Raw genomic sequence first — 72,089 nt, 5'->3', positions numbered from 1 at the left:
TCTCAAAAACTGAGGGAAATACTTACGCTGCTCTGCTGCATCACCCTTTCCTCTTCAAGGGAAAACCAACGCAGTGCTCAAGAGGTAGCAAGAAGGATTTCTGGCGCCGTTGTTGGGGAGTCTATGCAAAAGTCAACATACCAAGTACCCATCACAAACTCTTATCTCTCGCATTACATTATTTGCCATTTGCCTCTCCCCCCACTTCACCCTTGTCATTTTATTCGCCCTCTCTCTCCATCCTCCCTATCTTTCTCTATTCGCCTCTTTTTGCCTGTTTCTTGTTTGCTTGTGTGTCAGATTCCTTGCTTGTCACGATGGCTCAAGATAATACCAAATTGTGTGACTTTACCAATACCAACGACGATGATTTTATTAGCACTCCGATTGCTCCTCTTACCGATGCTGAATCTTGTGAAATTAATGCTACTTTGCTGAATCTTGTCATGAAAGATCCGTTTTCCTGCCTTCCTAGTGAAGATGCCGCTACCCATCTAAACAACTTTGTTGATCTGTGTGATATGCAAAAGAAGAAAGATGTGGACAATGATATTGTTAAATTGAAGCTATTTCCTTTTTCGCTTAGAGATCGTGCTAAAGCTTGGTTTTCATCTTTGCCTAAAAATAGTATTGATTCGTGGAATAAGTGCAAAGATGATTTTATCTCTAAGTATTTTCCTCCCGCTAAGATCATCTCTCTTAGAAACGATATTATGAATTTTAAGAAACTTGATCATGAATATGTTGCACAAGCCCGGGAGAGGATGAAATTAATGATACGTAATTGCCCTACACATGGTTTGAATTTGTGGATGATTATACAAAAACAATTATGCTGGATTGAATTTTGCTTCTAGAACTCTTTTAGATTCGGCCGCGGGAGGCACTTTTATGGAAATCACTTTATGAGAAGCTACTAAACTCCTAGATAATATTATGGTTAATTATTCTCAATGGCACACTGAAAGATCTACTAATAAGAAAGTGCATGCGTTAGAAGAAATTAATGTTTTGAGTGGTAAGATGGATGAACTTATGAAATTATTTGCTAATAAAATTGTTTCTTCTGATCCTAATGATATGCCTTTGTCTACTTTGATTGATAATAATAATGAATCTTTGGATGTGAATTTTGTTGGTAGGAATAATTTTGGTAGCAACACGTATAGAGGAAACTTTAATCCTATGCCGTATCCTAGTAATTTCTCTAATAATTATGGTAATTACTACAACAATTCTTATGGCAATTTTAATAAGATACCCTCTGATTTTGAATCTAATATTAAAGAATTTATTACCTCACAAAAGAATTTCAATGCTTTGATTGAAGAAAAATTGCTTAAGATTGATGAGTTGGCTAGGAACGTTGATAGAATTTCTCTTGATGTTGATTCTTTGAAACTTAGATCTATTCCTCCTAAGCATGATATAAATGAGTCTCTCAAAGCCATGAGAATTTCCATTGATGAGTGCAAAGAAAGAACCGCTAGGATGCGTGCTAAGAAAGATTGTTTTATAAAAGCGTGTTCTTCTAGTTTCCATGATAATAAAGATGAAGATATAAAAGTTATTGATGTGTCCCCTATTAAATCTTTGTTTTGCAATATGAATCTTGATAATGATGGGACTGAATACGACCCACCTTTACCTAGAAGGCGTTCCACAAATTCGGAGTCTTTAGATCTTGATGCTAAAATTATTAAAAGTGGGATTGAAGAAGTCAAAACTTTAAATATTAATGAACCCACTATTTTGGATTTCAAGGAATTTAATTATGATAATTTCTCTTTGATAGATTGTATTTCCTTGTTGCAATCCGTGCTAAATTCTCCTCATGCTTATAGTCAAAATAAAGCCTTTACCAAACATATCGTTGATGCTTCGATGCAATCTTATGAAGAAAAACTTGAGTTGGAAGTTTCTATCCCTAGAAAACTTTATGATGAGTGGGAACCTAAAATTAAAATTAATATTAAAGATCATGAATGCTATGCTTTGTGTGATTTGGGTGCTAGTGTTTCCACGATTCCAAAGACTTTGTGTGATTTGCTAGGTTTCCGTGATATTGATGATTGCTCTTTAAACTTGCACCTTGCAGATTCCACTATTAAGAAACCTATGGGAAGAATTAAGGATGTTCTTATTGTTGCAAATAGGAATTATGTGCCCTTTGGATTTTATTGTTCTTGACATAGATTGCAATCCTTCATGTCCTATTATTCTTGGTAGACCTTTCCTTAGAACGATTGGTGCAATTATTGATATGAAGGAAGGGAATATTAGATTCCAATTTCCGTTAAGGAAAGGCATGGAACACTTCCATAGAAAGAAAATGAAATTACCTTATGAATCTATTATGAGAGCCACTTATGGATTGCCTTCCAAAGATGGCAATACCTAGATCTATCCTCGCTTTTATGCCTAGCTAAGGGCGTTAAACGATAGCGCTTGTTGGGAGGCAACCCAATTCTATTTTTATTCCTTGCTTTTTTCTCCTTTTTAGTAATTAATAATTTATCTAGCCTCTGTTTTTGTTGTGTTTTTGTGTTTAATTAGTGTTTGTGCCAAGTAGAACCGTTGGGAAGACTTGGGGAAAGTCTTTTTAATCTTGTTGTAAAAAACAGAAACTTTAGCGCTCACAAGAACTGCTGCCATTTTTATTTGGAAAGTGCTATTTAGTTAATTATTTTTGCAGATGATTAATAGATAAATTACTCACGTCCGGCAATTTATTTTGGAATTTTTGGGGTTCCATATCTTGCGTTAGCTACAAATTACTAGAGTCTATTTTGTTTTTGACAGATTCTGTTTTCCGTGTGTTGTTTGCTTATTTTGATGAATCTATGGCTAGTAAAATAGTTTATAAACCATAGAGAAGTTGGAATACAGTAGGTTTAACACCAATGTAAATAAATAATGAGTTCATTACAGTATCTTGAAGTGGTGTTTTGTTTTCTTTCGCTAACGGAGCTCATGAGATTTTCTACTTTAAGTTTTGTGTTGTGAAGTTTTCAAGTTTTGGGTAAAAGATTTGATGGATTATGGAACAAGGAGTGGAAAGAGCCTAAGCTTGGGGATTCCCATAGCACCCCAAGATAATCTAAGGACACCTAAAAGCCAAAGCTTGGGGATGCCCCGGAAGGCATCCCCTCTTTCGTCTACTTCTATCGGTAACTTTACTTGGAGCTATATTTTTATTTACCACATGATATGTGTTTTGCTTGGAGCGTCTTGTATTATTTGAGTCTTTATTTTTTTAGTTTACCACAATCATCATTGCTGCACACACCTTTTTGAGAGAGACACTCATGATTCGGAAATTGTTAGAATACTTTATGTGCTTCACTTATATCTTTTGAGTTATATAGTTTTGGCTCTAGTACTTCACTTATAACTTTTAGAGCACGTTGGTCGATTTGTTTTATAGAAACCATTGTTCTCTCATGCTTCACTTAGATTATTTTGAGAGTCCTACAAAACAGCATGGTAATTTGCTTTAATTATATTAGGCATTCAAGATTAATAATAAAATTTTCATATGAGTGTGTTGAATACTATGAGAAGTTTGAAACTTGATAATTGTTTTGAGATATGGAGATGGTGATATTAGAGTCATGCTAGTTGAGTAGTTGTGAATTTGAGAAATGCTTGTGTTGAAGTTTGTGATTCCCGTAGCATGCACGTATGGTGAACTGTTATGTTAAGAAGTCAGAGCATGATGTATTTATTGATTGTCCTCCTTATGAGTGGCGGTCGGGGACGAGCGATGGTATTTTCCTACCAATCTATCCCCCTAGGAGCATGCGCGTAGTACTTTGCTTCGATAACTAATAGATTTTTTGCAATAAGTATGTGAGTTCTTTATGAGTAATGTTGAGTCCATGGATTATATGCACTCTCACCCTTCCACCATTGCTGGCCTCTCTAATACCGCGCACCTTTCGCCAGTATCATACACCCACCATATACCTTCCTCAAAACAGCCACCATACCTACCTATCATGGCATTTCCATAGCCATTCCGAGATATATTGCCATGCAACTTTCCACCATTCTGTTTGCTATGACACACTCCATCATTGTCATATTGCTTCGCATGATCATGTAGTTGACATTTTAGTTGTGGCAAAGCCACCGTTCATAATTCTTTCATACAAGTCACTCATGCATCATTGCTATCCCGGTATACCGCCGGAGGCATTCATATAGAGTCATACTTTGTTCTAGTATCAAGTTGTAATCATTGAGTTGTAAACAAATAGAAGTGTGATGATCATCATTCACAGAGTATTGTCCCAATAAAAAAAGAGAAAGGCCAAATAAAAAAAGGGAGTCCCAAAAAAAGGGACTTCCTCTCGTGTCCGGATGGGACTCTACTTGGCGTGGAAGACAAGCTAGGCAGTACGGATATGGATATCTCCTCCTTTGTAACTGACCTTGTGTAACCCTAGCCCTTTCCAGTGTCTATATAAACCGGAGGGTTTTAGTCCATAGGACAACATACAATCATACCATAGGCTAGATTCTAGGGTTTAGCCTCTCCGATCTCGTGGTAGATCAACTCTTGTAATACTCATATCATCAAGAATAAATCAAGCAAGACGTAGGGTTTTACCTCCATCAAGAGGGCCCGAACCTGGGTAAAACATCGCGTTCCCTGCCTCCTGTTACCATCCGCCTTAGACGCACAGTTCGGGACCCCCTACCCGAGATCCGGCGGTTTTGACACCGACATTGGTGCTTTCATTGAGAGTTCCTCTGTGTCGTCATCATCAGGCTTGATGGCTCCTTCGATCATCATTAGCGATGCAGTCCAGGGTGAGACCTTTCTCCCTGGACATATTTTTGTATTCGGCGGCTTTGCACTGCGGGCCAATTCGCTTGGCCATCTGGAGCAGATTGAAAGCTACGCCCCTGGCCATCAGGTCAGGTTTGGAAGCCTAAACTACACGGCCGATATCCATGGAGACTTGATCTTCGATGGATTCGAGCCCCTGCTGAGTGCACCACGCTGTCACGATGGGCATGATTTAGCTCTGCCACCGAACAGTGTCCTGGAGACCGCACCTACAGCTGCCCCGACCTTTAATTCGGAGCCAACTGCGCCATCCGAGGGCGGGTGGTTAGACCCCGCCACGGAGGCAGAAGCCTCAACGGAGATCGAACCGAACACCAACCTTATCCTTCGTGAGGCCCGTGACTCCCCATCGCCGGATTCTTCTCCGGACTCTGGACCATCCGCGCCCCTGCCAATCGATTCTGATTGGGCGCCGATCATGGAGTTCACTGCCGCGGATATCTTTCAGCACTTGCCCTTCGGCGACATACTGAATTCACTAAGGTCTCTCTCTTTGTCAGGAGAGTCCTGGCCGAATTATTACCGGCAGGATTGGGATGCGGACGACGAAGCAATTCGCTGCCCACCCACCACCCACTTAGTAGCCACTGTCGACGACTTAACCGACATGCTCGATTTCGACTCCGAAGACATCGACGGTATGGACGACGATGCGGGAGATGAAGAGGAACCACTGCCCATAGGGCACTGGACATCCACCTCATCATACGACATATACATGGTGGACACACCCAAAGAAGGCAATGGCGACGAGACAGCGGAGGATGACCCCTCCAAGAAGTAACCCAAGCGCCGACGTCAACGGCGCCGCTCTAAGTCCCGCCAAAGCAAAAGTGGTGATACCGGCACAGGAGATAATAACACTCCGGATAGTGCTGAAGATGGCAACACTCCCCTCCAGCATGATCTGGGACAGGAGGATGGAGAGGCCAGCCCTCCTGAGAGAGCGGCAGATGAAAAGGAGGAGGATGACAATTACATGACTCCCTCCGAAGACGAGGCAAGCCTCGACGATGACGAATTCGTCGTGCCAGAGGATCCCGTCGAACAAGAGTTCTTCAATCGCCGGCTTACAGCCACGGCAAATAGCCTTAAGAAGAAGAAGCATCAGCTTCAAGCTGATCAAGATCTGCTAGCTGACAGATGGACTAAAGTCCTGGCGGCCGAGGAATATAAACTCGAACGCCCCTCCAAGAGTTACCCAAAATACAGGTTGCTACCCCTACTGGAGGAAGAAGCGTATGACGTGGTTGATCGGCCACCTCGTGGCCGCGATAGAGAGGCATTCCAGCCAAAAGCTCAGCCTGCACCCCGACTCCATTCAAATAAAAAGGCATGGGGAAATACGCCAGACCTGCGAGACGTATGGGAGGAGAAAGCAAAACATGCAAGATCGATCTACGGATCTCGAGGGCGCGCCACTATGCGAGATGATAAACGTCATGCCGGATACAGTAAAAGTAAATCCGGTCGGGCCGAACACAGTGGGCAAGACTCATTGGAGCCGCGTCGCGATATAGCCCAGTACAGAGGTGTCGCACACCCCTTATGCTTCACAGATGAAGTAATGGATCATCAAATCCCAGAGGGTCTCAAACCCGTAAACATAGAATCATACGATGGCACAACAGATCCTGCGGTATGGATCGAGGATTTCCTCCTGCATATCCACATGGCACGCGGTGATGATCTACACGCCATTAAATACCTCCCACTCAAACTCAAAGGACCAGCTCGGCATTGGCTCAATAGCTTGCCAGCAGAGTCCATTGGCTGTTGGGAGGATCTGGAAGCCGCATTCCTCGACAACTTTCAGGGCACTTATGTGCGACCACCAGATGCCGATGACTTGAGCCACATAATTCAGCAGCCACAGGAATCGGCCAGGCAATTCTGGTCACGGTTCCTAACAAAGAAAAATCAAATCGTCGACTGTTCGGATGCAAAGGCTCTAGCAGCTTTCAAGCATAACATCCGCGATGAGTGGCTAGCCCGGCACCTTGGTCAGGAAAAGCCAAAATCTATAGCAGCCTTCACGACACTCATGGCCCGTTTTTGTGAGGGAGAAGACAGCTGGCTGGCTTGCAGTAACAACATATCAAAGAACCATGGTACTTCGGATACCAAGGACGATAGTAGCAGGTCATGTCGCAACAAACATAAGCGCCGCATTAACAGTGACAATACCGAGGACACGTCGGTCAATGCCAGATTCAAAGGCTCTAAACCCGATCAGTGGAAAAAGCCATTCAAAAGAAGCACTCCGGGCCCGTCCAGTTTGGACCGTATAATCGATCGCTCGTGTCAAATACACGGCACCCCCGACAAGCTAGCCAACCACACCAATAGGGATTGTTGGGTGTTCAAGCAGGACGGCAAGTTAATTGCCGAAAACAAAGATAAGGGGCCACATAGCGATGATGAGGAGGAGCCCCGGCAGCCGAATACCGGAGGACAGAAGAGGTTGCCCCCACAAGTGCGGACGGTGAACATGATATACGCAACCCACATCCCCAAGAGGGAGCGGAAGCGTGCGCTCAGGGACGTATATGCATTGGAGCCAGTCGCCCCAAAGCTCAACCCATGGTCCTCCTGTCTGATCACCTTTGATCGCAGGGACCACCCCACTAGTATCTGTCATGGCGGATTCGCCGCACTAGTCTTAGACCCAATTATTGATGGATTTCACCTTACTCGAGTCCTTATGGATGGCGGCAGCAGCCTGAACCTGCTTTACCAGGACACGGTGCGCAAAATGGGTATAGACCCCTCAAGAATCAAACCCACAAAAACGACCTTTAAAGGCGTCATACCAGGTGTAGAGGCCCATTGCACAGGCTTAGTCACACTGGAAGTGGTCTTCGGATCCCCGGATAACTTCCGAAGCAAAGAGTTAATCTTCGATATAGTCCCGTTCCGCAGTGGTCATCATGCACTGCTCGGGCGAACCGCATTTGCGAGATTCAATGCGGTACCGCATTATGCATACCTCAAGCTCAAGATGCCAGGACCTCAGGGGGTCATTACAGTTAATGGAAACACAGAGCGCTCTCTCCAAATGGAGGAGCACACTACAGCCCTCGCAGCGGATGCTCAAAGCAGCCTCTCAAGGCAATCCACTAGTTCGGCGTCTAAGGACCCGAACACCTTCAAGCGTGCCCGGAGTAATCAGCAACAGGACCGCCTGGCACATTCTGAGCTCGCATAGCAATGCGGCCCCCACCCCGGCCCAAGCCAAACGGCGAAACTCGTGCCCCACGTGCATAATTACGCATTAAAAATACCATGGGCACATGTAGGGAGGGGGCACGACTACGGCACGCCCCAAGACGCGGCTTAAACTGCACTAGGGGCTTCCCGCTTTGTTATTTTTCTCTCTTTCAGGACATTAATCTCTGGAAACCCTGTCTGGCAGCATGATTGCCGAACACATGATGCAGCAACCAAGGAGGCAGAAAGCTACATCACACCATGGAACTCCCAGGTGGATTACGATAACGAGTGAAATACTTACTTTAATATTATTCCTCAGCTTGCCCTTGGAGGGGACATAGTCCTACTTTTTTCCTATCGCACTACCTGTATCATTCTGCTCTAACACATGTTTTTCAATAAACAATGCATTGCATTAAGGCTTTTATTGCATTCTTCTTATATATATATATATGTTCATTCGTGACATCCAGCACCCGTACACTCTGGTACGGCCAACACACCAGGGGCTTAAGTACCCCACAATATGGTGTGAGAAGTCTGGACACTTTCACAAGTGCGGTACCCCGAACTTATAGCATTATATGCATCAGCTCCGAATCATGTCTTTGGTCAATAGTTGGGTTTGCCCGGCTCCCATGTTTTGGTACTTTACGTTCCGCTATATCGGCTAAGGTAGCACTGGGAGAACTACTGCGATTGTGCCCCGGTTCAGCTAGGCTAAGCACCTCAGTAGAGAAAGCTAAAACTGACTGTCATGATAAGGCGAGAGACTGGTCGCTGTTCGAGAGGTTTTCGAGTCCTTAAAGACTTATGCCGCTTAGAGCGAGGAGTCGGCCCTGTCCGGCTTAAGGCATGTATCGCGCCCCAGATTCGGCCTTCTGGATACCAGGGGCTTCGCCGAAATTTAAAATTATAGAATTCTATGGCTAAGTGAGAGTGATAAAGCACTATTAGTCCGATTGCCTTGTTCGTCGTGCTGAGCGCCTCCCTCGAAGGACCCAAAAGTGGGAACAAGAGTGCTCATGTTTATCCCGAACACCCCAGCACTCGTAGCATGGGGGCAGAAGCCGACGACTAGCCATCTCTCAGATTTGATAAACAGCCGAACTGAAGGTAATATTTTAAATTCAAACAAGCGTCGCATAGCGCATATGAACAAGTTTTCATAATACAAGATTACACAAGCAAGTTCATTCAAATATTACATCTTTTGCACATTCGTCCGCTACGAGACGGGCACCCTTCAGGACTCCCTCATAGTACATCTCGGGGTGGCGATGCTCCTTGCCCTACGGTGGCCCTTCCTTGATTAGCTTCACGGCGTCTAGCTTGGCCCATTGCACCTTCACACGGGCGAAAGCCCGGCGTGCACCTTCGATGTAGACGGACCGCTTGACGACTTCCAGCCGTGGGCAGGCATCCACAAGCCGCCTCACCAGGCCGAAGTATCTGCTCGGAAGGGCGTCGCCAGGCCACAGCCGGACTATAAAGCCCTTCATGGCCTGTTCGGCTGCCTTGTGTAGCTCGACCAGCTGTTTTAGCTGGTCGCTCATAGGCACCGGGTGTTCGGTCCCAGTATATTGGGCCCAGAACAACTTCTCCGTTGAGCTTCCCTCCTCGGCCTGGTAAAACTGTGTGGCATCCGACACGCTGCGGGGCAAATCTGCGAATGCTCCTGGAGAGCTCCTGATTCGGGTAAGTAACAGATAATTTACTTTCACATGCTTGCTTTGCATATAGAATGCCTTGCCCGCCGCTATCTTCTTCATCGCATCAATCTGCTAGAGGGCCTTCTGGGCTTCAGCCTTGGCATTTTTCGCGCTTTTGAGGGCCACGGCAAGCTCGGACTCTCGCGTCTTCGAGTCACGCTCCAATGCCTCATGCTTCGACACGAGAGCTTGGAGCTCTTGCTGCACCTCGCCCACCCGTGCCTCCTGCCTCTCCCGCTCGGTGCGCTCCTTGGCCGCTTTGTCTTCGGCCTCGGATAGCGCTTGCTTCAGGGTCGCCACCTCAGTCATGGCCCCTGGCAAATATACGATGATCCTGTCATTTTGCAATCGCGTCTTCTTTTATATATACATATCTATAGACAGGGTATTACTTACCCTTGTTCTCCTCGAGCTGCCTCTTGGCAAGGCCGAGCTCTTTCTTGGACCCCTCGAGGTCCTGCTTCAATGCGGCAACCTCCGCAGTCTGCGCGGCAGCGGCCAGCAGCGAAGCCTGCATACGCATATTGACATACTTATATTAGACTCCTGCGATATTGTTTGATCCTCTGTTCGGCTTTTCTTTGTGAACACCAAACAGAGCATCAGGGGCTACTGTCTATGCGGTAATATTTTCCCCCATATTTCAAAGACTTACCTCAAAGCCTGTTAGAAGGCTGGCACAGGCTTCAGTCAGTCCGCTCTTGGCGGACTGAACCTTCTGGACCACCGCACTCATAATAGTGCGGTGCTCCTCGTCGATGGAAGCGCTGCGAAGCGCTCCCAGCAGATTGTCCGGTGCCTCTGGATGGACAGAGGTCACCGACACAGGCGTCTTGCCCCTCTTGGAAGGAGGCCGCCTGCCCGAATCCGGAACCGCTGGAGCTTCCGGCGCGGTGTTCGGCTGAGGGCCGAACTCGGAGCCATCGGGGGCCTTGTCCCCTCTACTCCCGAAGTCCGGAAGGTCGCCTTGAGGCGCCTCCGGGACTGTCTCCCCCCGACCCGGTGTCTCTTGAGATAATACCTCGGCGTTGTCCATAGGGCAAGGGGAGGTGGCGGTCGGAAGTGGTTCGCTATCCATATCCGACGAGCCCAGGGAGCCGTCCGACGATACGTCAATACGGGCTCGTGGCAGTCTGCATAGTCATAATTCGGCGTTAGGAGAAGCAGCGCGACAAAGGAATGAATTACTCTGGTATCCGAATACTTACGAGTTCCCCAGGGGCTTGGCCCTGGGCAGCCACTCGTCTTCGCCTTTGGCGGCGGTGGTGGAACTGTCCGGAAGGAGAGTCCTTCCCTTCTTGGACCCTTCGGCCCCCCAGTTGGGGCGGCCTTTCTTTTCTTGTCTCCCCCGAGTGGAGGGGGAGCGTCTTCATCTTCCTCCTCGTCTTCGTGGGAGGAGTGTGCCGAGGAGTCCTCGGACGATGAGTCCGATATCACTTGGCACTGGGAACTCTTTCGGGTCCCCTTGGCCTTCTTGGTCTTCTCCGGCACCTTGTAAGGAGCCAGAGTCAGCATCTCCGCCAGGAGAGCGTCTGCTGGGCCTTCGGGCAAAGGAGCCGGACAGTCGATCTGTCCGGCCGTCTCCTGTCAGTCCTGTCAAAGGTATGGGAGCTTAGATCCCGCATAGAGTCAAACTATGAAAAACAAGTATCCTGTAAGAGGTAAAACAGCTTACCGCGCTGGCTTGGCGCTTCGCGCAGAATCCGCAATCCTCGGTAGTGGGAGGGGGAACCTCGGCGCCCTTGAATAGCACCTTCCAGGCATCCTTGTGTGTTGTGTCAAAGAGCCTATTCAGATTTTGGTGCTGGACCGGGTCGAACTCCCACAAGTTGAAACCCCGTTGTTGACACGGGAGGATCCGGTGGATGAGCATGACCTGGACTATGTTGAAAAGTTTGAGCTTCTTGCTCACCATGTGTTGGATACATGTTTGGAGTCCGGTCAGCTCTCCCAAACTACCCCAGGACAGACCCTTCTCTTGCTAGGAGGTGAGCCGCGTGGGGATGCCAGATCGGAACTCGGGGGCCGCTGCCCATGCAGGGTCACGCGGCTCGGTGATGTAGAACCACCCCGATTGCCACCCCTTTATGGTCTCCACGAAGGAGCCCTCGAGCCATGCGATGTTGGGCATCTTGCCCACCATGGCGCCTCCACACTCCGCCTGGCGGCCGCTCACTACCTTCGGCTTGACATTGAAGGTCTTCAGCCATAAGCCGAAGTGGGGCTTGATGCGGAGGAAGGCCTCGCACACGACGATAAACGCCGAGATATTGAGGATGAAGTTTGGGGCCAGATCGTGGAAATCCAGGCCGTAGTAGAACATGAGCCCCCAGACGAATGGGTGGAGAGGGAATCCCAGTCCGTGGAGGAAATGGGTAAGGAACACTACCCTCTCGTGGGGCCTGGGGGTGGGGATGAGCTGCCCCTCATCTGGGAGCCGGTGCGCGATGTCGTCGGGCAGGTATCCAGCTCTCCTCAGCTTCTTGATGTGTCCCTCCATGAAGGAGGAGACCATCCACCTGCCTCCCGCTCCGGACATGGTTGGAGAAGGTTGAGGTGGGGAATGCGTACTTGGGCGCTAGAGCTCGAGTGTGCGAAAATGGATGGGCAAAGGAGGAAGAAGGCATGGATGAAAAGGTGAATCCTTGTCCCTTTATATGGGCGGCCGAAACTATGCGCCCCCACTAAGCCTGGTAAAACTCGCTTATCCCCCAAGCGCCGTAATCGATGGCGCGGTTGGATTACCCACGCCCGTATTGATGAGAATCCCGTAATAAGGGGGACATGATCTCTGCTTTGACAAGACGTGTCAAAAAACTGCCTCGCGTTATGTGCGGAGCTAGTTAAAGGAAACGGTTCGAGTAATCACCGGGCCATGGTTTAATGTCATGTTGCCAAAACAAGTCAGCAGATTAGATTTGTGGAAATATTATTCTCTCTACGGTGGTATGTGGAACTTATTTTGCAGGGTCGGACACTATCCTTGTATTCAAATTCTTTCGAGGTGTATTCGGAGGAGGAACCCGCCTTGCAATGCCAAACACAATACTGCGCGCCGGACTCATCGTCATTGAAGCCTGGTTCAGGGGCTACTGAGGGAGTCCTGGATTAGGGGGTCTCCGGACAGCCAGACTATATCCTTTGGCCGGACTATTAGACTTTGAAGATACAAGATTGAAGACTTCGTCTTGTGTCCCGATGGGACTCTACTTGGCGTGGAAGACAAGCTAGGCAGTACGGATATGGATATCTCCTCCTTTGTAACCGACCTTGTGTAACCCTAGCCCTTTCGGTGTCTATATAAATCGGAGGGTTTAGTCCGTAGGACAACATACAATCATACCATAGGCTAGCTTCTAGGGTTTAGCCTCTCCGATCTCGTGGTAGATCAACTCTTGTAATACCCATATCATCAAGAATAAATCAAGAAGGACGTAGGGTTTTACCTCCATCAAGAGGGCCCGAACCTGGGTAAAACATCGTGTTCCCTGCCTCCTGTTACCATCCGCCTTAGACGCACAGTTCGGGACCCCCTACCCGAGATCCGCCGGTTTTGACACCGACAACACCCACTTAGTTCTTTTTGTTGAGCTTTCATATACTTATGCTCTAGTGCATCCGTTGCATGGCAATCCCTACTCCCTCACATTGATATCTATTGATGGGCATCTCCATAGCCCATTGATATGCCTAGTTGATGTGAGACTATCTTCTCCCTTTTTGTCTTCTCCACAACCACCATTCTATTCCACCTATAGTGCTATGTCCATGGCTCACTCTCATGTATTGCGTGAAGATTGAAAAATTTTGAGAACACCAAAAGTATGAAACAATTGCTTGGCTTGAAATCGGGGTTGTGCATGATTTGAATAATTTGTTGAAGGAAATATGCCCTAGAGGCAATAATAAAGTTATTATTTATTTTCTTATATCATGATAAATGTTCATTATTCATGCTAGAATTGTATTAACTGGAAACATAATACATGTGTGAATACATAAACAAACAGAGTGTCACTAGTATGCCTCTACTTGACTAGCTCGTTGATCAAAGATGGTTAAGTTTCCTAACCATAGACATGAGTTGTCATTTGATTAACGGGATCACATCATTAGGAGAATGATGTGATTGACATGACCCATTCCATTCACTTAGCACACGATCGTTTAGTATGTTGCTATTGCTTTGTTCATGACTTATACATGTTCCTATGACTATGAGATTATGCAACTCCCATTTACCGGAGGAACACTTTGTGTGCTACCAAACGTCACAACATAACTGGGTGATTATAAAGGTGCTCTACAGGTGTCTCCGAAGGTACTTGTTGGGTTGGCGTATTTTGAGATTAGGATTTGTCACTCCGATTGTCGGAGAGGTATCTCTGGGCCCTCTCGGTAATGCACATCACTTAAGCCTTGCAAGCATTGCAACTAATGAGTTAGTCATGGGATGATGTATTACGAAACGAATAAAGAGACTTGCTAGTAACGAGATTGAACTAGGTATTGAGATACCGACGATCGAATCTCGGGCAAGTAAACATACCGATGACAAAGGGAACAATGTATGTTGTTATGCGGTCTGACCAATAAAGATCTTCGTAGAATATGTAGGAGCCAATATGAGCATCCAGGTTCCGCTATTGGTTATTGACCAGAGACGTGTCTCGGTCATGTCTACATAGTTCTCGAACCCGTAGGGTCCGCACGCTTAATGTTACGATGATAGTTTTATTATGAGTTTATGTGTTTTGATGTACCAAAGGTTGTTCGAAGTCCCGGATGTGATCACAGACATGACGAGGAGTCTCTAAATGGTCGAGACATGAAGATTGATATATTGGAAGCCTATGTTTGGATATCGGAAGTGTTCCGGGTGAAATAGTGATTTTACCGGAGTACCGGAGGGGTTACCGGAACCCCCCGGAGGCTATTGGGCCTTATGGGCCCAAGTGGAGGAAGAGGAGAGGCGGCCAAGGGGCAGCCGCGTGCCTCTCCCCCCCAAGTCCAAATTGGACAAGGGGGGGGGGCAGCGCCTCCCCTTTCCTTTCCCCTCTCTCCTCTTCCCCCCAAGTCCTAATCCAACTAGGAAAAAGGAGGGGAGTCCTACTCCTGGTGAGAGTAGGACTCCTCCTGCGCGCCTCCTCCTATGGCCGGCCGCACCCCCCTTGCTCCTTTATATACGGGGGAAAGGGGGCACCCCATAGACACAAAAAAAGATCATTGATCTCTTAGCCGTGTCCGGTGCCCCCTCCACCATAGTCCACCTCGATAATACTGTAGATGTGCTTAGGTGAAGCCCTGCGTCGGTAGAACATCAACATCGTCACCACGCCGTCGTGCTGACGAAACTCTCCCTCAACACTTGGCTGGATCGGAGTTCGAGGGACGTCATCGGGCTGAATGTGTGCTGAACTCGGAGGTGCCGTACATTCGGTACTTGATCGGTCGGATCGTGAAGACGTACAATTACATCAACCGCGTTGTGCTAGCGCTTCCGCTTTCGGTCTACGAGGGTACATGGACAACACTCTCCCTCTCGTTGCTATGCATCACCATGATCTTGCGTGTGCGTAGGAACTTTTTTGAAATTACTACGTTCCCCAATAGTGGCATCCGAGCCAGGTTTTATGCGTTGATGTTATATGCACGAGTAGAACACAAGTGAGTTGTGGGTGATATAAGTCATACTGCTTACCAGCATGTCATACTTTGGTTTGGCGGTATTGTTGGATGAAGCGGCTCGGACCGACATTACGCGTACGCTTACGCGAGACTGGTTCTACCGACGTGCTTTGCACACAGGTGGCTGGCGGGTGTTAGTTTCTCCAATTTTAGTTGAACAAAGTGTGGCTACGCCCGTTCCTTGCGAAGGTTAAAACAACACCAACTTGACAAACTATAGTTATGGTTTTTGATGCGTAGGTAAGAACGGTTCTTGCTAAAGCCCGTAGCAGCCACGTAAAACTTGCAACAACAAAGTAGAGGACGTCTAACTTGTTTTTGCAGGGCATGTTATGATGTGATATGGTCAAGACATGATGCTAAATTTTATTGTATGAGATGATCATGTTTTGTAACCGAGTTACCGGCAACTGGCAAGAGCCATATGGTTGTTGCTTTATTGTATGCAATGCAATCGCCCTGTAATGCTTTACTTTATCACTAAGCGGTAGCGATAGTCGTGGAAGCATAAGATTGGTGAGACGACAACGATGCTACGATGGAGGTCAAGGTGTCACGCCGGTGACGATGGTGATCATGACGGTGCTTCGGAGATGGAGATCACAAGCACAAGATGATGATGGCCATATCATATCACTTATATTGATTGCATGTGATGTTTATCTTTTATGCATCTTATCTTGCTTTGGTTGACGGTAGCATTATAAGATGATCTCTCACTAAATTTCAAGATAAAAGTGTTCTCCCTGAGTATGCACCGTTGCCAAAGTTCGTCATGCCCAGACACCACGTGATGATCGGGTGTGATAAGCTCTACGTCCATCTACAACGGGTGCAAGCCAGTTTTGCACACGCAGAATACTCAGGTTAAAGTTGACGAGCCTAGCATATGCAGATATGGCCTCGGAACACTGAGACCGAAAGATCGAGCGTGAATCATATAGTAGATATGATCAACATAGTGATGTTCACCATTGAAAGCTACTTCATTTCACGCGATGATCGGTTATGGTTTAGTTGATTTGGATCACGTGATCACTTAGAGGATTAGAGGGATGTCTTTCTAAGTGGGAGTTCTTAAGTAATATGATTAATTGAACTTAAATTTATCATGAACTTAGTACCTGATAGTATCTTGCTTGTCTATGTTTGATTGTAGATAGATGGCCCGTGCTGTTGTTCCATTGAATTTTAATGCGTTCCTTGAGAAAGCAAAGTTGAAAGATGATGGTAGCAATTACAGGGACTGGGTCCATGACTTGAGGGTTATCCTTATTGTTGCACAAAAGAATTACATCCTGGAAGCACCGCTGAGTGCCAGGCCTGCTGCTGATGCAACTGATGACGTTAAGAACGTCTGGCAGAGCAAAGCTGATGACTACTCGATAGTTCAGTGTGCCATGCTTTACGGCTTAGAACCGGGACTTCAACGATGTTTTGAACGTCATGGAGCATATGAGATGTTCCAGGAGTTGAAGTTCATATTTCAAGCAAATTCCCGGATTAAGAGATATGAAGTCTCCAATAAGTTCTATAGCTCCAAGATGGAGGAGAATAGTTCTGTCAGTGAACACATACTCAGAATGTCTGGGTACCATAATCACTTGACTCAGCTGGGAGTTAATCTTCCGGTTGATAGTGTCATTAACAGAGTTCTTCAATCACTGCCACCAAGCTACAAGAGCTTCGTGATGAACTATAATATGCAAGGGATGAATAAGACAATTCCCGAGCTCTTCGCAATGCTAAAAGCTGCGGAGGTAGAAATCAAGAAGGAGCATCAAGTGTTGTTGGTCAACAATACCACTAGTTTCAAGAAAAAGGGTAAAGGGAAGAAGAAGGGGCACTTCAAGAAGAACAGCAAGCAAGTTGCTGCTCATGAGAAGAAACCCAAGTCTGGACCTAAGCCTAAAATTGAGTGCTTCTACCGCAAGCAGACTGGTCACTGGAAGCGGAACTGCCCCAAGTATTTGGCGGATAAGAAGGATGGGAAGGTGAACAAAGGTATATGTGATATACATGTTGTTGATGTGTACCTTACTAGAGCTCGCAGTAGCACCTGGGTATTTGATACTGGTTCTGTTGCTAATATTTGCAACTCGAAACAGGGACTACGGATTAAGCGAACACTGGCAAAGGACGAGGTGACGATGCGCGTGGGAAATGGTTCCAAAGTCGATCTGATCGCGGTCGGCACGCTACCTCTACATCTACCTTCGGGATTAGTATTAGACCAAAATAATTGTTATTTGGTGCCATCATTGAGCATGAATATTATATCTGGATCTTGTTTCATGCGAGACAGTTATTCATTTAAATCAAAGAATAATGGTTGTTTGAAAGTGCAACTATCCCTGGGTGGTTTTGGTAATTCCTAACAACATATAGCTCATTGAGCTAACATTATTCCAAGATTAATATTTCAGGAAAAGCTCAATGAATGGCATGGCATGGATGAGGAAAGTGGATCCCTCAAAATTCTAAGGACAAAAAGTTTGGTTCAAGCTTGAAGCTCAAGACTCTACATTTTATATTTTAGTGATCCAAGATCACATTGAGTCTATAGGAAAAGCCAATACTATCAAGGAGGGATGAGGTGTTGCTTAATGGCTTGCTTGCTCAAAATGCTTAATGATATGCTCCAAAATCCTCAACTACCTTCCCATATCCACATATGACCTAAACCAAAAGTCAAACTCGGCCCCACCGATTCTTTCTATCCGGCACCACCGAGTTTCAAATGTCATAGCCACTGACACAAACCCTAGGCAAATCGGTCTCACCGATAGGGATCTCGGTCTCACCGAGATGGGACTGTAATCTCTCTGTTTCCCTTCGTAACGTTTCGGTCTTACCGTGATGAGCGATCGGTCCCACCGAGATTGCAATGTAAACTCTCCATTTCCCTTTTGTAACATTTCGGTCTCACTGAGATGAGCAAATCGGTCCCACCGAGTTTGCCTGACCAACTCTCTGGTTAGCTTATTACCAAAATCCGTCCTACCGAGTTTGTGTAATCGGTCACACCGAGATTACGTTATGCCCTAACCCTAACCATATCGGTCCTACCGAGTTGCATCTCAGTCCCACCGAAAATCCTAACGGTCACTAGGTTTGCTGAATCGGTCCGACCGAGTTTAACCATTCGGTCCCACCGAGTTTGGCAAATTGTGTGTAACAGTTAGATTTTGTGTGGAGGCTATATATACCCCTCCACCAACTCTTCATTCGTGGAGAGAGCCATCAGAACATGCCTACACTTCCAATACACATTTTCTGAGAGAGAACCACCTACACTTGTGTTGAGGTCAAGATATTCCATTCCAACCATATGAATCTTGATCTCTAGCCTTCCCCAAGTTGCTTTCCACTCAAATCTTCTTTCCACCAAATCCAAATCCCGTGAGAGAGAGTTGAGTGTTGGGAGACTATCATTTGAAGCACAAGAGTAATGAGTTCATCATCAACACACCATTTGTTACTTCTTAGAGACTAGAGTCTCCTAGATTGGCTAGGTGTCACTTGGGAGCCTCCGACAAGATTGTGGAGTTAAACCAAGGAGTTTGTAAGGGCAAGGAGATCGCCTACTTTGTGAAGATCTACCGCTAGTGAGGCAAGTCCTTCATGGGCGACGGCCGTGATGGAATAGACAAGGTTGCTTCTTCGTGGACCCTTCGTGGGTGGAGCCCTCTGTGGACTCGCGCAACCGTTACCCTCCGTGGGTTGAAGTCTCCATCAACGTGGATGTACGATAGCACCACCTATCAGAACCACGACAAAAACATCCGTGTCTCCAATTGCGTTTGAATCCTCCAAACACTTCCCTTTACATTCTTGCAAGTTGCATGCTTTACTTTCCGCTGCTCATATACTCTTTTGCATGCTTTCTTGAATTGTGTGGAGATTGCTTGACTTGTACTAAGATAGCTAAAATCTGCCAAGAACTAAAATTGGGAAAAGGCTAGATTTTTATTTGGTCAAGTAGTCTAATCACCCCCCCTCTAGACATACTTTCGATCCTACAAGTGGTATCAAAGCTTTGGTCTCCATTTGCTTTGATTTCCATAGCTTTTGGCGGTCATAGCCTTGGTTTGACAACCTAGGAGAGTATGGCGTCTAGCGAGGGAAATTATCACCGTAGAGGTCCTTACTTTGATGGCACTAATTTTGCTAGTTGGAAGCATAAGATGAAAATGCATATTCTTGGACATAACCCCATCGTTTGGGCTATTGTGTGTATTGGCTTGCAAGGTGAATTCTTTGACGGGAAAGAACCGAAACGTGAAGCCACCGCGGAAGAGTTGAAAATGCTGCAATACAACGCTCAAGCTTGTGATATCCTCTTCAACGGATTGTGCCCCGAAGAATTCAACAAAATCAGCCGTCTTGAGAATGCAAAGGAAATTTGGGATACTTTGATTGATATGCACGAAGGTACCGAGTCCGTCAAGGAATCCAAATTGGATGTGCTTCAAAGTCAACTTGACAAGTTCAAAATGAAGGATGGTGAAGGTGTTGCTGAAATGTACTCTAGGCTTGCTCTTATCACAAATGATATTGCCGGCTTAGGGAGTGAAGAGATGACCGATAGATTCATCATCAAGAAGATCCTAAGAGCCTTGGATGGAAAATATGATACCGTGTGCACATTGATCCAAATGATGCCCAATTACAAAGATCTCAAGCCAACGGAAGTCATCGGAAGAATTGTTGCTCATGAGATGTCACTCAAGGATAAAGAGGAACTTCACAACAAATCAAGTGGTGCTTACAAAGCCTCATGTGAAGCCCCCACATCATCGAGTGAGAAACAAACCTTCAATGAAGAATTGAGCTTAATGGTGAAGAACTTCAACAAGTTCTACAAGAGTAGAAGCAAAGAGAGAAGCTCCAAGTCAAGGTCCTACAATGACAAAAGATCTTCTAGTCGAGAGCGAAACTGCTACAATTGTGGAAGGCCAGGATACTATTCCAATGAGTGTACGCCCCCTACAAGAGAAGAGAAGATTCTCCCAAGAGAAGAAGTAGAAGAGAAGAATCACCATCTAGAGAAAGAAGGAGTAGAGATGATCATTATGAACGAAGACCCTCACGGAGAAGCAAGGATTCAGAAAGAAAGGACAAGTCATCAAGGAGCTACACAAAACGAAGACATCAAGCTCATGTTGGTGAATGGGTATCCGGCTCCGACTCTGACAACCACTCCGAGAGAAGCTATCACTCCAACTCTGAATATACTCAAGATGAAGGTGTTGCCGGTCTAGCACTTGTGACAACCAACTCCTACGACATATTTGACTCACCAAATGAAGGAGTTGGAACATGCTTCATGGCTAAAGGCCCAAAGGTATCACACCCCGAGTATGTTGATTTCAATAGTCATGAAGGTGACTTGTTAGGTGATGATGATTTACTTGTTGACAACTCTAGTGATGAATACTATGATGAAACGTAAATTAATCATGCTAATCAAGATAAAACGAATGACAATGATAAGGAGAAGATTGAGTCTCTAACTAAAGAACTAAACACTCTTAAGTTAGCTCATGAAACTATCTTAGGAGATCATCAAGAACTTTTAAGGACTCATGAGAAATTACGCTTTGAAAAGCTCAACCTTGAGCAAGAGCATGAGTTCTTAAAAGCAATCAATGATGATCTTCGTAAGAAAAGTTCTTCTTACATTGCCAAGCGTTTACTCTTATCCACTTACATGCCTCAAGTCAAGTCTAGTAACAAGAACAAGAAAGATTCTTCATCTAGTAGTAACAATAATCATGCTAAATCCAATATTGTTGCTTCTAGTAGTTCTCTTGATTCCACTAATGATTCTCTTAGCCAAGTTACACTTGAGCAAGAAAATAGCTTATTGAAGGGAATTATAGAGAAAGGTGTTTACAAGAGCCTTGCCGAAAGTAAGCAATTCGAGGAAATTGTACGCAAGCAAGGAAGGCACCGGAAGAATCAAGGTGTTGGTTTTGAACGAAAGTTCAATGCCAATGGAGTTGAGTGGGAAGAAGATCAATACCCCAAGACGAAGTTTGTTCCTCAACAAGAGAAGTATGATCCTACTTCTTTCAAAGGGACACAAGCTCAAGATGATCTTCCACCAGAAGACCACAAGCAAAAAGGCAAGGACAAGCTTCAAGAGGAAATTGATGCATTTGAAGAAGCTCCTAAGGCCTTGGTCAAGTGGGTTCCCAAGACTACTTCAAGTTCCACTTCATCAAGTACAACTACAACACCGAGGATTCCCATCAAGATGGTGTGGATCCCGAAGAAGAACTAGAGAGTTCTTGAGGGTGACTCCGCCAACATACTTCACTCTTATCATCTTGGCAAGAACAAGTGCAATCAACTTCCACATCTTGCACTAGTTCAAGGAGTCACAAACCCTCTTGTTGGTAAGACAAGGGACAAGGTAACCTAAAATCTTTCATAGACATCATCTTGTGTGTGCATCACTCTATGTCCATGGATATCCTTGTTTGTTCCTTGTGGGACTAACCCATGTAGGTATTGAAAGTGCAACTCACTCCAATGGATAGCTCCAAATGATCTACATCAACATTGAGCATCCACATCTTCAACATCTACATGAAGTCATCATCGACAAAACCCAAGGTTAGTTCATCCCTCTTAGGGGGGATCTCACATCTAGGGGGAGCTTTACTCTAAGAATTGAGCTAAAGCAACTCTAATGGTGTGAACACAACAATGCTTTATGTAAAAGTGGTAACCCCACTTGTGCTTAAACGATGAGTATGACCTATGATCAAATGTTCTCATTTGACTCCTAAGTCAATATACTCATATATAGATGACCTAGTCATCGCAAATTGTTTGATAGATGCTAGAATTGGTTGTGCATGCTTTGCCACATATTTCAATTGCCATTTTATTGTGTGAGCATGTTGATTGCATATTTTACTCATTCGAGGACATCCACTTGTTGTTTTGATTGATTGGTTTTATTTTCTTTTACCAAGTGGATGGGCAAGAATGCCTAAGAACCCTCTCTAGCTATCTATGATTTTCTCGTCTCAAACTCTATTCATGCTACATCACAAAATTTGATCAAGTCAGATTCGAACCACTCTGTGTGAGGAGCACTCGGACTCCCCGATTCATCATAGACTTAAACTTCCAAAACTTCTTTGTGTGTTTCGGTCTGACCGATTCCTCCATTTCGGTCATACCGAGATCACTAAGTCGATATAGGTTTTCAATCTCGGTGCAACCGATTTGAACCTTTCGGTCACACCGAGTTTCAGTAACTGCTTGCAGTTATGAATCTCGGTGCCACCGAGTTGTTCCACTCGGTCACACCGACAGGGTCGGGCTATATATACTCACGGGCAAAATTTTGGAAATTTCTCCGAAACCCCTTCGCCCGCGCATAGCTCGCTCTGCCTCTAGGGTCTCCAGATCGTCTTCCTCGTCGCCAGCTGCCTCCTGTCGCTGGTCTCCGCCGCCGTCAACGGAATTCTTCCCCGCCATTGCCGCCGTAGCGAGTTCATCGCCAAACTAGGGTATGGACTCGATCATAGTGCTATCCCCGTCCGATTCCTAGCACATTGTGTTCACTATGATTCTTACCACGATTGAAACGCTTCTATCCAGTCAAAACACTCCGTAGATTAGAGTTGAATTGAAAATTTAGGGTTAGGTTTCCGCCGAAACCATCTCGGACCATCCGAGTTGTGGAACTCGGTACCACCGATTCGGCTCAGGCCATTGCACATGTAATTTTCGGTCTGACCAAGAATTGCAAATAGGTGTGATCGAGTTCAGGACTTTGTGAAACCCTATCAGTCTCGGTGCCACCGAACTGTGACTCGGTCTGACCGAGTTCACTAGTTTAGGTTCCAACAGCTGCTTCGGTATCACCGAGTTTACAAACCGGTTGATCCGAAATGCTATCCGTGGAAAACTAAAACTAAGTTTTTGACTCATTCTTCTGCAAAAACCTCTTCATTTTATGATGCTCATCCACTCTACCTCATCTATATCTATTCACAGGGTCTGCTGTTAGTGTTTGCAATATGTCTGATCAGAGTGACAGCCAGAACAGGTCAGAGGAGCAGGTTCGCCTGAGTGAGGGCACTAGTCCCTCTAGCAGTTCAGATGATGGTAGCAGGAGCACTCCCAGCAACTTGCCCAAAGCTGCCACCAGAACAAGGAAGAAGAAAACTTCAGAGTCTGAGGATGAAGACTATGTGGCAGTTGAGGATGAGGCCACTTCCAAGAATAAAGTGGTTAAGAAGGAATATAGCACTGCTGCTGGCACCAAGCCAGGCATGAAGCAAAAGGTTCCTGCAAAGAAAATTCCAATGTCTAAGGCCAGAGCATCTACTCAAGTCCCTTTGGGATCTGAACCCAAAGAGGCTGCTGCAGAAGGGAAGAAAAGGAAGGAAAGGGTCAAGAAGACCATGGCCAGAGTGATTGGAAAGGCTTCCATGATGGAAGAAGAAGAAGAAGAGGTTGCTGCACCGGCACCCAAGGCACAAAAGCTGATGGGTGATGCTATAAAGTCAGGGGCTGCTTCATCAAAGCCCAAAGAAGCACCCAAAGCAGCCTCCAAGCCCAAGAGTGCACCTAAGAGGAATACTAGGAGTATACCAGCTGCTGAGAAGAACAAGGCCCCAGTGCCTGAAGTTGCTGCTGATGAAGATGATGAAGGACAAGTCCCGAGGAAGCTCAAACCCAAGATTCCAGACCACAATGATGCTCATCCTGTGGCTAAGAACATGAAGATCAGGAGAGACTCGGGGTTGAGGCTATGGAGAGAGACAGATCCATATGCTACCAGGAGAAGAACTGCTGTTGATTGCAGGTTCCACACAAAGGAACAACAAGATTTCTATGAGACAGTGCTGCTGGACAAGAAGCCTATAGTGTGTGAAATGAGGTGGGTCGATTGGAAGTATATCAAGGAAAATGAGGAACACTATCCTGGTGTGTTTGATAGCTTCAGTGCTTGTGGAGTTGCAGACTTTGTTGGGCAGAAGCTCACAAAGTGGAATGAAGAGCTCATACTGCAATTCTACTCCACAGCACACTTCTATCCAGATGGCAGGATAGTATGGATGTCTGAAGGTACAATGATAGAGGCAAAGGTGTCCCGATGTTTCGATGAGATGGTGGCTATCGTTTTCTGTGGGAGTCGACCTTGACGATCCGACTACGAACGCGCGAGACGTCGCGCCTTAGCAATCGCTAAACCAACTTCTGAGGGTTATTGACCACGCCGGAGCACGATCAACCTGACCACGAGGGTCTGTTTCCTGCAAGCAAACGAAGAACAAGCAAGAAACTGAGATTGCAATCTGGATATTGCGAATATAAGATGAAAGCTTTATTGATCAAGGTGGGGTTCTGTGACGCCTTGGTCTGGTCGTTGAACACAAACGAAGTACGCGAAGTTGCAGCTATGGCAAACTTTTAATCTAAAAAAAACCCAAAGTCTAAACGACGCCCTAAGGGCTGTATATATGGAGGAAGAGGGGGGAATTTCGTGGCCCTTGAGGGTGGGGTCCGAAACCAACCCTAACTCTTGTTTCCCCAGACATACGGACTCTAAAAATAGCCTATACTTAAGTATTTCGAAATTACATGGGCCTGGCCCAATAATAAGGTGACGCAGCACCTAGAATAGCCTATGGACGAATATTATGAAGTGGCATCTTGTATATTTCGTCCAAGGCTTCATGCACTCCTTATGGTGGCTTCAAAGTCCTGAAATCATCACTTGCAACTCCGTTCTTGATCCCCTTGCGCATGCCATCAACTCCATGCGTGTTCTTGCTCCAATGTTCATCCTTCTCCAAGCTAGGCCCTTCATTTGTAAGCAAAACAAATGTATCCAATTTAGGCAGCATCATATTCTCATGAACATTAAAATCATTACCAAGAAACAAAAGTACCTGGTAATTTAATTGGCGTGCGCGAGCTCTAGTAATTGGTCCAGTATATGTAACAGTAGGGGATGTGGATGTAACAATGGTATTGATGTCCTCATCATCCTCCCCTTCTTGAAATGAAGTCATCCTCGACGGAAGCTCATCTTCCTCACCCAAATAAGGCTTCAAATCTGCAATGTTAAAAGTGGGACTAACCCCAAAATCTGCAGGTAGCTCAAGTTTATATGCATTATCATTTATTTTCTACAACACCTTAAAAGGACCATCAGCACGTGGCATTAGCTTTGATTTGCGCAAATTAGGAAATATATCTTTACGCAAATATAACCAAATAAGATCTCCAGGTGCAAACACAACATGTTTTCTACCCTTATCTCCAGCAAGTTTATATTTAGCGTTCATACGCTCAATGTTTTCCTTAGTTAACTCATGCATTTTTAAAATCAATTCAGAACGTTCTTTTGTATCAAAATTAACCTTCTCCGAAGATGGAAGAGGCAACAAATCAATAGGTGCACGAGGTAGGAAACCATACACAATTTCAAAAGGGCACATCTTAGTAGTAGAATGCAATGAACGATTATAAGAAAATTCAATATGAGGCAAGCATTCTTCCCACATTTTCTTATTATGCTTCAAAACAGCCCTAAGCAGAGTAGACAATGTTCTGTTGACTACTTCAGTTTGTCCATCAATTTGGGGGTGACAAGTAGTACTAAAAAGCAGTTTAGTCCCCAACTTAGCCCATAAACATCTCCAAAAGTGGCTAAGAAATTTAGTATCACGATATGAAACAATACTATTTGGCACACCATGCAAGCGAATAATTTCACGAAAGAACAAATCAGCAACATTAACAACATCATCGCTTTTATGACATGGTATAAAGTGTGCCATTTTCGAGAATCTATCCACGACAACAAATATGCTATCCCTCCCCTTCTTTGTTCGAGGTAAACCTAAAACAAAGTCCATAGATATATCCACCCAAGGAACACTAGGTACAGGCAAAGGCATATATAAACCATGAGGATTGAGTCATGACTTAGCTTTTTGACATGTAGTGCAGCGAGCAACAAAACGCTCAACATCCCGTCTCATCTTTGGCCAAAAGAAATGTGTAGCAAGTATATCCTTCGTGTTCTTCACACCAAAGTGTCTCATTAATCCTCCTCCATGCGCCTCCTGCAACAACCAAAGACGAACGGAGCTAGCTGGAATGCATAGCTTGTTAGAACGAAACACAAATCCATCATTAACAACGAACTTGTTCCATGTTCTACCTTCTTTACAATTCTGCAATACATCTTTAAATTCACCATCATGCAAATATTGATCTTTGATGGTCTCCAAACCAAATATTTTAAAGCCAAGTTGTGAAAGCATAGTATAACGACGAGACAATGCATCAGCAATAACATTTTCTTTACCCTTCTTGTGTTTAATGACATAAGGGAAAGTCTCAATGAATTCAACCCATTTAGCATGTCTACGGTTCAGTTTTGCTTGACTTTTAATGTGTTTCAAGATTCATGATCAGAATGTATAACAAATTCTTTGGGCCATAAATAATGTTGCCATGTTTCTAAAGTCTGAACAAGAGCATATAATTCTTTATCATAAGTAGAATAGTTCAGACTAGGCCCACTCAATTTTTCAAAAAAGTATGCAACAGGTTTGCCATCTTGTAATAACACACCTCCTAATCCAATTCCACTAGCATCACATTCAAGCTCAAAAGTCTTATTAAAATCAAGAAGTTGGAGTAAAAGAGCATGTGTCAACTTATCTTTCAATACCGTGAAGGCTTCTTCCTGTGCGGTACCCCAAACAAAAGGCACATCCTTCTTTCTAAGCTCGTTGAGAGGTGCAACAATGGTGCTGAAATCTCTCACAAAACGCCTATAGAAACCAGTGAGGCCAAGGAAACTCCTCACTTGTGTGACCGTTTTGGGCTGCGGCCAACTCTCAATAGCTTCAATCTTGGCTTTATCAACTTCAATTCCCTGTGGAGTAACAACATAGCCAAGAAAAGATACTCGGTCGGTGCAAAAGGTGCACTTCCCAAGGTTACCAAACAAACGTGCATTACGTAGAGCGATAAAAATAGCACGTAAATGTTCCAAATGTGCTTCCAAAGATTTGCTATAAATCAGTATATCATCAAAATAGACTACCACAAATCGTCCAATGAAAGCACGTAAAACTTTGTTCATTAGTCTCATAAAAGTACTAGGTGCATTAGTTAACCCAAAAGGCATGACTAACCACTCATATAAACCAAACTTAGTTTTAAATGCTGTTTTCCATTCATCTCCCAATTTCATACGAATTTGATGGTATCCACTACGCAAATCAACTTTGGAGAATATTGTAGAGCCACTCAATTCATCAAGCATATCATCAAGCCTAGGAATAGGATGACGATAACGAATAGTAATATTATTAATGCCTCTACAATCAACGCACATACGCGATGTACCATCCTTTTTAGGCACTAGTATAATAGGAACAGCACAAGGACTAAGAGATTCGCGTATATAACCTTTGTCGAGAAGTTCCTGTACTTGACGCATAATGTCCTTCGTCTCCTCTGGATTGGTATGGTATGGTGCACGGTTGGGTAGCGAAGCACCGGGAATAAAGGTCAATTTGATGCTCAATCCCTCGAATAGGTGGTAATCCCGGTGGCACGTCTTGTGGAAAGACGTCAGCGAACTCCTGCAAAATGTTAGTGACAGCAGGGGGCAAAGAGGAGGGCACGTCCTCGAATGAAAATAATGCCTCTTTGCACACGAAAGCATAGAAAACAGATTTGCTAAAATCTAACTCGTCAGTATCAGATTTGTTGGCAAGTAAACATGCACTTTTCAATTTAATTTCAGAAACAACAGTAGATGGTTTATTATTAGGCTTCATTTGGTGCTCAAATTCTTTTGCCACAATCTGATTTTCACTCTTATTTGTCTCCTGTTTTGCTTTATTAGCTCTATTAATATCATCTTTCAAAATGGAATCAGGAGTCATAGGAAGCAAAGTAATATTTTTATCATTATGAACAAGAGTATACTGATTGTTTCTACCATGGTGTACAGAATTTTTATCAAATTGCCATGGTCTACCAAGTAATAAGTTACATGCTTGCATAGGTACCACATCACAATCAACATAATCAGCATATGTAGAGATACTAAAATGCACATGAACAGTACGTGTTACCTTAACCTTGCCGCTGTTGTTGAACCATTGGATGTTGTAAGGATGTGGATGTGGTCTTGTGGTGAGAGATAGCTTCTCCACCATCTCCATGCTAGCCAAGTTGTTGCAACTCCCTCCATCTATGATCACGCGAACAGAACATTCCTTCACAACTCCCTTTGTATGGAATAAATTATGCCTCTGATTTTGCTCAGCTTGTGTAACCTGCACACTCAAAACACGTTGAGCAACTAAACATTCATACCTGTCAGCATATTCAGGAGCCATGTATTGCATCTCATGATCAGAATTGTCTCCACCGTGTTCGTCACGTGTAATAAGAGCCAAAGTCTCCTCATCATAGTCACTAGCGGACTCATACCCACCATCCTCAGTAACAATCATCACACGCTTAGATGGGCATTCTCTCGCATAATGACCTCCACCCTTGCAACGTCGACAAATAATATCATGTGTTTGCCCTGTTGATGCCATGGATGAAGAAGAGCTCTTTGCAGGCCCAGAAGGTGTGCTCTTGGCAGATAGTGGTGATTGTGCCTGCTTTATTGTATCACGGTTGGAGGTGGCAGCCGACGGAGGTGCCGGTGTAGCAGAACATGTGGAAGTAGATGATGCACGTGGTGTCCATGATGAAGGTCAACCTGCAGAAAAGTCAGTCCGCGCCAATGCCTGTCGATCCTGCACTTCACATTCAGCTTTACAAGCAAGATCGAATAAATGAGTGATATTAGTATACTCCTTATACTCTAGAATGGTCTGAATCTCTCTATTTAATCCACCCATAAAACGTGCAAGCATAGCATCATTCTCCTCAACAATACCACATCTAATCATGCCAGTTTGTAATTCCTGATAATATTCTTCTACAGATTTTTTCCCTGTCTTAAGCGCTGCAATTTTTGAAGTAATTCACGTTGATAATATGGTGGAACCCAATGAGTACGCATAGAAGTTTTCAAAGCAGCCCAAGTAGCTGGAATAGGATATAATCTACAATGCTCAGACCACCAAACACATGCAAAACTAGTGAATGCACAAATAGCAGCAGGAACACGTCTCTCCTCGGGATATTGTAAACATGTAAATTGTTGTTCAGTTTCTAACTCCCAAGTAAGATATATATCAGGAACATATCTAGCCTCAAATGGTGGAATATTCAATTTTAGTTTAGGGAGATGGTCATGATCTCGTACCTGAGGGTGAGCCCTACCATTGCCATTATTTGCATGTGGACGACCTGGTGGTTGCTGTGCTGGTGGTGGCACGTAGTTATGATTTTGATCAACCTCATCCTCGTAATCTCCCACATAATCATCCTCCTCCACATCAGCAGTAGGAGCCACAGAAGTATCAACAGCAGCACCAGCAGTTTGGCCAGGCTGAAGAGGGACACGGCTCGCTCGGCGGAGGGCTGTTTCCCGACGTGGAGGTAGTCGGTGTTGTTGCTGTTGTTGCAGAGGTGAGGCAGGAGCAGCCGGTGGTGGTGGTGGAAAACGCGAAAGCAATTCAGCAAACTTGTTATCGAGCTTTGTTTCAAACGTATTCTCCATGCCATCTATCTTCTCCATGGCCTCTTCAAATCTGTTTAGCACATCTTGCACCTGTCCACTCATCATTTGCTGAAACTTATCATGAAGCTCCTTGTTCGTCTGGTTCTCCCAGTCAGTCTCGTCGTCTTGTGATCCTGGCATGGTTAGCAGCAATAGAAACACACAAGAATATGATCCTACAGACTACTAACAAGTGGTGGTGGTGGCGGGTGTCACAAATCCGTCAAGCAAATCTCAAATTCTTACCAGTTCTTACCCAGCAGCAGGCGGTGATCGGCAACCGTTGTAGTCAAAACTCTCAAAAGCTTGGATAGAGCGATTGCCAGGGAGAGTCAAACGCACGACGTAGATGTATGTGGAGCTGGGAAGGCTTATAGTATGGTAGCAAAAAGGGTCAGCAATAATCAATTCAGAGATGCAAAGTTGAATAAACGCTCAACGACGGTACTGTGCTGGTCCTAGGCTAGACCGTGCTAGAGACGCGAGCCTAGAACACTAACAAAATCACGGCGCTGCACGTAAACAAGGGAAAAGCACAGTCTGGAACTTTTTTTCGCTCTTTTTTGCGCTCCTTTTTTTGCGCTCTTTTTTTGCGAAAAATCACTATAATGGCGAGTGTCTCAAAACTCTTCCCTCGTCAAACTAATAGGATGGGCACGAAATTTTTTTTTGACTTTTTTTTTTCCGGAAATCAAGGCAGCGACGATGAAAAAGTGCGACAAAAAATCACTATGATGGCACGTGGCTCAAAAGACTCAGAAAAGCCTAAAAATAGGATAGGGAAAAATATTTTTGGTCGCCGAAATTTTGGCCTAAAAACTGCCCGGGGGTCTTCAAATTTTTTTCCGAGACCTACGCAGGCAAGGAAACACGAATTGGAATTTAGATTGATCTCAAGAACAAACCTAATATGAGAAGAACTCGGATTGGTGGTGGATATATGGTTGTGGTATATGGCAGCGGTGGTGGTATATGGTAGCGGTGGTGGTATATGGATACAGATTGGTGGTGGTATATGGATACGGATTGGTGGTGGTATATGGATACGGATTCAGAGCGGTGGCGGATAAGCAATGGTGGTAGATGGCAAGGCGATGATAATGGTGCGGTGGCGGCGTGACAACTTATGACCAGAACTCGAAACTCTAAAAGACTAGACTCTAAGACCAGCAACTTGACACGACGATGCAACCGCAAATTCAACAAAGCAAAACCCTAAAAAGATTATGCAAAGGCTCAGATTGGTTCGGATATGATGAACTAACCCTAATTTTTTGTGGCTTTTTCGTGGACTGTAGGTATGAAGAACAGACTCGATCTAATCTACGAAAAACTGTAAAATCTCACCGAGCAACCTGGAAATCTGATACCACTTGATAGAGGCAAAGGTGTCCCGATGTTTCGATGAGATGGTGGCTATCGTTTTCTGTGGGAGTAGACCTTGACGATCCGACTATGAACGTGCGAGACATCGCGCCTTAGCAATTGCTAAACCAACTTCTGAGGGTTATTGACCACGCCGGAGCACGATCAACCTGACCACAAGGGTCTGTTTCCTGCAAGCAAACGAAGAACAAGCAAGAAACTGAGATTGCAATCTGGATATTGCGAATATAAGATGAAAGCTTTATTGATCAAGGTCGGGTTCTGTGACGCCTTGGTCTGGTCGTTGAACACAAACGAAGTACGCGAAGTTGCAGCTATGGCGAACTTTTAATCTAAACAAAACCCAAAGTCTAAACGACGCCCTAAGGGCTGTACATATGGAGGAAGAGGGGGGAATTTCGTGGCCCTTGAGGGTGGGGTCCGAAACCAACCCTAACTCTTGTTTCCCCACACATACGGACTCTAAAAATAGCATATACTTAAGTATTTCGAAATTACATGGGCCTGGCCCAATAATAAGGTGACACAGCACCTAGAATAGCCTATGGACGAATATTATGAAGTGGCATCTTGTATATTTCGTCCAGGGCTTCATGCACTCCTTATGGTGGCTTCAAAGTCCTAAAATCATCACTTGTACCTCCGTTCTTGATCCCCTTGCGCATGCCATCAACTCCATGCGTGTTCTTGCTCCAATGTTCATCCTTCTCCAAGCTAGGCCCTTCATTTGTAAGCAAAACAAATGTATCCAATTTAGGCAGCATCATATTCTCATGAACATTAGAATCATTACCAAGAAACGAAAGTACCTGGTAATTTAATTGGCGTGCGCGAGCTCTAGTAATTGGTCCAGTATATGTAACAGTAGGGGATGTGGATGTAGCAATGGTATTGATGTCCTCATCATACAAGGTACCACTCAACTATTGAGGAATGGGAAAATCCGATCAATGCTCCTAAGGAAGAAGAAGATGACTTGGATGTCTATGCCAAGAAGAAGATGGATCACAACTCTATGGCAAACATGTACAAGGAGATTCCTGAAGATGATCTTGAGACTCACCAGTTTGGGACAGTAAAACACTTGCTGTCAGGGCTTCCTACAACCAATTGGATCCTTAGGCATACTCTCTTGCCCAAGTCTGGTGATCAAAGAATGATCAGAGGCCATGCAATTAACTTGCTACATATATTTGATGTGCCACAGAAGTTCAAGGTCATGAGCCTTATAGTTGAGACTATCAAGAGGACTGCAGCAGACCAGAAAAGAAGTTGTGGATATGCCCCACAAATCCAGGAGTTGATAAACTCAAAGATGGGCACAGGCACATACCTATTGGATAAGGAACACTTGCCTATCTACCCAGACTTCAAGGACAATCAAGTTGTGATGAATGAGAATGAACCATCATCAGTACAAGCTCAAGAGAAGAAGGAGAAAGCAAAGAAAGAGAAGGCTGCCAAGATGCCAACTCAAGAGGAGGCATCTGAGTACTTTTTGAAAAGCAAGCAGGACCAGCTTGGTTATTTGTTAGCATCAACTCTGAGGATTGAGAAGGGGTTGGCCACCCTGACTCAAAACCAGAAGAGCTTGGAAAGAATCATGGAGCAAAAATTCTATGATTTAGATGTCAAAGTAACTGAGATTCAGTCAGTTGTGGAGCAGCTACAAGATGATATGCAGGAGAGGAAGGGAAAACAACCATTGATGCATTTGCCAGAGTGCCTCGAGCTCAGAGATCAACTGCAGTGCCAGTAACAGACACCAGAGCCACTTCATCTGCACCAGCTACAGCTTCAGTGCCACCAGCTCCAGCACCTACTCCATCAGCTCCATCTACTTCGACTGAAGCCTTCGTTCTTGGAGTTCTCCGGACACCACCACCTGAAGACCAAGCCTGAGAGACGTTTTAGTGCTATGCATTTTCTATGAACTTTTTGGTAACTTGTTGCCAAAGGGGGAGAAAAATGTATAGATCATAGGCTTCGAGAGAGAGAGAGAGAGAGTTTGCTTTTGTTCTCTCTTGTCTTCTTGGTTGAACTTTGTTTGTCTTTTGATTGCTTGAGATACTATGCTATTATCTGTGAGACATTGATGATCATGTGGTTGATCATAAGCTACACTTATGCTTGTTAGATGATATTATCTTACTTATCCTTATATGATCATTCACTTTGCTTGGTGATGAGTGCATGTATTCAATCATTATTATTTTGAGCGCTCCACCAAGATGTATGTGACATGGAAGAGTAACCCATGATCCTAACTCATTGTGCATTTGCAGTCGAAAGCAAATATTAAGATATGCACAAATTTAGGGGGAGCTCTTGCTTTTCACATACTTCTCAAAGCGACAATATCTTTCACTCTTATTATCATTTGTCGAAGCTTTGATCTATATGTTGTCATCAATTACCAAAAAGGGGGAGATTGAAAGTGCAACTATCCCTGGGTGGTTTTGGTAATTCCTAACAACATATAGCTCATTGAGCTAACATTATTCCAAGATTAATATTTCAGGAAAAGCTCAATGAATGGCATGGCATGGATGAGGAAAGTGGATCCCTCAAAATTCTAAGGACAAAAAGTTTGGCTCAAGCTTGAAGCTCAAGACTCTACATTTTATATTTTAGTGATCCAAGATCACATTGAGTCTATAGGAAAAGCCAATACTATCAAGGAGGGATGAGGTGTTGCTTAATGACTTGCTTGCTCAAAATGCTTAATGATATGCTCCAAAATCCTCAACTACCTTCCCACATCCACATATGACCTAAACCAAAAGTCAAACTCGGCCCCACCGATTCTTTCTATCCGGCGCCACCGAGTTTCAAATGTCATAGCCACTGCCACAAACCCTAGGCAAATCGGTCTCACCGATAGGGATCTCGGTCTCACCGAGATGGGATTGTAATCTCTCTGTTTCCCTTCGTAACGTTTCGGTCTTACCGAGATGAGCGATCGGTCCCACCGAGATTGCAATGTAAACTTTCTATTTCCCTTATGTAACATTTCGGTCTCACCGAGATGAGCGAATCGGTCCCACCGAGTTTACCTGACCAACTCTCTGGTTAGCTTATTACCAAAATCCGTCCTACCGAGTTTGTGTAATCGGTCACACCGAGATTACGTTATGCCCTAACCCTAACCATATCGGTCCTACGAGTTGCATCTCAGTCCCACCGAAAATCCTAACGGTCACTAGGTTTGCTGAATCGGTCCGACCGAGTTTAACCATTCAGTCCCACCGAGTTTGGAAAATTGTGTGTAACGGTTAGATTTTGTGTGGAGGCTATATATACCCCTCCACCCACTCTTCATTCGTGGAGAGAGCCATCAGAACATACGTACACTTCCAATACACATTTTCTGAGAGAGAACCACCTACACTTGTGTTGAGGTCAAGATATTCCATTCCAACCATATGAATCTTGATCTCTAGCCTTCCCCAAGTTGCTTTCCACTCAAATCTTCTTTCCACCAAATCCAAATCCTGTGAGAGAGAGTTGAGTGTTGGGGAGACTATCATTTGAAGCACAAGAGCAAGGAGTTCATCATCAACACACCATGTGTTACTTCTTGGAGAGTGGTGTCTCCTAGATTGGCTAGGTGTCACTTGGGAGCCTCCGACAAGATTGTGGAGTTGAACCAAGGAGTTTGTAAGGGCAAGGAGATCGCCTTCTTCGTGAAGATCTACCGCTAGTGAGGCAAGTCCTTCGTGGGCGACGGCCGTGATGGAATAGACAAGGTTGCTTCTTCGTGGACCCTTCATGGGTGGAGCCCTCCGTGGACTCGCGCAACCGTTACCCTCCGTGGGTTGAAGTCTCCATCAACGTGGATGTATGATAGCACCACCTATCGGAACCACGACAAAAACATCCGTGTCTCCAATTGCGTTTGAATCCTCCAAACCCTTCCCTTTACATTCTTGCAAGTTGCATGCTTTACTTTTCGCTGCTCATATACTCTTTTGCATGCTTGCTTGAATTGTGTGGAGATTGCTTGACTTGTACTAAGATAGCTAAAATCTGCCAAGAACTAAAATTGGGAAAAGGCTAGATTTTTATTTGGTCAAGTAGTCTAATCACCCCCCCTCTAGACATACTTTCGATCCTGCATTGTTCTATTTATATGAGTAATATCTTTTATGGTCATGCACCCTTGAAGAGTGGTCTATTTTTGATGAATCTCGATAGTAGTGATACACATATTCATAATGTTGAAGCCAAAAGATGCAGAGTTGATAATGATAGTGCAACTTATTTGTGGCACTGCCATTTAGGTCATATCGGTATAAAGCGCATGAAGAAACTCCATACTGATGGACTTTTGGAACCACTTGATTATGAATCACTTGGTACTTGCGAACCGTGCCTCATGGGAAAGATGACTAAAATGCCGTTCTCCGGAACTATGGAGATAGCAACAGATTTGTTGGAAATCATACATACAGATGTATGTGGTCCGATGAATGTTGAGGCTCATGGTGGATATCGTTATTTTCTCACCTTCACAGATGATTTAAGCAAATATGGGTATATCTACTTGATGAAGCATAAGTCTGAAACATTTGAAAAGTTCAAAGAATTTCAGAGTGAAGTTGAAAATCATCGTAACAAGAAAATAAAGTTTCTACGATCTGATTGTGGAGGAGAATATTTGAGTTACGAGTTTGGTCTACATTTGAAACAATGCGGAATAGTTTCGCAACTCACGCCACCCGGAACACCACAGCGTAATGGTGTGTCCGAACATCGTAATCGTACTTTACTAGATATGGTGAGATCTATGATGTCTCTTATAGATTTACCGCTATCGTTTTGGGGTTATGCTTTAGAGACGGCCGCATTCACATTAAATAGGGCACCATCGAAATCCGTTGAGACAACGCCTTACGAACTGTGGTTTGGCAAGAAACCAAAGTTGTCGTTTCTGAAAGTTTGGGGCTGCGATGCTTATGTGAAAAAGCTTCAACCTGATAAGCTCGAACCCAAATCAGAGAAATGTGTCTTCATAGGATACCCAAAGGAGACTGTTGGGTACACCTTCTATCACAGATCCGAAGGCAAGACATTCGTTGATAAGAATGGATCCTTTCTAGAGAAGGAGTTTCTCTCGAAAGAAGTGAGTGGGAGGAAAGATAACTTGATGAGGTAACTGTACCTGCTCCCTTATTGGAAAGTAGTACATCACAGAAATCGGTTTCTGTAACACATACACCAACTAGTGAGGAAGTTAATGATGATGACCATGGAACTTCAGACCAAGTTACTACTGATCCTCGTAGATCAACCAGAGTAAGATCCGCACCAGAGTGGTACGGTAATCCTGTTCTGGAAGTCATGCTACTAGATCATGATGAACCTACGAACTATGAAGAAGCGATGGTGAGCCCAGATTCCGCAAAATGGCTTGAAGCCATGAAATCTGAGATGGGATCCATGTATGAGAACAAAGTGTGGACTTTGGTGGACTTGTCCGATGATCAGCAAGCAATTGAGAATAAATGGATCTTCAAGAAGAAGACTGACGCTGACGGTAATGTTACTGTCTACAAAGCTCGACTTGTTGCAAAATGTTTTTGACAAGTTCAAGGGATTGACTATGATCAGACCTTCTCACCCGTAGCGATGCTTAAGTCTGTCCAAATCATGTTAGCAATTGCCGCGTTTTATGATTATGAAATATGGTAGATGGATGTCAAAACTGCATTCTTGAATGGATTTCTGGAAGAAGAGTTGTATATGATGCAACCGGAAGGTTTTGTCGATCCAAAGGGAGCTAACAAAGTGTGCAAGCTCCAGCAATCCATTTATGGATTGGTGCAAGCCTCTCGGGGTTGGAATAAACGCTTTGATAGTGTGATCAAAGCATTTCGTTTTATACAGACTTCTGGAGAAGCCTGTATTTACAAGAAAGTGAGTGGGAGCTCTGTAGCATTTCTGATATTATATGTGGATGACATATTGTTGATTGGAAATGATATAGAATTTCTAGATAGCATAAAGGGATACTTGAATAAGAGTTTTACAATGACAGACCTCGGTGAAGCTGCTTACATATTGGGCATTAAGATCTATAGATATAGATCAAGACGCTTAATTGGACTTTCACAAAGCACATACCTTGACAAAGTTTTGAAGAAGTTCAAAATGGATCAAGCAAACAAAGGGTTCTTGCCTGTGTTACAAGGTGTGAAGTTGAGTAAGACTCAATGCCCGACCACTGCAGAAGATAGAGAGAAAATGAAAGATGTTCCCTATGCTTCAGCCATAGGCTCTATCATGTATGCAATGTTGTGTACCAGACCTGATGTGTGCCTTGCTATAAGTCTAGCAGGGAGGTACCAAAGTAATCTTGGAGTGGATCACTGGACAGTGGTCAAGAACATCCTGAAGTACCTGAAAAGGACTAAGGATGTGTTTCTCATTTATGGAGGTGACAAAGAGCTCATCGTAAATGGTTACGTTGATGCAAGCTTTAACACTGATCCGGACGATTCTAAATCACAAACCGGATACGTGTTTACATTGAACGGAGGAGCAGTCAGTTGGTGCAGTTCTAAACAAAGCGTCGTGGCGGGATCTACATGTGAAGCGAAGTACATAGATGCTTCGGAAGCAGCAAATGAAGGAGTCTTGATGAAGGAGTTCATATCCGATCTAGGTGTCATACCTAGTGCATCGGGTCCAATGAAAATCTTTTGTGACAATACTGGTGCGATTGCCTTGGCGAAGGAATCCAGATTTCACAAGAGAACCAAGCACATCAAGAGACGCTTAAAATCCATCCGGGATCTAGTCCAGGTGGGAGACATAGAAATTTGCAAGATACAAACGGATCTGAATGTTGCAGACCCGCTGACTAAGCCTCTTCCATGAGCAAAACATGATCAGCACCAAGGCTCCATGGGTGTTAGAATCATTATTGTGTAATCTAGATTATTGACTCTAGTGCAAGTGGGAGACTAAAGGAAATATGCCCTAGAGGCAATAATAAAGTTATTATTTATTTCCTTATATCATGATAAATATTTATTATTCATGATAGAATTGTATTAACCGAAAACATAATACATGTGTGAATACATAAACAAACAGAGTGTCACTAGTATGCCTCTACTTGACTAGCTCATTGATAAAAATGGTTAAGTTTCCTAACCATAGACATGAGTTGTCATTTGATTAATAGGATCACATCATTAGGAGAATGATGTGATTGACATGACCCATTCCGTTAGCTTAGCACACGATCGTTTAGTATGTTGCTATTGCTTTATTCATGACTTATACATGTTCCTATGACTATGAGATTATGCAACTCCCGTTTACCAGAGGAACACTTTGTGTGCTACCAAATGTCACAACATAACTGGGTGATTATAAAGGTGCTCTACAGGTGTCTCCGAAGGTACTTGTTGGGTTGGTGTATTCGAGATTTGGATTTGTCACTCCGATTGTCGGAGAGGTATCTCTGGGCCCTCTCGGTAATGCACATCACTTAAGCCTTGCAAGCATTGCAACTAATGAGTTAGTCGCGGGATGATGTATTACGGAATGAGTAATGAGACTTGCTAGTAACGAGATTGAACTAGGTATTGAGATACCGACGATCGAATCTCGGGCAAGTAAACATAACGATGACAAAGGGAACAACGTATGTTGTTATGCGGTATGACCGATAAGGATCTTCGTAGAATATGTAGGAGCCAATATGAGAATCCAGGTTCCGCTATTGGTTATTAACCGGAGATGTGTCTCGGTCATGTCTACATAGTTCTCGAACCCGTAGGGTCCGCACGCTTAACGTTACGATGACAGTTTTATTATGAGTTTATGTGTTTTGATGTACCTAAGGTTGTTCGGAGTCCCGGATGTGATCACGGACATGACGAGGAGTCTTTAAATGGTGGAGACATGAAGATTGATATATTGGAAGCCTATGTTTGGATATTGGAAGTGTTCCGGGTGAAATAGTGATTTTACCGGAGTACCGGAGGGGTTACCGGAACCCCCCGGAGGCTATTGGACCTTATGGGCCCAAGTGGAGAGGAGAGGCGGCCAAGGGGCAGCCGCGCGCCCCTCCCCCCCCCCCCAAGTCCGAATTGGACAAGGAGCGGGGGCCCCCCCTTTCCTTTCCCCTCTCTCCTCTTCCCCCCCAAGTCCTAATCCAACTAGGAAAAAGGAGGGGAGTCCTACTCCCGGACTCCTCCTGCGCGCCTCCTCCTATGGCCGGCCGCACCCCCCCTTGCTCCTTTATATACGGGGGCAAGGGGGCACCCCATAGACACAAAAAATGATCATTGATCTCTTAGCCGTGTGCGGTGCCCCCTCCACCATAGTCCACCTTGATAATACTGTAGAGGTGCTTAGGTGAAGCCCTGCGTCGGTAGAACATCAACATCGTCACCACGCCGTCGTGCTGACGAAACTCTCCCTCAACACTTGGCTGGATCGGAGTTCGAGGGACGTCATCGGGCTGAACGTGTGCTGAACTCGGAGGTGCCGTACGTTCAGTACTTGATCGGTCGGATCGTGAAGACGTACGACTATATCAACCGCGTTGTGCTAATGTTTCCGCTTTCGGTCTACAAGGGTACGTGGACAACTATCTCCCCTCTCGTTGCTATGCATCACCATGATCTTGCGTGTGCGTAGGATTTTTTTTGAAATTACTACGTTCCCCAACATTTGTGTGGTGAAGATGGAGCATAGCCAGACTATATGATTTTGTAGGGATAACTTTCTTTGGCCATGTTATTTTGAAGAGACATAATTGCTTAGTTAGTATGCTTGAAGTATTATTATTTCTATGTCAATATTGAACTTTTGTCTTGAATCTTTCGGATCTGAATATTCATAACACAATTAAGAGAATTACATTGAAATTATGCCAAGTAGCATTCCACATCAAAAATTCTGTTTTTATCATTTACCTACTCGAGGACGAGCAAGAATTAAGCTTGGGGATGCGTGATACGTCTCCAATGTATCTATAATTTTTGATCGTTCCATGCTATATTATATCCTGTTTTAGACATTATTGGGCTTTATTATACACTTTTATATTATTTTGGGACTAACCAATTAACCGGAGGCCCAGCCCAGAATTATTGTTTTTTGCCTATTTCAGAGTTCCACAGAAAAGGAATATCAAACGGAGTCCAAACGGAATGAAACCTTCGGGAACGTGATTTTCGGAACGAACATGATCCAGAGGACTTGGACCCTACGTCAAGCAATCAACCAGGAAGGCACGAGGTAGGGGGGCGCGCTCCCCCCCGGCGCGCCCTCCACCCTCGTGGGGCCCATGTTGCTCCACTGACGTACTCCTTCCTCCTATATATACCTACGTACCCCCAAACTACCAGATACGGAGCCAAAACCCTAATTCCACCACCGTAACTTTCTGTATCCACGAGATCCCATCTTGGGGCCTTTTCCAGAGCTCCGCCAGAAGGGGTATCAATCACGGAGTGCTTTTACATCAACACCATAGCCTCTCCGATGAAGTGTGAGTAGTTTACTTCAGACCTACGTTTCCATAGTTATTAGCTAGATGGCTTCTTCTCTCTTTTTGGATCTCAATACAAAGTTCTCCCCCTCTCTTGTGGAGATCTATTCGATGTAATCTTCATTTGCGGTGTGTTTGTTGAGACTGATGATTTGTGGGTTTATGATCAAGTTTATCTATGAACTATATTTGAATCTTCTCTGAATTCTTTTATGTAGGATTGGTTATGTTTGCAAGTCTCTTCGAATTATCAGTTTGGTTTGGCCTACTAGATTGATCTTTCTTGCAATGGGAGAAGTGCTTAGCTTTGGGTTCAATCTTGCGGTGTCCTTTCCCAGTGACAGTAGGGGCAGCAAGGCACGTATTGTATTGTTGCCATCGAGGATAACAAGATGGGGTTTATATCATATTGCATGAGTTTATCCCTCTACATCATGTCATCTTGCTTAAAGAGTTACTCTGTTCTCTTGAACTTAATACTCTAGATGCATGCTGGATAGCGGTCGATGTGTGGAGTAATAGTAGTAGATGCAGGCAGGAGTCGGTCTACTTGTCTTGGACGTGATGCCTATATACATGATCATACCTAGATATTCTCATAACTATGCTCAATTCTATCAATTGCTCAACAGTAATTTGTTTACCCACCATAATACTTATGCTCTCGAGAGAAGCCTCTAGTGAAACCTATGGCCCCTGGGTCTATTTTCCATCATATTAATCTTCCAATACTTCGTTATTTCCTTTGCCATTTGTTTTACTTGCATCTTTATTTCTCTTTATCATAAAAATACCAAAAATATTATCTTATCATATCTATCAGATATCACTCTCGTAGGTGACTGGGAAGGGATTGACAACCCCTTTATCACGTTGGTTGCGAGGAGTTTATTTGTTTGTGTAGGTGCGAGGGACTCGTGCGTGGCCTCCTACTAGATTGATACCTTTGTTCTAAAAAACTGAGGGAAATACTTACGCTGCTCTGCTGCATCACCCTTTCCTCTTCAAGGGAAAACTAACGCAGTGCTCAAGAGGTAGAAGTCATGTTGTTAGACGGGCCACAGAGACCGCACAACCTAGTTTATAGCCTGCTCCTCTGAATTACTACTAAACAAAGGTGTGCAATTCTGTCGTTAATTGGCTATATGTTGAAAATGATGTGGGTCCCAGATATCAGCAGGATGGATTAGAGTAAAAAAATGAGGGGTTCATCTGAGTAGTAAAAGAGGCGCTTGCTTGTGTTCGGGAGTGGACCTGGTGGGTCCGTACTATCATACTCACAACTACAGTCCTCAACCAATTCACTATGCTAACAGGGACCGTTTTGAAAAAAATATGTTGACAGGGCCGAACGGCGGCGCCGCGGCGAGCGCACCAAGGCGGAGGATAAAGTGATGTCACCAATGTGTTGGGCTGGGTTGGACATTCTTATTGAAAAATAAAAATGGACGGGATCTATTTACGATGTTGACTATGATTTGCATGGGTCCGCTGGTTGCAGGAAGAAAATGCTGGGAGAAAGAAGACTGGTCGCTATCTTTGCCGAAGAATAATATTGACTGAATGTAACGACACTATCATAGGAAATAATATCCTCCTGTTAAATCGTGAATTTAAAGAACTGGTGCATGAGCGTTTAGCTTTATTTATTATTTTTTTACTTATTTATGTTTAGGGGATCATGAGCATGTACCTGGGCCGGATTCATGTGAGAGCCTCCCTTCCAGTTAATTATGGGCTTCTCTATTGGGCCTTCATCAGTGGGCTGCATGTTATCCACAAGTGGAAAATGTGTTCCATACGAAAATAGTATGCGCTACGTACGGTACGGGGCACTAAAGGATCGAACCGTGCAGCGACTTCCAAAACATTGTGTTTGTCGTTCTAACAACACATTTATTCAACCAACAGACGATATATACTACTGATTGTACATTGAAAACAGCAGTAGCAACAACCAGGGCTGGGGGTGCAACAGAAGCAGTAAGCAGGCCATAAGAGTGAAGACGCAGCTCTCTCTTCCAAACTAAACATCAACCATCATTACAAAAGGGCTACCAAAAAAGAACAAGTGTATGCATCAAACTAAATAAAGATCCTACTACACCAAGTGTACGCATCTAACTAACTGGCTGAGTTAGACGTTACTATTTATTAAGTTGTGGAGATTGGATGATGGCTTGAACCAGATGGGTGCCTGACGGGGGAAACTCCAGCCAGCAGGTCAAAGTCTGATACTTGCGACCCTCTCTCCTACTTTGGGCTGCAGAGCGTGGCGGCACATATCAGGGTATGGTGCATGTAGAGACGCATGGTACGCTGTGTACACACAGTTTTTCCTAATGAACGAAACCGCGCTGCCATCATGATCCTTGCCATCGGTTATCTCCTAGTTAATCGGATAATTCAGTCCGACAAACACAGAGCGTTTACCAAGGCTACTTACCAACCTCCAGTCAAAAATTCCCGAAGGCCCAGAGAAGCTTGGGTCCCTGTGAATGGCCTTCAGAGGACTTTATGGATCGAGCGGGAATCAAGGAAGAATTTAATGCATATTTGCGTAACATTGATCTTGTGAGCTTCGAGGAAGAAAAATGTCGTCAGTACCACTATCTCACTAGTTCCTTTGTGAGGAGGCAAAATGGAGATATTCTATAACCAGAGAGGAGGCAGAAGAGTATAAGAGGAGAGCTGAGATAGCTCGCCTCCAAGATGCAGCCCACAATGCAATGATTGCTGCATCTCAGTACGACCCCAACTACAACTTTGGATATCCGCCAGGCCATCCGTGGCATTAGACCAACTTAGGCCAAAAGCCTAAGCTTGGGGGAGTATGTATTTCTCACCGACATTACATTCATGTTCACACACTCATTGCTAGATTTCGGTGCTCATACTTTTTCATTATAATATCCATGCTAGTTTATTTCCTTTTTATGCTTTCTTCTTGTGTGTTTAATAAACCTTAAGAAAAACCAAAAAAAATTAGTTGTAGCTTTTAGCTAGTTTTAATTTCTATGCTTGTAGTAGTAATTCAAAAGAAAACCCAGAAAGATTTCATGTTCTTCTTTTGCTTGTTGGGAGCTTTCCCATGTAAATAGTTTTATTTCTTTTCCTTTCTTTGGGAGTCGATAGGAGAAGACCATAATTAAATTGTTGAAGTGGCTCCTATATGCATTATTGTTGATCTGACAAAAGAGCCCATATTGCCTTGTCTTCTCCTGTTTATTGAATGCTTGCAGATTCCAGCTTAGTCCAATGCACGTGCACTATTATTATTATCCACATCGTTCGGCCGTGCAAGTGAAAGACAATTATGACGATATATGATGGACTGACTGAGATGAGAAAAGATGGTATGAACTCGACCTCTCTTGTTTTTGTAAATATGATTAGTTCATCGTTCCTGATTTAGCCTAGTTTCTTATGCCATGACAATTAGAGATCGTAGTTTCTTATGCCATGCTTAATTAGCAAGGAGCTTATAATGGTTTACCCTGCATGCCAACATGCTATTAAAATGGTTGTGATGTGGTATGATAGGGTGGTATGCTCTTTTGAACGATTCGAGTGGCTTGACTTGGCACATGTTCACGCATGTAGTTGAAACAAAATCAACATAGCCTCTACGATATTTATGTTCATGGTGCATTATATCCTACTCATGCTTGCATTCGGTGTTGATTAATTTTAATGCATGTTCATGACTGTTGTCGCTCTCTAGTTGGTCGCTTCCCAGTCTTTTGCTAGCCTTCACTTGTACTAAGCGGGAATACTGCTTGTGCATCCAATCCCATAAGCCCCAAAGTTGTTCCATATGAGTCCACCATACCTACCTATATACGGTATCTACCAGCCGTTCCAAGTAAATTTGTATGTGCCAAACTCTAAACCTTCAAATAAATATCCTATTTTGTATGCTCGAATAGCTCATGTATCAACTAGGGTTGTCCGTATCTTCCATGTTAGGCGGGTTATTCTAAAGAGGAGTGGACTCCGCTCCTCACTCACGAGAAAATGGTTGGTCACCGGGATGCCCAGTCCCATGCTTTGTGCAAATCAAATCAAAATAATGGCAAAGAAAACTCCCCCGGGACTGTTGTTAGTTGGAGGCACTCGTTGTTTCGAGCAATCCATGGATTGATGCTTGTTGGTGGAGGGGGACTATAAACTTTACCATTCTGTTTGGGAACCGCCTATAATGTGTGTAGCATGGAAGATATCGCCATCTCTTGGTTGTTATGTTGACAATGAAAGTATACCGCTCAAAATATTATTTATCTGTACTTTAAAACCGGGCTCTGGCACCTCTACAAATCCATGCTTCCCTCTGCGAAGGGCCTATCTATTTACTTTTATGTTGAGTCATCATCCTCTTATTAAAAAGCACCAGTTGGAGAGAACCACTGTCATTTGCATTCATTACTGTTAGTTTACATTGAGTATGACTTGACTGGATCTCTTTTACCATGAATTACAATGTCTAGTCAGACCTTGATCTTTAAAGGTGCTCTGCATTTATGTTTTGCGGTCTCAAAAAGGGCTAGCGAGATACCATCTTGTTATATCATATTATGATTGTTTTGAGAAAGTGTTGTCATCCGAGATTTATTATTATTTCTCGCTAGTTGATTATGCCATTGATATGAGTAAACATGATACCTATGCGTTATTGTGAATATGGTTAGTCTATAATCTTTGCTGAAAACTTGAATGCTGGCTTTACATATTTACAACAACAAGAGCAAACAGAGTTTCTAAAAGTTTTTCTTTATCACTTTCAGTTTATCAACTGAATTGCTTGAGGACAAGCAAAGGTTTAAGCTTGGGGGAGTTGATACGTCTCCGTTGTATCTACTTTTCCAAACACTTTTGCCCTTGTTTTGGACTCTAACTTGCATGATTTGAATGAAACTAACCCGGACTGACGTTGTTTTCAGCAGAATTGCCATGGTGTTATCTATGTGCAGAAACAAAAGTTCTCGAAATGACCCGAAACTTTACGGAGACTATTTTTGGAAATAATAAAAAATACTGGCAAAAGATCAAGACCAGGGGCCCCACACCCTAGCCACGAGGGTGGGGGCGCGCCTGCCCCCTGGGCGCGCCCCCTACCTCATGGCCCCCTGGAGCTCCTCCGACCTCAACTCCAACTCTATATATTCACTTTCGGGGAGAAAAAAATCAAGGAGAAGGATTCATCGCTTTTTACGATACGGAGTCGCCGGCAAAGCCCTAAAACCTCTTGGGAGGGCTGATCTAGAGTCCGTTCGGGGCTCCCGAGAGGGGTATCCGTCGCGATCGTCATCATCAACCATCCTCCATCACCAATTTCATGATGCTCACCGCCGTGCGTGAGTAATTCCATCGTAGGCTTGCTGGACGGTGATGGGTCGGATGAGATTTATCATGCAATCGACTTAGTTTTGTTAGGGTTTGATCCCTAGTATCCACTATGTTCTGAGATTGATGTTGCTATGACTTTGCTATGCTTAATGCTTGTCACTAGGGCCCGAGTGCCATGATTTCAGATCTGAACCTATTGTGTTTTCATGAATATATGTGAGTTCTTGATCCTATCTTGCAAGTCTATAGTCACCTACTATGTGTTATGATCCGGCAACCCCGAACTGACAAGAATCGGGACCACTCCCGGTGATGACCGTAGTTTGAGGAGTTCATGTATTCACTATGTGTTAATGCTTTGGTCCGGTACTCTATTAAAAGGAGGCCTTAATATCCCTTAGTTTCCGCTAGGACCCCGCTGCCACGGGAGGATAGGACAAAAGATGCCATGCAAGTTCTTTTCCATAAGCACGTATGACTATATTCGGAATACATGCCTACATTACATTGATGAATTGGAACTAGTTCTGTGTCACCCTAGGTTATGACTGTTACATGATGAACCACATCCGGCATAATTCTCTATCACCGATCCATTGCCTACGAGCTTTCTATACATTGTTCTCCGCTTATTTACTTTTCCGTTGCTATTGTTACAATCACTACAAAATACCAAAAACATTACTTTTGTTATCATTACCTTTTGCTACCATTACCACTACTATCATATTACTTTTCTACTAAATACTTTGCTGCAGATATTATGTTTCGAGGTGTGGTTGAATTGACAACTCAGCTGCTAATACTTGAGAATATTCGTTGGCTCCCCTTGTGTCGAATCAATAAATTTGGGTTGAATACTCTACCCTCGAAAACTGTTGCGATCCCCTATACTTGTGGGTTATCACGCCTTCATCTGGCTTCCTGTTTCTTTTGTTCTGCCACATCGCAAATAGTTAATTGAACTGAACCGTATGCCCCACATCGCACACACAACTAAAATCTGAACAGTGTTTGATGCATCCTTCATTGCAAACATTTTGCAACTTTTTGACGGTTTTTACATCACCGTTTGCGATTAATGCATCGCACACAGTTTCATCAAAGGGTCTCTGATCGTTGTGTCGTGTTAGCAACATCCTGCAGTAGTGACTGTTGTCACTCTCTAGTTGGTCGCTCCTCAATCTCTTGCTAGCCTTCACTTGTACTAAGCGGGAATACTGCTTGTGCATCCACTTCCATAAACCCAAAGTTGTTCCATATGAGCCCACCATATCTACCTATATGTGGTATTTACCTATCATTCCATGTAAATTTGCATGTGCCAAACTCTAAACCTTCAAATGGTAATCTGTTTTGTATACTCGAATTGCTCATGTGGCGACTAGGGGCTGTCAGTATCTTCCATGCTAGGTGGCTTATTCTCACGATGAGTGGACTCCGCTCATCATTCATGAGAAAATGGATGGTAATCGGGATGCCCAGTTCTGTGCTCGAATCAAAGCAAAATATAATTGCAAACAAAACTCCCCTAGGGCTGTTGTTAGTTGGATGGTACCCGTTGTTTCAGACCAACCGTGGAGTGTGCTTGTTGGTGGTGGGGGAGTATAAACTTTACCATTCTGTTTGGGAACCACCTATAATGTATCTAGTATGGAAGATACCGAGATCTCTTGGTTGTTATCTTGATAATGGAAGCATACTGCTCAAAATATTATTTATCCCTATTTCAAAAACTCGAGCTCTGGCACCTCTGCAAATCCATGGTTCCCTCTACGAAGGGCCTATCTATTTACTTTTATTGCCGAGTCATCATCCTCTTATAAAAACACTAGTTAGAGAGCACCACTGTCATTTTATGCATTGTTATTAATTGATATTGAGTATGACTGTGACTGGATTTCTTTTACCATGAATTACAATGTCTAGTCAGTCCTTGATCTTCAGGGGTGCTCTGCATTTATGTTTTGCGGTCTTAGAAAGGGCTAGCGAGATACCATTTTGTTATATCATATCATGATTGTTTTGAATAAGTGTTGTCATCCGAGATTTATTATTATTGCTTGCTAGTTGATTATGCCATTGATATGAGCAAATGTGAGACCTAAATGTTATTGTGAATATGGTTAGTTCATGATCTTTGCTAAAAACTTGAATGTTGGCTTTAGATACTTGCACCAACAAGATCAAACAGAGTTTGTAAAAGTTTTTCTTTATCACTTTCAGTTTTTCAACTGAATTGCTTGAGGACAAGCAATGGGTTAAGCTTGGGGGAGTTGATACGTCTCCATCGTATCTACTTTTCCAAACTCTTTTCCCCTTGTTTTGGACTCTAATTTGCATGATTTGAATGGAACTAACCTGGACTGATGCCGTTTTCAGTAGAATTGCCATGGTGTTATTTTTGTGTAGAAATAAAAGTTCTCGGAATGACCCAAAACTTCACGAAGAATATTTTTGGAATTAATAAAAAATATTGGTGAAGGAATCAACTGAAGGGGACCCACTAGATGTCCACAAGGGAGGGGGCGCGCCCCTGGCTTGTGGGTCCCACGAAGCTCCACCGACCTCAACTCCAACTCTATATATTCATGTTCGGGGAGAGAAAAAAATCAGAGAGAAGGATTCATCGTGTTTTACGATACAGAGCCGCCGTCACCCCCTGTTCTTCATCGAAAGGCCGGGTCTGGAGTATGTTCGGGGCTCCGGAGAGGGGAAATCGTCGCCATCATCATCACCAACCTTCCTCCATCACCAATTTCCTGATTCTCACCGTCGTGCGTGAGTAATTCCATCATAGGCTTGCTGGACGGTGATGGGTTGGATGAGATTTACCATGTAACCGAGTTAGTTTTGTTAGGGTTTGATCCCTAGTATCCACTATTTTCTAAGATTGATGTTGCTATGACTTTGCTATGCTTAATGCTTGTCACTAGGGCCCGAGTGCCATGATTTCAGATCTGATCCTATTATGTTTTCATGAATATATTTGTGTTCTTGATCCGATCTTGCAAGTTATAGTCACCTACTACGTGTTATGATCCGGCAACCCCGGAGTGACAATAGTTGGGACACTTCCCGGTGATGACCGTAGTTTGAGGAGTTCATGTATTCACTAAGTGCTAATGCTTTGGTCTAGTTCTCTATTAAAAGGAGGCCCTAATATCCCTTAGTTTCCAATAAGACCCCGCTGCCACGGGAGGGTAGAACAAAAGATGTCATGAAAGTTCTTTTCAATAAATAGGTATGACTATATTGGGAATACATGCCTACATTATATTGATGAATTGGAGTTAGTTCTGTGTCACCCTAGGTTATAATTGTTGCATGATGAATGCCATCCGACATAATTATCCATCATTAATCCATTGCCTACGAGCTCGTTTCATATTGATCTCTGCCAAGTTACTTTTCCATTGCCACTGTTACGATTGCTACAAAACTCGTACTGTTACTTTTGCCACCATTACCGTTACTTCCATACTGCTTTCCTACTAAATACTTTGTTGCGGATATTAAGTCTTTCAGGTGTGGTTGAACTGACAACTCAGCTGCTAATACTTGAGAATATTCTTTGACTCCCCTTGTGTCGAATCAATAAATTTGGGTTGAATAGTATACCCTCGAAAATTGTTGCAATCCCCTATACTTGTGGGTTATCAGTCCTCCATTGATGATGGCTAAGAAGAGGAGGAAGCTGGACTCCAGCAAGCCTTTACCAGCAAGGCCTCCATAGGTCCCCAGTAAGGAGGCTGCCGGGAGCAACTCCACTTCGCCTGGCGAGCTGCACAATTCCGCACGACCACAGGTCGTTGTGATCGAGGTAAGCGCTTCCACGAGTGAGGAGGTGCCGCTAGTCCTAGTTGTCGAGCCACGAGCTCCAACTTGGGCGTAGCATATCATCCACTACCTCCAAACTGGAGAACTTCCCGAAGAGAAAGAAGAGGCTGAAAGAGTAGCCCGGAGGGCTAGTATGTATTAGTTCGTTGATGACACATTGTACAGAAGGAGGCCTAACAGTGTCAAATTGTAGTGCATTTGCCGAGAAGAGGGGAAGGAATTATTGGTAGAGATACAGAAAGGCGTGTGCGGCACCCATATCGGATCGAGAGCCTTGGTTGGAAAAGTTTTTCGGCAAGGTTTCTACTGGCCCACGGCCCTCCAAGATGCAGTCAAGCTAGTCACCAGATGTGAAGCCTGCTAGTTCCACTCCAAGAATATCCATCAACCCGCTCAAGCTCTCTAGACGATTCCTTTATCATGGACATTTTCGGTCTGGGGGCTCGGCATCCTGGGCCCCTTCCCCCGTGCTACCGGGGGCTTTGAATTCTTTTACGTTGCAATCGACAAGTTTACAAAGTGGCCGGAAGTGGAGACCAAGAGGAAGGTGACCGCGCAATCAGCTATCAAGTTGTTGAAGGGATTAGTGTGCCATTTCAGAGTGCCCGCGAGAGGCATCACTTACAATGGCACCCAATTCACAAGTCGCGCCTTCATGCAGTATGTTCAAGCCCTCGGAAGCAATGTCTCATTCGCCTTTGTTGCCCATCCCAGGAGCAATGGACGAGCTGAGAGGATGAATGCGGAAGTACTGCATGGACTCAAGACAAGAACTTTTGTTAAGCTGCAAAAGTGTGATAGACGATGGATCGATGAGCTACCAGTGGTTTTTTGGTCGCTCCATATGACACCAAATCGAGCTACCGGCCAGACTCCCTTCTCCCTAGTCTATGGGGTAGAAGCAGTGCTCCCCACGGAACTCATATACGGGTCACCTCGAGCATTTGCCTACGATTAAGTAGAGCAAGACCAGCACTGACGTGACGACACCGTGCTCCTGAAGGAGAACCATCTCTAGGCTACTGTGTGTGCTGCATGCTACCAGCAAGCCCTGCGCCGCTATGATAGCCACAGGGTCCATGCCCAGAGCCTTGAGGAAGGTGACATTGTCTTAGGCGTGTTCAGTCCACCAAGGGTACCAACAAGTTGACGCTAAAGTGGGAAGGCCCTTAACGGGTAGTATGAGGCACCAGACCTGGCGTGGTCCGTCTGAAGACCGAAGATGGCATTCAAATGCAAAACTGATGGAATGTTGAGCATCTTCGCAAGTTCTACCCATAAGGCGCGACTGTCGGGCGCTGCCTCGGCAGTCACCCTTTTGTAGAAGCCTTGCCGATGCGCATGTAACCCTTTGTACTAAGCCAAGCGCAGACCCCGAGCACAGATAATGAAACAAAGCACTGGCACCCTAAAAACAACATGCATGCATGATTAGCTTAGCATAAGCATGCCATGGTCATTTAGATGAGGTCATATGTTGGTATGTTTTCCCCTGCACTAACTACAAGACTCTTTCCGCGGACTAGATCCTGGGAGGAAGAGACGGAAAACAAGCCGAACAGATATGTTTTATTTTTATCCATACATGTCGTTATAAGAATAAAACTTGTGCATAGAGAAACCTTTTCACCTTCAAAACATTTGTGCTCCCATCCTTTGATCCGAATGTTGCTTCGGTCAGGAAGGTTGTAGTGGCATTTGACAGAGCCTGGTTCCCTTCCCTAATTTTAAGCCCGGTAGGACAGGCCCCGCGACAAGAATGGAAGGCACCGGCAAGATAGCTTGCCGAGGAAACTTGTTTACTTAAAAGTATAGAGGCGTTCCTCCTCTGCACGGATAGAATACATGCACATGTACCCAACAAGGCTTGTCTTTTTTAATTAATATGTGGATAAGCAAGTACAAATCTTACAAAGCACAAGCATGGATAAAATAGATTACGTATTTAAGACTAAAATTTGGCAAGTGCCTACATATTTTAGACTCAAAAAAGATAAGTGCCCAGTAATCCCTTTTTTGTCCCTCTCCTCCTAGGAACTACGGTGCGAGGTGAAGAGGGCAAAAGGAGTGCCTGAGCAGAAGCCCAACCTAACCCCGTCAGGGCCTGCGGGAAGTAGCCTGACAAGATCGGGAGGGAGCGGACGAAGGTGATGGATGGGGAGAGCGGCTAGGTGATGCCCTGGTCACTGCCACCAGGGCAAGCAGGGAATGGCAGCATGGACACCGGCAGGAAGGATGAAGCCGGAGTCCATGAGGAAGCCTGCCAGGATCCAGCTAGAAGACTGTTGGAGGAGGCGAAGACACCACCCACACCCAACGCCCCGGCAAATCGCCTTACTGGGGAGGAGATGCAGGTGCAGTTGGTGGTGGCACCGGCTGATGGTGACTGTGCGGCTGGTGTTCAGCCGGAGTCGGAGCCGTCGTCCTCCCCACCAGCTCTGCCGTCATCGCCGTCACTATCATCCTCGTCGCTATCGCTCCAGGAAGAGCTTTCATCATCGGTCGAGCTCTCTGCGCAGCACCCTAAGCGAGCACCCGAACGCCCGAAGACCTCGACGGAGAGTAGGCTGGTGTCCATTAACTTGAATGAAGGACGTGCCCCGCCGCCAAGCTATGGGAACGAGCAAATATCTTCCAGCCATGCTGGAGAAGCATGACATGAGGTGCAGGGAACTCTATGTTCGCCTGCATGCTTGATATGTCTCCGTCGTATCTATAATTTTTTATTGTTCCATGCCAATATTCTACAACTTTTATATACTTTTGGCAACTTTTTATACTATTTTTGGGACTAACATATTGATCCAGTGCGCAGTGCCAGTTCCTGTTTGTTGCATGTTTTTGTTTCGCAGAAAATCCATATCAAACAGAGTCCAAACGGGGTAAAAACTGACCGAGATTTTTTTGGAATATATGTGAATTTTGGGAAGTGAAATCAACACGAGACGATGCTCGAGGGGCCCACGAGGCAGGGGGCGCGCCCCAAGGGGGCATGCGCGCCCCTAACCCTCGTGGACACCCCGTAAGGCGGTTGGTGCCCTTCTTTCTCTACAAGAAAGCTAATATCCGGATAAAAATCCTGTTCAAATTTCAATCCAATCGGAGTTACGGATCTCTGGGAATATAAGAAACGGTGAAAGGGCAAAATCTGAAATGCAGAAACAGAGAGATATAGAGAGACAGATCCAATCTCAGAGGGGCTCTCGCCCCTCCGCCACCATGGAGGCCATGGACCAGAGGGGAAACCCTTCTCCCATCTAGGGAGAAGGTCAAGGAAGAAGAAGGGGCCCCTCTCCCCCTCTCTCCCGGTGGCGCCAGAACGCCACTGGGCCATCATCATCACCGCAATCTACACCAACACCTCCGTCATCTTCACCAACATATCCATCACCTTTCCCCATCTATCTACAGCGGTCCACTCTCCCGCAACCCGCTGTACCCTCTACTTGAACATGGTGCTTTATGCTTCATATTATTATTATCCAATGATGTGTTGCCATCCTATGATGTCTGAGTAGATTTTCGTTGTCCTATCGGTAATTGATGAATTGCTATGATTGGTTTAATTTTCTTGTGGTTATGTTGATGTCCTTTGGTGCCCATCATATGAGTGCGTGCGTGGATCACACCATAGGGTTAGTTGTATGTTGATAGGACTATGTATTGGAGGGCAAGAGTGACAGAAGCTTCAACCTAGCATAGAAATTGATGCATACGGGATTGAAGGGGGACCAATATATCTTAATGCTATGGTTGGGTTTTACCTTAATGAACGTTAGTAGTTGCGGATGCTTGCTAATAGTTCCAATCATAAGTGCATAGAATTCCAAGTCAGGGATGACATGCTAGCAGTGGCCTCTCCCACATAAAACTTGCTATCGGTCTAGTAAAGTAGTCAATTGCTTAGGGACAATTTCACAACTCCTACCACCACTTTTCCACACTCGCTATACTAAATTTATTTCTTCTTTACCTAAACGCTCGTAGTTTTTATTTACATGCTCTTTATATTCTTACAAACCTATCCAACAACACCTACAAAGTAATTCTAGTTTCATACTTGTTCTAGGTAAAGCGAACGTTAAGCGTGCGTAGAGTTGTATCGGTGGTCGATAGAACTTGATGGAATATTTGTTCTACCTTTAGCTCGTCGTTGGGTTCGACAGTCTTACTTATCGAAAGAGGCTACAATTGATCCCCTATACTTGTGGGTTATCAAGACCTTTTTCTGGCACCGTTGCCGGGGAGTTATAGCGTGGGGTGAATATTCTCGTGTGTGCTTGTTTGCTTTATCACTAAGTAATTTTTATATGCTATTCTAAGTTCACTACAAAAAATACACTTCTGTGATGATACATGTTTGTCACAGTAGGTCATGTTTTCTGTCATGCATGTACATCCATGACAATTTTATGACAGAATCAAGATAGTCATACCTGTGCTATCATAGAAGTGTTACATGACATTACCAAAATTATCATTACGGAAGTGTCCACTTCCATGACGATAAATCGCGCATCATAGAAGTGCTTTCATCAAGGGTAACCGACACGTGGCATCCACCGTAACAGAATGCCGTTAAGCTATCGAGTCTGTTTTGGATCCGATAACCCGTTAACAGCCCGGACCAATGGGGATTTTCCATGTGTAAAATTCTGATTGGCTGACGGAAACACGTGTCACCTCCACGATGGCACATGTGTCACTCATCCAATGGGCGAGATGCGCCTATGATATGTTGACACGTGGACCGGCCCAAAAGTGGCCCATAAAGTTTAAATGGGCCGGCACAACTAAAGGCCCGCAAGATTTTGCAGACCATAATGGGCCGGCCCAGCTAAAGGACCACAAGATTTTGCGGACCATAATGGGTTGGCCCAGCTAAAGGCCCACAAGATTTTGCGGGCCATAATGGGCCGGCCCAGGTAAAGGCCCAGAAGATTTTGCGGGCCATAATGGGCCGGCCTAGGTGAAGGCCCCCAAGATTTTTGTGGACCATAATGGGCCGGCCTAGCTAAAGGCCCACGAGATTTCGCCGACATTAATGGGCCTGCTCAGCTGTAGGCCCACAAGATTTTGAGGACCCTAGTAGGCCGGCCCATTAACTGGTTGCCATGTTTTGGACCAAATGCCGGCCCATATTTGATCCGGTCCATTAATGGCCTGCCACGTTCCGGGCCTAACAATGGCTCATATGAGACCCGACCCATTAAAAGCCTACCACGTTCTAGGCTAAATTACGGCCCAGATCAGGTCCAGCCCTTTAAGAGGCTTTGGGCTAAATTATGGCCCATATCAGATTTTGCCCGTTAACCGGACGCTATGCTTTTGGGCCCACTTGCTAAATGCCCATTTAGTAACTCGGCCTAATATTAGTTTCGGCCTGTTAAGGACCCGTTTAACATTTCAGCTGTAACATCCCAAATTTCCAATTTGGAATGTTATACATTAGATCATCATTGCATATCATATTTTATTTTGCATTTTGGTTGATCCTAGAAATTCTACGCAACTCAATGACCCACGGAGAGAGTTGGGGATTTCGTTATTTTCATATTTGAGTTTTCTCAAATTTTGAGAATAGGATCATTTGATTTTATTTATTTTATCATCAATTATTTCTATTACAAAAATATGAGAGAGGGAATAAAATGACTTTCTCAAAATAAAGAAATATTGAGGATTTAATAATAAAATCAAATAAGTTTTTATTTCGGAGTTTTTTGGTGTTTTATTTGAATTTAGGAAAAATGTGCGTTTTTGAAAATTGCATTTAGGTCCCAAATAAATGTTCACCTTGTGCGGCTTGATTTTTAGAAGCCCGTGAAAATTTATTTCGGAACTTTTGGAGTTCGTTTAGTATTTCTTTTTATTTTCCTTCTGCGCGTAATATAAAAAAACAAACCGACCTAGGGCCGTGTCTGACTAGGACTCCTGGCCCGTTAGGCTATTTAAGCCGAGGGGGAGGCCCAGCCAGAGCTAACCCTAGCCCGAGCCGCCCCCAGCCGCCGCCGCTGCCGCCGCACCGCCTCGCCGCCACCGCTGCGGACGCCGCCGCACGCTCGCCGAGGTTCGCCGCCGCCTCGAAATCCATGCCGTTTTTTTTCTTCGAAAAACCGTTTGGTTTTTCCGTCAGTTTTTTTTAGATTCGTATTTTTTTAAATAGATCAATTTTTCCGGTTTATTTAAATAGTGAGCGTTCGTCCGTTCGTTCGTTATAGCGAACGTTCGTCGTTTTTCTTTTTCTCGGATTAAATCCGCGATTTTTCTGATCGCGATTCCTGATCCGATTTTCGTTTTAGTATAACTTTTTGCTCGTTTATCGGAATCAGGCGATTCAAGCGCCTAGAGTTTTGTCTCGAAACCCTCTATCCATTTAACCAACTTAAACCAGTTTTTGCTACTATAAAATTTGCCCTAGATCCAGATTAGTAGAATGAAGTTGTTTTCTTTCGCCGTTTGACTTTCGTTGCTTTGTTCGATTTGATTCTTTTTGCCAACCAGAGTTCTTAAGTTGAACCTTCTTGTTAGATCTCTTATTTGAGTTTTACCTGTGCATTAGATGAGTACTTGTTGTATGCTTGTTTGTTTGTTTGCGATAGAATACCCGAAGTGCGCCGCCTGTTACTTCGAATCACTAGGTTTTCCGGATCATCAGCAAGGCAAGTAACACTTTGATCATACCTCTTTCATACCCAGTTTTTATTGCATTAGATAAAACCTCAAACATTGCATGATTAGGATCTAATTAAATTGTGGGATGGGAAGTAGTTGAGGTAGTACCTATTACCTGTTTATTATCAAACCTTTGGGAGTTACTTCTACGTTTGCTTATTATGCCATGCTATGCTAGTAGACGTGGATTGGGTGAGTGAAATCCATGACAGATGTGAGTTTTGTTAATTAATGGTTTATCTAAGGTGGCAACTTAAACACGCATCTGGGTGGATTGAGGCACCTGGGTATTCCAGGACTTGCCTGTTTTCTTTTGGACCACCACCCAGGCTCAAAGGGATCATGAGACTATTCATACTAGAAACTTCCGTGTGCATCCACAAGCTATTATGGGCTCTAGCATAGTTGACTAAGTCGTGCGAACTCTTACAGTGGTAGACTAGCAGATGTAGGGGATGTAGGTGGTACGGTCTACCCGATCGTAAGGTGCTAGCGCTTCTGAAAGACTATGTCTTGGTCATCCGTCTTCTCAAACACCATGTAGTGCGAGAAACCCAACGGAGGCGATCGAGTCTTGTGGGGAAAAGTGCGCAAACCTCTGCAAAGTGTAATAAACTAATCATGATTAGCCGTGTCCCCGGTTATGGACATCTTGAGTATCTAGTACCTGGATATCATGTGAATCTCAACATGTTACTCTAAATTAACTTTGTTGGGTTATGTTTAATGATGATGTTTAATTGGGATTGAGAATGCTGTCAACCATTCTCAATGTTTAACAACTACCATGATAGTTAAATAAATTTATTTCTTTGTAGTAGGGAAAAATTGGCTTTACGCAAAACTGTAACCATAGAGCTTTCCACCAGCCAAATATGCATATAGTATAGCTGTTTCATTCCATTACTCTCTATGTGTTACCTTGACAGCATATTCCATGTGCTGACCCGTTTCGGGCTGCAACGTTAATGTTGCAGACTTTTCAGACGACGATTAAGGAGTTTTAGGTCGTGGTTCTATACTCAGTGATGCCGTTGGAGTTGATGGACTCACTTATCTTCCAAGCCTTCCGCTGTTATCGTTATTAGATGGTCTTAAGCCATATTTATTGTAATAAGTTCTCTATTGAGACACTCGATGTAATAAGTGTGTGATTGCTACTCTGCTATAAATCCTCTGAGTACTGTGTGGTGTCAGCATTACTGATCCAGGGATGACACCGGAGCACAGAGATCAGACTGTTTGAGGTCTGGTCGCTACAGAGATGGTATCAGAGCACACACTGACTGTAGGACACGACCACTAAGCTAAAAGACCTAGATCACTATCCATTCTCTTCTCTTCTGACTTCTCATCTTTTCTACTCTTTAGGATGGCGGATGCAAGGAACAAGTTCACGCAACCGGATGAAGATACACCCTTTGGACATCACTTGAAGGAAGTCACTAGATACCTGAACATAGGAGTACCAAGCTTCACAGGAACCTATAACGCCACTTTACCTGAAGAAGAGCGCTGGATGATTCAAGTTCAAGTTCCAGGAAGGACGTTCATGCCAGTCATTGAGCCCATAGAGTTTTCTTTTGATGCACCAACTTGGAGTCTAGGAAAGAGCATGGCAGCTCACATCGCCATGGGACGCATTGGAGAAGTCTACCGCAAGGATCTCAAGGATACTATCTACCAGATTTGTGGGCGCCGAGATGAACACTGGGAGATGATCAGCACCAGGAAGGATAGATCAATCGCAGCTTTTATCCAGGAGCTAAACCAGCACATTCGACGATAGGAGAACCAGATGTGCGCCGACATGATAGATCTGAAGAAGGCTAAGACTAGAATCAAGGAACTGGAAGAAGAACTCAAGGCTACACGTGAAGATTATGAAGAGGAAATTGAAGTATTGGTGGAGAAGAATGATGACCTGATCAAGAAGATTGGAATATTTATTGGAGGCCCTACACCAGTGGATGAAGACGAAGAACCCAAGGAGATTAGCCCGGAAGACTGCATCATCATCGGCGGCACCAACTCGGATCTAGATAGTAGCGATGATGACTATGTTGATGAAGCTGGAGCAGATATCATGGAGTCTGCAACCGAAGAATATTTTTAGTAGACCACCTCATCAGTAGTAGTAGTCCACCATGTAAATATAGTAGTCCGAGCACTTTTGCGATAGATAGATCGATTGTATGCCCTTGTTTGATTGATTGAAGTGAATTGTTTGCTTTTGCCTCATGTGCATATGGGTAGTGTTTTCTCTTTAGACCCCCTCTATTCTTACATCTCATCTTTTCTAAACCCTCAGATGCCTCCGAGACGTGACCCCGGATTTACCTTCCCACCGAAGCTCACCCAGTTGATCTAGCAGCGGAACACCTTGATGCAGTTGCTAGTCCAGAATCAGAATCAGGGGAACAACAACAACAACCCACCACCACCACCACCACCTGTTGACCACTTAGCCCGTTTTCTTAGGCTGAACCAGCCGGTGTTTTCCAGTAGCACCGAGCTGATAGTAGCAGATGATTGGCTCCGCAAGACAGCTAGAGAGTTGACCACGGCAGGATGCACAGATGAGGAGAAGGTGAAGTTTGCCGCACATCAGTTAGAAGGACCCGCAGCATCATGGTGGGAGAATTTCACAGCCACTTTCTCAGTCGACACTGTCACATGGGACTAGTTTCAGCAGGCTTTTCGTACTGCCCATGTTTCAGCAGGAGCTATGGCCATGAAGAAGCGTGAGTTTCGCAACTTGCGCCAATGAGGACGGACAGTTGGCCAGTATGTGGAGGACTTTAGTAAGTTAGCACGCTATGCCCCAGATGACGTCGCTACGGATGCAGCTAAGCAGGAGAAGTTTCTAGAAGGACTGAATGATGAGTTGAGCATGCAGTTGATGGTAGCAGCCTTCAACAACTACCAGGAGTTGGTAGATCATGCTCTTATGATTGAAGGGAAGCAGCAGCAAATTGAGAATCGCAAGAGGAAGTATGGACAAGGGAAGTACACTTAAGGAGCTCAGTAGAAGCCACGTTTTACCCCTAGACCGGGAGGACATCTTCAGCACACCCATGGAGGAGGTAGCTCACACAATCACAATGGCACCAAGAATGGTAATGGCAATGGAGGAAGCAACGGCCAGAACCGCACCAACCCATCAACCCCAGCCAAGAAGGACCTAAGCCAAGTCACTTGCTTTAAGTGTCAGAAGACCGGACATTATGCTAATGAATGTCCTGAAGGCCAAAATGGCAATGGAAGTTCTGGGAAGAAGCCGAACCCTTTCAACAGGGGACAGGTGAACCACGTTAGCGTGGAGGAGGTTGAAGCTCAGCCCGATGCAGTAATAGGTAAGTTTTTGGTTAAGTCATTTACTGCACTCGTTCTTTTTGATACTGGTGCATCACATTCATACATCTCAAGGGGATTTGTGGATAAGTATAACCTATCAACCCAAGCCCTTAGGTCACCCATGTTAGTAACCTCGCCTAGAGCAGAGTATGTGGCTAGTCTATGGTGTGATCGATTACCATTAAGGATTGGTAACTATGTTTTTCCCTCACACCTAATAGTATTGGAATCTCAAGGATTGGATGTGATATTAGGCATGGATTGGTTATCAAAGTATGAAGGGAATATAGAATGTGCTAGTAAGTCAATTTTGCTTACCACCCCAGAAGGGAGAAGGATCAAGTATGTATCCCGACATGTGCCAAAGAGGACTCAAGTGAATTGCCTAATAGGAGTTGTGCAGGAGGAAGTACCAGTGGTAAGGGATTTCCTTGAAGTATTTCCAGGGGAGTTGCCAGGCATGCCGCCGGATAGAGATATTGAGTTTTTGATTGAGCTATTGCCAGGCACATGGCCAATATCAAAGAGACCATATAGGATGCCAGCAAAGGATTTGGTGGAAATTAAGAAGCAAATTAAGGAGTTACTGGATAAGGGATATATCCGCCCAAGTTCTTCGCCTTGGGGATCGCCAGTACTTCTAGTGGAGAAAAAGGATGGATCATTAAGGATGGTTGTTGATTATCGAGGATTGAATGAAGTAACGATCAAGGACAAGTACACACTACCAATGATCAACGATCTGTTTGATCGATTGCAAGGAGCTAAGGTATTTTTCCAAGATCGATCTGCGATCAGGGTACCACCAGTTGAAGATTCGAGAACAAGATATTCCGAAGACAGCTTTTACCACCAGGTATGGGCTGTACGAGTATACCGGTATGTCATTTGGTCTAACTAACGCACGTGCCTATTTTATGAACATGATGAACAAAGTATTCATGGAGTTTTTGGATAAGTTCGTCGTGGTGTTCATTGATGATATCCTGGTTTACTCAAAGAATGAAGAGGAGCATAAGGAACATTTGCGACTAGTACTTGAAAAGCTCACAGAACATCAATTATATGCCAAGTTCAGCAAATGTGAGTTTTGGTTGAAGGAAGTAGGATTTCTCGGACACGTTATATCCGGAGAAGGAATAGCAGTAGATCCCGCTAAAGTTGATACCGTGACCAAGTGGGAAGCCCCAACAACAGTTGGAGAGATCCGGAGTTTTCTTGGACTTGCAGCATACTACCGGAGATTTATTGAGAATTTCTCAAAGATTGCGAAGCCTATGACTGAGTTGTTAAAGAAAGATACCAAGTTCATATGGACAGAGGAATGTGAGGCTAGTTTCCAGGAGTTGAAGAAACGTTTGGTTACCTCGCCAGTGTTGATTTTGCCAGACCAGACCAAAGATTATGAGGTGTATTGCGACGCTTCACGTCGAGGACTTGGAGCAGTGCTTATGCAGGAAGGGAGAGTTGTTTCATATGCCTCAAGACAACTGAAGCCTCATGAGTTGAATTATGCCACGCATGATTTGGAGTTAGCAGCCGTAGTGCATGCATTGAAGACTTGGAGACATTTTCTGATTGGAAATCATTGTGAGGTGTACATGGATCATAAGAGTTTGAAGTACATTTTCACACAGAAGGAGTTGAACCTCAGACAAAGGAGATGGTTGGAGCTCATCAAGGATTATGATATGAAATTGCATTATCACCCCAGAAAGGCTAATGTAGTAGCTGACGCATTAAGCCGTAAGAGCCATGTCAATACATTAATGATGGGAGAAATACCCAAGGAGTTAGCAGAAAATCTTCGTGAACTATGTGTGGAAATAGTTCCGAGAGGCTATGTAGCAGCATTGGAGATTCAGTCAACTTTGATGGATAGAATCAGGGAAGCTCAGAAGACTGACAAAGAGATTGCCTCTATAAAGGAGAAACTGAGCAAAGGAAAAGCTAAAGGATTTCGTGAGGATGAGCACGACACCCTATGGTTTGAAGACCGAGTTTACGTACCCAATGACCCGGAGATCAGGAAGTTGATACTGCACGAGGCACACGACTTACCGTATTCAATTTACCCAGGAAATACCAAGATGTACTTGGATCTGAAGGATATTTTTTGGTGGACCGGAATGAAGAAGGATATTACGGAGTATGTAGTAGTTTGTGATGTATGTCAGAGAGTAAAGGCAGAGCATCAGAAGCCAGCAGGATTGTTACAACCATTGCCGATACCCGAATGGAAGTGGGATAAGTTAGGCATGGATTTTATCATGGGATTACCCAGGACTTGTTCAGGCTATGACTCGATTTGGGTTGTAGTCGATCGATTGACGAAAGTAGCTCATTTCATCCCAGTAAAGACCACTTACACCAGTGCTAAGTTGGCAAAGATATACATGACCAGGATCGTATGTTTGAGTGGAGTTCCGAGGAGTATCGTATCAGATAGAGGAACCCAGTTTACCTCAAAGTTCTGGAAGCAGTTACACAAAACTTTGGGTACCAGGCTAGAATTCAGTACAACTTTTCATCCACAGACAGATGGACAGACCGAGAGAGTTAATCAGATTTTGGAGGATATGCTGAGAGCTTGTGCGCTAGATTACGGATCTAGTTGGGACGATAATTTGCCATATGCAGAGTTCTCTTACAACAAAAGTTACCAAACCAGTTTAAGGATGGCCCCTTTTGAAGCCTTGTACGGAACAAGGTGCAGGACACCGTTATCGTGGGACGAGGTTGGAGACCGCCAGTTGTTTGGACCTGACTTGATTAAAGAGTCTGAACAGAAGGTGAAATTGATTCGCGATAGGCTCAAGGTAGCTCAGTCCAGACAGAAGAGTTATGCAGATTCTAAACGCAAGGAGACTGTTTACGAAGTTGGAGATAGAGTTTATCTTTGAGTATCCCCACTTCGGGGAACAAAGCGTTTTGGAGTTAAAGGAAAGTTAGCGCCACGATTTGTAGGACCATATCGAGTTTTGGAGCGTATCGGAGAAGTGGCCTACAAGTTGGAATTGTCCGAAGGATTGTCAGGAGTTCATGATGTGTTCCACATTTCTTAGTTAAAGAAATGTCACGCGGAGATGGCTGACATACCTTTGAGAGACACAGTGCCCTTGGAAACTATTCAGTTGGATAACGATTTGACGTACGAGGAGAAACCAATTAAGATTCTCGAGTTTGCCAGTCGAGTCACTCGCAGCAAGGTTATCAAGTTTTGCATAGTTCAGTGGAGCCACCACACGGAGGATGAAGCCACCTGGGAGCGAGAGGAAGATTTGCTCAAAGACCACCCTCACCTATTTTCTAGCCAACCCGAATCTCGAGGGCGAGATTCATCTTAAGGGGGGTAGGTTTGTAACATCCCAAATTTCCAATTTGGAATGTTATACATTTGATCATCATTGCATATCATATTTTATTTTGCATTTAGGTTGATCCTAGAAATTCTATGCAACTCAATGACCCACGGAGAGAGTTGGGGATTTCGTTATTTTCATATTTGAGTTTTCTCAAATTTTGAGAATAGGATCATTTGATTTTATTTATTTTATCATCAATTATTTCTATTACAAAAATATGAGAGAGGGAATAAAATGACTTTCCCAAAATAAAGAAATATTGAGGATTTAATAATAAAATCAAATAAGTTTTTATTTCGGAGTTTTTTGGTGTTTTATTTGAATTTAGGAAAAAATGTGCGTTTTTCATAATTGCATTTAGGTCCCAAATAAATGTTCACCTTGTGCGGCATGATTTTAGAAGCCCGTGAAAATTTATTTCGGAATTTTTGGAGTCCGTTTAGTATTTCTTTTTATTTTTCTTCTCCGCGTAATATTAAAAAAAAACGAACCGACCTAGGGCCGTGTCCAACTAGGACTGCCGGCCCGTTAGGCTATTTAAGCCGGGGGGAGGCCCAGCCAGAGCTAACCCTAGCCCGAGCCGCCCCCAGCCCCCAACCGCCGCCGCCGCCGTGCCGCCTCGCCGGCCGCCGCCGCCGCCGCACGCTCGACGAGGTTCGCCGCCACCTCGAAATCCGTGCCGTTTTTTTTCGAAAAACCGTTCGGTTTTTCCGTCGGTTTTTTTAGATTCGGTTTTTTTAAATAGATCGGTTTTTCCGGTTTATTTAAATAGTGAGCGTTCGTCCATTCATTCGTTCTAGCGAACGTTCGTCGTTTTTCTTTTTCTCAGATTAAATCCGCGATTTTTCTGATCGCGATTCCTGATCCGATTTTCGTTTTAGTATAACTTTTCGCTCGTTTATCGGAATCAGGCGATTCAAGCGCCTAGAGTTTCGTCTTGAAACCCTCTATCTGTTTAACCAACTTAAACCAGTTTTTGCTACTGTAAAATTTGCCCTAGATCCAGATTAGTAGAACGAAGTTGTTTTCTTTCGCCGTTTGACTTTCGTTGCTTCGTTCGATTTGATTCTTTTTGCCAACCGGAGTTCTTAAGTTGAACCTTCTGGTTAGATCTCTTATTTGAGTTTTACCTGTGCATTAGATGAGTACTTATTATATGCTTGTTTGTTTGTCTGCGATAGAATACCCGGAGTGCGCCGCCTGTTACTTCGAATCGCTAGGTTTCCCGGATCATCAGCAAGGCAAGTAACACTTTGATCATACCTCTTTCATACCCAGTTTTTATTGCATTAGATCAAACCTCAAACATTGCATGATTAGGATCTAATTAAATTGTGGGATGGGAAGTAGTTGAGGTAGTACCTATTACCTGTTTATTATCAAACCTTTGGGAGTTACTTCTACGTTTGCTTATTATGCCATGCTATGCTAGTAGACGTGGATTGGGTGAGTGAAATCCATGACAGATGTGAGTTTTGTTAATTAATGGTTTATCTAAGGTGGCAACTTAAACACGCATCTGGGTGGATTGAAGCACCTGGGTATTCCAGGACTTGCCTGTTTTCTTTGCGACCGCCACCCAGGCTCAAAGGGATCATGAGACTATTCATACTAGAAACTTCCGTGTGCAGCCACAAGCTATTATGGGCTCTAGCATAGTTGACTAAGTCGTGCGAACTCTTACAGTGGTAGACTAGCAGATGTAGGTGTAAGTGCATCTAGTGCCACCCCTAGTTGGTTTTGGAGTATTGACGACAAACCTAGTTGAGGGACTAATGTGTTTGTGAGAATTGCAGGATAACACAGGTAGAAGTCCCTCATTGATTCGGTTTTACTACCAGAGATGACCCCTAAAAATGTATGAAGACATTCAAGTCAAAGGTGGTATATGAAGATATTCACATTGAAGACTATGACAAAATAAGACACGTTATGAAGCCTATGGAGCTCGAAGACTTAGATCTTTCGTAGTTCTTTTTCTTTTGTGTTGAGTCATAGGAACCACCGTACTATTAAGTGGGGTCCAGGAGAACCAGTCAGAATGACTGAAGTGATGCCTAAACCAAAAACCTATGTCTTCGAGTGAAGACAATGAGAGCGAATCTTGTCCAGAGTCGGACAAGTCAGCTTTGCTTGTAGCCCAAGTAAAGTTGCCATGAGAGTTTGAAATCTGACCGTTGAGACACGTGTCAGTTCCTTAGTGACCCAGGGTCATTTCGGACAAATCAGGTCGGGTTGCCAAGTGGCTATAAATAGCCCACCCCCTACAACCATAAACGGTTGGCTGCTCAGATTGAGAGTACGGCTTTTGTCGTTTGAGAGCAACCCACCTTGAAGCCTTTGAGAGATAATTCCTTGCGAGGATAAATCCCTAACCACCCAGAGCCAGAGAACATTGGGCATCACTTAAGTCTTCTTGTCTGTGTGATCTGAAGACTTATTACACTTGAGGACTGTGCATCCCCAGACGGTTAGGCGTCGCGTTCAGAGCATCCAAGAGACATTGTGGATTGCCAGTGAACAAAGTCTGTGAAGGTTTGGGAGTCTACCTTGAAGACTTACCAGAGTGATTGGGCGAGGACTATGTGACCTTAGCTCAAGGAGAATACGGTGAGGACTTGGTGTCCTGAGCTGCGTGTTCAGGACTGGGTGTCCGGGACTGTGTGTCCTAAGGTTTAAATACCTAGCCGCTCCAACCAGACGTACAGTTGTCACAGCAACTGGAACTGGTCCAACACATCATTGTCTTCAACGAGTCACTGGTTTCATCTTCACTTCCTTTTACTTACTGATCACTCATTGTGAAGTCATTGCGTGTCTGTTCTATGTTTTGTCTTCACAACGTGAGTGTATGATCTGTTTGGCTTCATAGTATCTTCCTACCTGATCCTTATTACACTACAGCTATTTGTCACTGCGCTTTCACTCTGTTGATACTTGACCATGGCTTGCCTAGTGTAGTCTAACTTCCGCTGCATAGTAATAGGCATATCTCTACTGTTTGTCTTCATAACTTCCACGTTTTGAAGACTTCCATAAAAATCGCCTATTCACCCCCCCTTCTAGTCGATATAACGCACTTTCACTTGGTATCAGAGCAAGGTGCTCCCTTGTTCTGTGTGATTCGGTTTAACCACCTGGAGTTTTAGCTATGTCGACTGCAGGGATAATTAAAGTCTCCACTGCGTGCCCCGTCTTCGATGGAACTGAATATCCCTACTGGAAGAATAAGATGCGCATGCATCTTGAAGCCATTGACGTCGACCTATGGTATGTCGTCGAGAACGGCGTTCCCAAGGCTGGAGAAGGTGTCACTGTTGCTGATGTCAAGAAATTCGTTCAACTGGACTCTACTGCCAAGAATATCATCTGTGGACATCTGACCAAAGGACAGTATGGCCGTGTGAGTGCTTTGAAGACATCCAAGCTGGTCTGGGACTGGCTCTCCAAGGTCAATGAAGGCATCTCAACCCAGAGAGATCAGAGAATCAGTGTCCTTCGCAACCTCTTCAACCGCTTCAAGCGAAATGACAATGAGAATGTCCAGCACACATTTGATCGACTCACTGACATCACAAATGAGCTTCAAGCCCTCGGCGCTACTGAGATCACCAAACATGAAGTTGTCAAGACGCTGCTGAGATCACTTGACAGTTCGTTTGACATCCTAGCCCTGATGATTCAAGAACGTCCTGATTTCAATACACTCGATCCATCTGACATACTTGAGAGGCTCAACACACATGGGTTTCAGCTTTCTGAGAAAAGAGATATCTACGGTCCAAACTATGGGCGAACTCGTGCCTTGAAAGCAAAAGCTGTTTCCTCATCTGAAGAAGAATCTGACAGCAGTTCTGATGATCCTGAAGACATTGGAAGGGAAGTTGCAATGCTAGTGAAGAAGTTCCAAAAATTCACCAAGAAGAAAGGCTTCAGAAAGTCTTCACGATCAAGCTCAAGGAATGATGAAGCTTCTGCTCATGACTACAAGAAGAAAACATGCCACAAGTGCAAGAAAACTGGACACTTCATCTCTGAGTGTCCACAGTGGGACAATGAGAACAAAAAGAAGAAGAAGAAGAAGAGCAAGGAATATGACTCAGACGACAAGAAGAAGAAGAAATACACAAAGTCTTCTTCCAAGTATTCCTCAAAGTCTTCATCACACAAGAAGAGCTCATCTGGCAAGGCACGTGCGTTTGTTGGCAAGGAAATGGATTCAGAGGAGGAGTCCGCTTCTGAGGAGGCAGAGGTGGAGTCTGAGGAGGAGTCTGATTCTGGCATTGCAAGTCTGGCTACAGCATACGTCGCCAAGTCCATCTTCAACACTGAAGACAATGATTTCATCACCGACACCGATGCAAATGACAAGGACTACTCCACTCCTACCTACTGCTTCATGGCACGCGGTGCCAAGGTAAACAAACGCACTACTCACTATCAAACATCTAGTGACGATGACTCTGATTGTGATTCAAAACCCAGTTACAAAACACTTGCTAAAATTGCAACTGAACAACAGAAAGCCATGGAACATATTCAAAAACTGTTAGACAGAAGCGATGATCTGTTGGGTGCTGAAATGACTCGATCTGAATCCTTAATTGAAGACATAAAAAATCTTCACGTTAAGTATCAGGAACTTGAAGATCGTCATGATACTCTCTCAACAACTCATGAAAAGCTTTCCTATGATTATCTTCAAAGGAAGCAAGAACTTGAGAAATTGAGAGCGGCTCATGAAGATCTTCAAAAGGAAAACGAGTCACTTCGCGCTGAACAGATCAGTTCCACTCAGGAAGGATTTGAACCACCATGTCTTAAATGCATTGAGCGTGATAATGCTACTTCTATTGCTGAATGTTCCACTGCTACTGCTGTTGCAATATCTTCAACTGTTGATGTGGTAACTAACCCCTCTGCTGAGGATACCACTGCTATTGCTGATGAGAATGCTAGGTTGAAGACATTGCTTGAAACAGGGATGTACAAAAGTCTTAAAGGACATCAGACATTATGTGATGTCCTCAAGAAGCAGATTCTGAACCGAAACCCTAGGAAAGAGGGTGTTGGGTTCATAAGGAAAATAAATGCAGATGGCTCTTACTGGAAACCCGAGCAGTACCCCAAAACCAAGTGGGTTGCTGCAAAGGAACCTTCAGCAGATCCATCCAATTTATCTGGCTTCACCTGTGCTAACCCCATTATCATTGATGAATCCTTTGATGCAAACTATGTACTGTTTAAAAATCAGAATGGTGTAGTGTTTGCCAGGTACATTGGTACTAACTGCAGGAATGGACCGCCTATGAAGAAGATCTGGGTTCCGAAAAAGTGTCTGGAAAATCTTCGTGTGAATGTCTTCATGACACCTCACATGAAGAAGACAAACCTCAGACCAAAGGCTTCATACGGTCTAAAGGCTTCATACAGACAAAGGACTCACCTGAGTCGCACTAACGCAAATGTTTTGCAGGGAAACCATACTCATGCATATGAATATGAGAGTGGTTCATCAAACCGTCATGTTCATATGACCAAAAACTATTCTGCCTATTCTTATGAGTACTATTGTCCGCCTGCTAGACTGTTTGCTAGGGCTCCAAAACCAAAATTCTCAGATGCTGCACTTAGACTTATTGCTTCTAAGCCACCCTTGAAGATGTGGGTGGTTAAGAAAGCTTAACTCTCTTTTGCAGGGAAAGGTCTCCAGCAGAAAACCAAAATCTTCTGATGCTATTGCTGGGGACCTTAAAAATCTTGTAGGGTGCAAGATAAAATGCCCGAATGGCATCATTATGTACTTCGTTCCTGAATCGCATGCTACTCTCCCTATTAGTCCTAATCTGGATCTAAGTTTTCATAACCCACTGGTTCGTCAAATGTTTTTGCTTCACAATTCTCTTCGTGAGGCCTATCCCCCTAACTGCACTATAGGGTACGACACCAGCGTCTTCAAAGTCTTCAGAATGGATTATTGACAGTGGCTGTACAAATCACATGACTGGCAAAAGAAGCCTCCTTATGGACTCAACCTTACGTCCATCCGACAAGAGCCACATCACATTTGCTGACACTGGTAAAAGTAAGGTATTGGGTCTAGGTAGAGTTGCAATCTCAAAGGATCAACACATGGATAAAGTCATGCTTGTTGAATCCCTTGGTTTCAACTTAATGTCTGTTTCAATGCTTTGCGATTTGAACATGGTCGTAATATTTGGAAAATATCGTTGCCTGGTACTAATGGAATCTGACAAGTCTCTAGTGTTTGAAGGGTATCGGAAAGATGATTTGTACGTGGTAGATTTCTCAGCAGGGCCACAACTTGCAGTATGTCTTCTTGCAAAAGCTTCAGAATGCTGGCTTTGGCATCGGAGGCTTGGGCATGCTGGCATGAGGAACCTCCACACCCTTGCGAAGAAGAAGCATGTCATAGGCATCGAGGGCGTCAAGTTCAAGAAAGATCACTTATGCGGTGCCTGTGAAGCAGGGAAGATGACAAGGGCAAAACATCCCTCGAAGACAATCATGACCACTACTCGACCCTTCGAACTGCTTCACATGCATCTTTTTGGTCCCACTCACTACTCAACTTTTACCACTACTGCTTGCCTCTATGGCTTTGTCATTGTTGATGATTACTCTAGATATACTTGGGTGCACATAATCCTTTACAAGACTGAAGTGCAGGATGTCTTCAGACACTTCGCCAATCGAGCTATGAACAATTACGGCGCCAAGATAAAGCACATCAGAAGTGACAATGGCACTGAATTCAAGAACACTGGCCTTGATACATATCTTGATACCTTGGGCATCACACATGAATTCTCAGCTCCGTACACGCCACAGCAGAATGGCGTCGTCGAACGCAAGAACAGAACACTCATTGAGATGGCCAGAACGATGCTAGATGAATACAAGACTCCAAGAAAATTCTGGACTGAAGCCATTGACACTGCATGCCATACAATCAATCGTGTTTATCTTCACAAGCTTCTGAACAAGACATCTTATGAACTCCTAACTGGCAAGAAGCCAAATGTCAGTTACTTCAGAGTATTTGGCGCAAGGTGCTGGATCAAGGACGCACACCACACCTCAAAGTTTGCACCAAAAGCACATGAGGGTTTTATGCTTGGATATGGAAAGGATTCGCACTCCTACAGAGTCTTCAATCTCTTTCATTACAAAGTGGTTGAAACAGTGGATGTGCGGTTCGATGAGACAAATGGTTCACAAAGAGAGCAACTGCCAAATGTGCTAGATGAAATTCCAGCTAGTGAATCAATCAAGCTAATGGGAACTGGAGAGATTATACCTTCTAAAGCTCATCCTGAAGAAGAACTTATCATCTCAGCACCTGATCAACATGAAGACAATGCTCAGCCTGAAGACATTCCTCCCAACAACAACACAGATCAGCAAGAGCAAAGTCTTCGCCCTGTACATCCTCGTGTTGCCAATGAAGTGCAGATTGACAGAATAATTGACAGCATTAATGCACCTGGTCCACTCACTCGTTCAAGGGCAACTCAGCTGGCAAATTTTTGTGGGCACTTCGCATTCGTCTCAATTGCAGAACCCAAGAAAGTTGAAGAAGCCTTCATGGAACCTGAATGGATTCAAGCTATGCAAGAAGAGCTTCAACAGTTTGAGCTAAATAATGTATGGGAACTGGTTAAGCGTCCTGATCCACGGAAGCACAATATAATAGGCACCAAATGGATATACCGCAACAAGCAAGATGAGCATGGTCAAGTTGTCAGAAACAAAGCTCGTCTCGTTGCTCAAGGATATACTCAAGTGGAAGGAATTGACTTCAATGAAACATTTGCTCCTGTGGCTAGGCTTGAAGCCATACGCATACTGCTGGCCTATGCAAATCATCATAACATACTTCTATATCAAATGGATGTGAAGAGTGCCTTTCTCAATGGCAAGATTGAAGAAGAAGTGTATGTTGCACAACCGCCTGGCTTTGAAAATCCAAAACATCCTGACATGGTATACAAGCTCAACAAGGCACTGTATGGCCTCAAACAAGCCCCTAGGGCCTGGTATGACACACTCAAATACTTCCTGAAGAGCAAAGGCTTCATACCTAGTTCCCTGGATCCCACTCTTTTCACGAAGACATATGATGGTGAACTGTTTGTGTGCCAAATATATGTGGATGACATTATCTTCGGCTGCACCAATCAGAAGTACAGTGAAGAGTTTGGATATATGATGCAAGAGCAATATCAGATGTCCATGATGGGGGAGCTGAAGTTCTTCCTTGGTCTTCAAATACGACAACAACGCAATGGCATCTTCATATCTCAAGAGAAGTATCTCAAAGATTGCCTGAAGAAGTTCGGTATGCAAGACTGCAAAGGCTTCACAACACCAATGCCAGCCAAACATCATCGGGTCCTGACGACAATGGTAAAGAGTTCGA

General features: G+C 44.2%; 1 protein-coding gene across 1 annotated transcript; it reads left to right on the top strand.

The window, feature by feature from the left end:
- Positions 1–16,634: 16,634 nt before the first annotated feature.
- LOC147975438 (uncharacterized) lies at positions 16,635–50,989 on the top strand. Its single transcript, XM_087520423.1, has 2 exons — positions 16,635–17,547; positions 50,964–50,989. Exons 1-2 carry the CDS (start codon positions 16,635–16,637, stop codon positions 50,987–50,989), a joined length of 939 nt encoding a protein of 312 aa, XP_087376549.1.
- Positions 50,990–72,089: the final 21,100 nt, after the last annotated feature.

The sequence above is a fragment of the Triticum urartu genome, chromosome 4A, assembly GCF_056163025.1.
Source record: "Triticum urartu cultivar PI428250 chromosome 4A, HENAU_Tu73, whole genome shotgun sequence".
NCBI lineage: Eukaryota > Viridiplantae > Streptophyta > Magnoliopsida > Poales > Poaceae > Triticum > Triticum urartu.
Note: the sequence above shows the minus strand (reverse complement) of the source record. Positions and strands in the feature narration are given on the sequence as shown.

Bases quoted from the DNA above. Each gene is read 5' to 3' on its own strand.
- LOC147975438 (XM_087520423.1), top strand. From the start codon at position 16,635: ATGGCCCGTGCTGTTGTTCCATTGAATTTTAATGCGTTCCTTGAGAAA. The intron at 17,548-50,963 runs GTTCTGTTGCTA...TGCCCATCCCAG, and splicing joins CACCTGGGTATTTGATACTG to GAGCAATGGACGAGCTGAGA.